Genomic DNA, 72,089 nt, shown 5'->3' with positions numbered 1-72,089 from the left:
AACGATTACAATTTCGGAAAAATTGGATGATTTATTCAAGAGAAAGATCTTCATAAAATGGCTCTGAGCACTATGGGACTTAACATCTGAGGTCATCAGTCCTCTACAACTTAGAACTACTTAAACCTAACTAATCTAGGGACATCACACACATATATGCCCGAGGCAGGATTCGAACCTGCGACCGTAGCGGTCGCGTGGTTCCAGACTGAAGCGCCTAGAACCTCTCGGCCACCCTGGCCGGCCAAAGAGCTTCACAAATTGAGCCAGTCAAGAATGCGTTGGTCCACCCCTGGCTCTTATGCAAGCAGTTATTCGGCTTGGCATTGATTGGTGGACCTTTTGGATGTCCTGCTGAGCGGTGTCGGCCTGCAATCTCATTGACTGGAGTAGAATTGTCTTCAATAATGAGTCGCAGTTTGAACTGAGACCCGCTGACGTGTGGAGACGCCCCAGACAGCAGTTTGATGCCAACCTGACTATTGCCTGCCATATGGCCCAAAAAACGGGAGCCATGGCCTGGGGAGCCATTTCATTTCATAGCAGGACCTCTTTGGTTATCATCCTCGGCACCGTTACAGCACAGTGCTACGTCGATGATACTCTACGTCACGTTTTGTTGCCCTTCACGGCAAGCCATCCTTGGTTTCAATAACATATGCCCGCCTACACACAGCGAGAGCTTCTACTGCTTCTTGGCCAGCAAGGTCACCGGATCTCTCCCAAAATGAGAATATTTGAAGCATTATGGGCAGGGCCCTCCAACCAGCTGGGGATTTTTACCATCCAACAGGCCAATTGAACAGAATTTGGCACTATATCCGCGAGGAGGACTTCCAACAACTCCATCAAGCAATGACAAGCCGAATAACTGCTTGCATAAGGGCCAGATTCTTCTTCAGTACTGCATCCCATCTCTTTTTGCATTTCTCTTATCAAGCGAGGTGGTGCAGTGATCGCACTCTCATCTTGTGTTCGGAGGACGACTTCTTGAATCCACACCCGCCATCGAGATTTAGGTTTCGCGCGGTTTCCCTAAATCGCTTAAAGTAAATACCGGAATCGTCCTTTCGAAATGCACGACCAATCACCGTTTTACATCCTTAACAAACCAAAGCTGTTGCTCCGTCTCTAATGACCGCATTCTGGAATCGACGCTAAACACTAATCTTCCTTCTTTTACGCATTTCACTTTGGCCGTCCGCGGTGGTCTAGCGGTTCTAGGCGCTCAGTCCGGAACCGCGCGACTCCTATGGTCGCAGGTTCGAATCCTGCCTCGGGCATGGATGTGTGTGATGTCCTTAGGTTAGTTAGGTTTAAGTAGTTCTAAGTTCTAGGGGACTGATGACCATAGATGTTAAGTCCCATAGTGCTCAGAGCCTTGAGCATTTCACTTGTTTAGTCTCTTATCATATTGATTACAGAAAATTCTTTCCATTGTGCAGGAGTACCTCCTCTAGATTTCTTTTTTCTTTGCAGCATGTCTACCTTCTGTCCGTTAATTGTTATTCCCACCTCAGGTTCGCGAACTTGGACGACAGCTTCCTGAAGGCACGTGTGGAATGTAAGAGAAGAGAGAGCACAGACTTGCCTCGCGCCTTTTTGCTTCCCTTCCTTATGAAAATTCCTAACTGCAGCTATTTCCTTCTTATATGGCTTTAGTAACCGGCGTTAATACTATCTGCTGAAATTCACAATTTAGCGGGTGATCAAAAAGTCAGTATAAATTTGAAAACTGAATAAATCACGGAATAATGTAGATAGAGAGGTACAAATTGACAGACGTGCTTGGAATGACATGGGGTTTTATTAGAACCAAAAAAATATAAAAGTTCAAAAAATGTAAGACAGATGGCGCTTCATCTGATCAGAATAGCAATAATTAGCATAACAAAGTAAGACAAAGCAAAGATGATGTTCTTCACAGGAAATGCTCAATATGTCCACCATCATTCCTCAACAATAGCTGTAGTCGAGGAATAATGTTGTGGACAGCACTGTAAAGCATGTCCGGAGTTATGGTGAGGCATTGGCGTCGGATGTTGTCTTTCTGCACCCCTAGAGATGTCGGTCGATCACGATACACTTGCGACTTCAGGTAACCCCAAAGCCAATAATCGTACGGACTGAGGTCTGGGGACCTGGGAGGCCAAGCGTGACGAAAGTGGCGGCTGAGCACACGATCATCACCAAACGACGCTCGCAAGAGGTCTTTCACGCGTCTAGCAATATTTGTTTTTTTTTTCTAATAAAACCCCGTGTCATTCCAAGTATGTGTGTCAATTTTTACATCTCTATCTACATCTCTATCTGCATTATTCCGTCGTTTATTAAGTTTTCAAATTTATACTGACTTTTTGATCACCGGTATATTTCATCAACGGCTCCCATTAAAGACTGCGTTGCATCTAAGAACGCATTCCGGTGCAAACACATTGCCGTGCACATTTCTTTTGGTGAAGCTTTTAAGCCACGTGTTTACAGTTGCACCAACAGCCGATTCATAACCACAAAGCTACAAGGCGGGGCAGTTATTTAAGGTCGTCTTCTGTGCTCTCGCACTAGGGAAGATCATATAAGATGAAGATGGCCGCGCTAAATGGAAGGGGATTTGTGTGGATGCAAATGGGATTTTAATGGCCGACGCATCGGAAAGAAAGGCAACTTGTTCGAAAAGAGGGAGATCAGACAACCGTTTTAAGTGCCTGAGTTCATCATCCACTCGTCACGGGGTGTGCTTTGAAAGGGAATGTTGGTATTGAGTAACAGTCGGTAATTCGTGGCGCCGGGGCGATAATTTGTATCCGTCACGGCGCGTGAGATACGCACTGCCGGCAGCCCCCGCCCAGCTTTCCTCTGTAATTGGGCATCGGACACAGCGGGAGGGCCGACATCGGATGGCCGGCCGGTCGCGCATGCGTTTATCGTTGGCAGCTCTCGCCTCCATCTCGCTGGACGTGGTAACTGGCCGTCAGGCGTCAGCTGAAGTACGCAGTGTCCGTCTGCTGCTCTCGGTTTCTGGAAAGCAAACACAAATCCACAACATCGTAGGCAAGCGACTTTGCAAACCTCTAATAAAAAATAAGGCTCATACCCTTTTTGTGGGGGGCGCACCAATACGGTAAATACGTTTGCATGAACATTCGTGCCTACCGTTGTAACACGAAGACAAAGTTTGTGTGTCATCTTTAAAGGGGATCGCACTGCAAGGCGTGCTCGGAAGGCGTACTCTCCGCGTAAGACACGTGTCGGGGCTCGAATCCCGTTCCAGCACATCGTTTTAACTTCTCACAAGCAATCATGACACCAAATACACTGAAGAGCCAAGGAAATTGGTACACCTGCCTAATATCGTGTAGAGCCCCCGCGAGCATGCAGAAGTGCCGCAACACGACGTGACTTGGACTCGACTAATCTCTGAAGTAATGCTGGAGGCAACTGACACCATGAATCCTGCAGAACTGTCCATAAATCCGTAAGAGTACAGGGGGGTGGAGATCTCTTCTGAACAGCACATTCCAATGCATACTAGATATGCTCACAAGGGAACCTCCCCATCGCACCCCCCTCAGATTTAGTTATAAATTGGCACAGTGGATAGGCCTTGAGAAACTGAATACAGATCAATCGACAAAACAAGAAGAAGTTGTGTGGAACTATGAAAAAATAGGCAAAATATAAAAACTGAGTAGTTCATGCGCAAGACAGGGAACATCAAGGATACCGTGAGCTCAGGAGCGCCGTGGTCCCGTGGTTAGCGTGAGCAGCTGCGGAACGGGAGGTCCTTGGTTCAAGTCTAGCCGGCACGGTAGCTCAGCGTGTTCGGTCAGATAGCCGGTTGGCCTCTGTAATAAAAAACTGAGTGGAACGATCAACCACCGAACTTGATCAGGATGTCTTGCGACGTCCGCAACGACCAAACACAACGATCAATAACGAACAAAATGCAAAAAAAAAGTCTTCCCTCGAATGAAAATTTTAACTTTTTATTTTCAAACAATTATTCTCTCTCCGTCCGTCCGTCCGTCCGTCCAATGTGAGGTAACTGCGCCGTAGTATGGGGACGCTACACCTAAACCTACATCGAAACACACGACGTCAGTCGACTACAGGTCACGGAAGAGAGAGTATTCCTGCTAACGAGGCTCCCTGGCTGGCAGTTGACTGTTCGCTACTTTGGACGAGAGTGCATTAAATACGTGAGATGTATTCCGTGAGCAATATGAATCCAGCAAATATAGCTCGCGACTTCAATAACAATGTCAATGAACATATTCCTGTCATGTGACGCACATGCCGTCACCAGTGTCGTATAGATTGATGTTGCCTATCTTGCACATGGACTACTCATTTTGTATATTTTGCTTATTTTTTTCATAGTTCCAAACAACTTCTTCCTGTTTTTTCGATTGATCTGTGTTCAGTTTTTCAAGGCCTATCCACTGTGCCAACTTATAACTAAATCTGAGGGGGGGTGCGATGGGGAGGTTCCCTTGTCAGTAATGTTCATGTTGGGGAGTTTGGTGGCTAGCGGAAGTGTTTAAGCTCAGAAGAGCGTTCCTAGGGCCACTCTGTAGCAATTCTGGACGTGTGGTGTGTCGCTTTGTCGTGCGGAAGGGTTTCACTTGTGTCACGTTGAACGATTCTCTTTAGTCGTTGTTGGTCCCTTTCTTGCAAGATCTTTTTCCGTCCGCAGCGACGACGAAAATTTGTTTTACCGATTTCCTAATATCCACGGTACACTCGCGAAATGATCCTATGGGAGAATCCCCATTTCATCGGTACGTCGGAGATGCTGTGTCCCACCGCTCGTGCGCCGACTATAACACCACGTTCAAACCCACTTAAATTTTGGTAATCTGCCATTGTAGCAGCAGTAACTGATCTAACACCTGCGCCAGTCATTTGTTATCTTATATAGGCGTTGCCGACCGCAGCGCCGTATTTTGCCTGTTTACATATATCTGTATTTTGAGTTACCAGTTTCTTTGGCGCATGAGCCTAAGTAAGCTGTTTAGAGTAATGGCATTAATTATCATCTTTGAAAGCTTTTGGTGACACTTTGAGTAGCCGTCAGTATTTGCAGACTGTGTTGTCTTTTACCGTCTATAAAAATACTCGTTCGGATATGAGGAGGCGAAGGTGAGACAGATCGAATCCACTTTGCGGACTGACGACGAAGGCTGGTGAGACGGCCAGCCTGGATTGGTTTGTAGGCTGTTTCCCACATCCAGCTAGGTGAATACCGAGCTGTTACCCACGTCCCGTCTCAGTTACACGTTACACAAACATTGAGAGAGAGAGAGAGAGAGAGAGAGAGAGAGAGAGAGAGAGTCATGGATGTGATGCGCGATTTGGGGTGACGTCTTTAAAATAAAGAAATTTGTCATTGCGGCAGGATCTTTCCACGTATTTAGAATCGGCAGCTTTCTCTTCCGCATGCCAAAACATTTTATTGACTCCCACCTACACAGCGAGAAATGACCATTGTAGTAAGAGAAATCAGAGCTGACACCAACTGATTTATGCGTTTATTTTTCCCATGTGCTATTCGATAGTGGAGCATTAGACAAACAGTCTGAAAGTGGTTCTAGGAACTCTTTGCCAAACACTTAATGGTGGATTGCCGAGTAATCATGTAGATGTAAATGTAGAAACTTACAAATAAACTTTGACAATGTGGGAGTTGATGCTGTTAGTATATGCGATAGTTTATAGGAAAGACTACAGTACGGCTTATAACTACTATGCATAACTATACGCTTCTCAGCCAGATGGCGTGCCAACCCTCCCGGTGATTGATCGGACCACCCAAATCCTCGTTCAAGAAACTATTCATCTTTTTTGCGTCTTCTTTATATGGGAAACAACACGAAATGTGTTGGAGTGAGCTCTAACTGGTAGGAAGGATGCTCCACCGCTTTTGACCAGATAAATTGTGTATAAGAGAGTTACCTTGATGCAGAAACGTGTGCACACATTAGAAAGGACATCTGTTTTCATGTGCTTGGAGAATTCTGGACTCACACTTCGGCAGATTTCCACATGGTTTTTACATCTCACAGTAAATTCATGTTTGAAGGACACGCCTAACTTAACATCTGTTGATTTTGCTGGTATTTTGTGATGCACCAATTGTTCACATGGTAGTGACCGGTTCCCAGGTTCATTTTTGTATCGTGGATCTCTTTGCAACATTCAAATAATACTTCAGAAGGACATGACAAGATTTCGAAAATATAAAGGACACAAAATTCAGCCACCACTCCGAAAAAGATAAGACTCCTATATTCCCGTGAGCATTCCATAATTCAGCTTCATCACGGAGATCAAAGCATATGGCATCGAGAGGGACACTTTTTTCTAACTAGAAATTTTTCCAAACTGATCGTGCAGGATACTGTTAATCACTCAGATGCTAACATAACCATACACGCCTTTCGGTATTCGGCTCAGTCCTGACAGCAGCTAAAACGGCGGTTTTCAGATTGGGACGTCTAAAAACCTGGAGCTGTCTCGCTGAAAATCCCAAATATCAGCTGCAATATGATAAGGAATATCATCTCCCTCTATTCATTTGAGAGTGACCCTTCGAATCGAAGTCTTGTTTTGGCTTCATAGCGTGACGAACAACTGTGTGCTACACCTCACCGGCACCAAGAAAGTACCTTCTTTCATTTAAACTTTGTTTGGAAAGGGGTCTAAACATGCCGGCATACTTACGAGAAATCGTGCTATCTTCAGACTAATTTCATTTTTGTTTTTGAAAATGTCGACTTTTTGCAGCTACTAGACGACAGTGATTGAAAGGGAATTCTTTCTTACAATCATTTCTGCACACGTCGGCACCTTTTCAAACTGCGCAGTGGTTAAGACACTGAACTCGCATTCGGGAGGACGTCGGTTCAAATCCCTGTCTGGTCACTCTGACTGAGATTTTCGTGGTTTCCGTAAACCTTGAAAAGGACACAGCCAATTTTTTCCCATCCTTGCCCAGTCCGAGCCTGCACTCCATCTCTAGCGACCTCATCGTCACGGCATATTCCTTCCTTCCTTCCTTCCATTCCTTTTCAACCAAAATAAAATGGTCACATTTTAAGTGAAGGAAGAACGGTCATCGATCATTTAAGTGTTACACATCAGAATTAATTAAGCGACAGAGTACCAAAAACGTCAATCATTATGAAGAAGACAGTAGTAAAGTTACCACTTCCAACACTCCTAAGCGGATAGCGAAGTTATACTCAGTACAGTATTTTACTTTTGACTATCGAAATGGCTCAAATGGCTCTGAGCACTATGCGACTTAACTTCTGAGGTCATCAGTCACCTAGAACTTAGAACTAATTAAACCTAACTAAGCTAAGGACATCACACACATCCATGCCCGAGGCAGGATTCGAACCTGCGACCGTAGCGGTCGCTCGGTTCCAGACTGTAGCGCCTAGAACCGCACGGCCACTACGGCCGGTTACTACCGAAATGCTGCAAGCACTTCCCACAGCAACAGTGTAGAAAGAATCCTTAGAATAGATCTTGCCGTATGCAAAGTACGTTACGTATTTCCCACCCCCTATATAATTTTTCAGTTACTGATATTGTCAGACAGAGGACGATACATTAAAAACGACGTTTGAGCTTTAGAAATTACGACTACAGAGATGCAACAGGCTGCCAGGTATGGACGTTTCGAATTGTATGTTAGCTTGTCAGGTTCCCACGAAAGAACTTTCTGTTGACGCCGTCTAGTTGCAGACATGCGTGCGCGTGTTATTCTTTGGCGCCAGATATCTTGGGAGCGCCCACTCCCTTGCTCGTAATGAGCGGTAAGCGGTGAAATGGAATGCGACCCTAAATTACTTTCTATACCCTTGTCAAGGTTGTTGGTAGCAGTCCGTGGCACATTTACGTACCTGCAGTGTGCATCGTATTATCACACACTGTCTTTCTCGTGTTTTATACGAACCACTGCTATTGTGTAATATCTTCTACTGTGAGAGTTTTGTCGTAACGTATCTTCATCTACAGCGTACAGAAATTTATGAGTTCACCACATTATTTTCAATAATATCAGAACTTTCAGTGACAAATTGAAACATATGAAATGCCGGCCGGTGTGGCCGTGCTGTTCTAGGCGCTTCAGTCTGGAACCGCGTGACCGCTACGGTCGCAGGTTCGAATACTGCCTCGGGCATGGATGTGTGTGATGTCCTTAGGTTAGTTAGGTTTAAGTAGTTCTAAGTTCTATGGGACTGATGACCTCCGAAGAGAAGTCCCATAGTGCTCAGAGCTATTTTTGAAACATACGAAATGGAATCGTGAAGGCATTTGATGATGACTGCGTGTCGCCAAAACTCATAGTGCGCTGTACTTGTTTTTGGTTCATGAAAAGATACACAAAAGTATGTTTTGTTGTAATGACATTCGTTTAGGATCATGGCAGATCCCAAATAGCAACATTTGTTGCAAGAAAAAAATGATAAAATTATAATTCTACGACCATCGAAAGTATGCAGGGTGGTTCATTGATCGTGACCGGGCCAAATATCTCACGAAATAAGCGTCAAACGAAAAAACTACAAAGAACGAAACTTCTCTAGCTTGAAGGGGGAAACCAGATGGCGCTATGGTTGGCTCGCTAGATGGCGCTGCCCTAGGTCAAACGAATATCAACTGCGTTTTTTTAAAATAGGACCCTCCATTTTTTATTACATATTCGTGTAGTACGTACAGAAATATGAATGTTTCAGTTGGACCACTTTTTTCGCTTTGTGATAGATGGCGCTCTGTAATGATAAGCTGTCGAAAACGAAATTTTGTGGATAGAAGCACTGGAGTCTCAAAACTTCACCTAATTCTTATTCTTGTTTCTCATTGTTTCAGGTAAGCCACCATGGATTTTTCAGCTTCTTCACACGTTGCAACGCCGATACTGAGTGATCAGATTCTTCTGAAAAACCAGGAACAACTCTGCAGCTTCTATTCGCAATGTATTTTGGTTAATCAGTGACGACAAACAGTGAATCAAGGTAATGTACCTCGATGATCGTTCACAGTTTAATAGAGTCCTACGTTTAATGAAACTCGGCTTTTTACTATGAGAGCAAAAGACAACCGACAGAACGGCGGCACCAATATAACGAAGCCTCTTCACAAAGGACGCTCTACTTGGCAAGTCACGTGACACTGTTTTCAGCTAACGAGAGGTGAGTTTCTCGGATTACAAATGACACTGTTTCGTCTTTGCAAAGCTACAGCCTATCTAACGAACTATGAGGGCAGAATTCAATTTACATCACAGCTCAGAGGTTGGGTCTGCCACATTCACTTTCCGGATATTTATATGTTTGAAGGGTTGAAGCCGATGATTTTGTTTGTTGGGGGGAAGGGGGCAGGCTGCTTAAGGTTAGGATTAAAAAAGAGAAAAACGTTATTTAGTTGAATATCATCACTTTCATGTAAATTAAACGACCTACGCAGTGCACGATACTTTCCGGGTAAACGCTCGAACGGACTGCCCGAACGCAAAGTATAACAATGCAAGTCGTACATCAAAGGTGCTGCGGCTCCACGGTCGCTCTAGTCCGCCGCTAGAGTAATTCCTGAGAGTTGCCTTCATATACCAGGTGATCAAAAAGTCAGTATAAATTTGAAAACTTAATAAACCACGGAATATGTAGATAGAGAGGTAAAAATTGACACACATTCTTGGAATGAGATGGTGTTTTATTAGAACAAAAAAAAACATAGTGTTGCTAGACGCGTGAAAGATCTCTTGCGCACGTCGTTTGGTGATGAACGTCTGCTCAGCCGCCACTTTCGTCATGCTTAGCCTCCCAGGTCCACAGACCTCAGTCCGTGCGATTATTGGCTTTGGGGTTACCTGAAGTCGCAAGTGTATCGTGATCGACCGACATCTCTAGGGGTGCTGAAAGACGACATACGACTCCAATGCCTCACCATAACTCCGGACATGCTTTACAGTGCTGTTCACAACATTATTCCTCGACTACAGCTGTTGTTGAGGAATCATGGTGGACATATTGAGCATTTACTGTAAAGAACATCGTCTTTGCTTTGTCTTAATTTGTTATGCTAATTGTTGCTATCATGATCAGATGAAGCGCCATCTGTCGGACATTTTTTGAACGTTTGTATTTTTTTGGTTCTCATAAAACCCCATGTCATTCCAAGCATGTGTGGCAATTTGTACCTCTCTATCTACATTATTCCGTGATTTATTCAGTTTTCAAATTTGTGCTCACATTTTGATCACCCGGTATATATGAAGAAAAAGGAGATGGGGGCCGGGGGTAGGGGGACTTTAATTTGTAACATATGTAGAAGGACAATACTACGTATGGATTCCGGTAATAATAATAATTTTGTGTTGGTAAATGTCCAGGTGCAAATGTTTCAGTTGGGCGTCACTTCGTCGACTTGCATCTACCTAGCCGGTTATTCAACAGGGAAAAGGCGACGTACAGTTTAACGTGGAATCCGCCACAAGTTTCGGTTTTGACATATCTCCACATCAGTGAGAGGTGATTGTTAGGTAAAAAAAATAAAGAAAAAGGTAAAAATCCGCGTGGTATTTCTTAAGAATCCTTTAGTGAGTGTAGCCAAAGGGCATCGTCGAATGCATCAGGTCAACATCGCCATCGTTAAACTACACTGACTAAAGGATTCTTAAGAAATACCGAATTAAGGCATTTGCTCTTTCAATAGGTGATCTGTTTATACATGCTTACAGGTTATCCAAGTCTGCACAACGCTATCGCGATTCTTAAATAGATGTATTTGTTCTCTATTTTCTATTTAGATAACCTGAAGATGCCTAAATAAGGCGAAACGCGTCGTCAAAAATAAAAAAAAACTAAAATTGCAACCAAGGCTGTTTTTAACCAATACTAATAATATTCACATTACTTAACATATGAAAATATCTGTCTAAAAATACAAACTTTGATTTTCCTACTAATCTGTGTAGTCAATGTCACTAACGCATGTCTGGGCGCTGGCGCTCGACTCGGAGAGTGGTTGTTCGTTTCCTGGTGACGCAAGACATTTCGTCACTGGTATCAGGCCGGCAAGAGGAAGAGAATTCCGGACCGCCAAGACCCTGGATTACTTACTTAAAGGTTTTCAGTGCCATTACCCGCATTTGGACATTGAAATGAATCAATGGTACTTGTGGAAAATTTGTGTCGGACCGGGACTCGAACCCGGATCTTCGGCTTAACGCGAGCGGTCCCCCTAACCTCCTTGGCTATCCCCTGCTCTCGTCCCATATGACCCTAATTCCCAGCCTTTTACACACTACTAGCGTAGCGTCGACTACTCATGAACCTCTTACTCGCCAGTTCGGATTCTCCCAAGAGATCGGGCTTGGTTTGCATCCGCAATGAAAGAATGGATCTTCGGCCGTCGTCTCCTTATAATATGTATCCTTTGAGGGTGGTCTGCCCGTCGGATGGAGACGTCAAGCCCGACGTCCCCCTGGTACTATTGGGCAGCAGTAGGCTAAGCACCGGCATCGTGTTTCACCCTCTCCCTTCTCATCATACAACGCAAAATTGTCACCACACCACAAACCTATCCATTAGCCGCCTACACTCAACAGATACGCTTAATATACAACTTTCCCACGTCGCGAGGAAAGGGACTACTGTATGCGGAAGGTGAAAAATCCTTTCGATCAGGTGACTGAAGCTACCACTCGGGGCCTCCCTGTCAACAATGTAATACGACAGTTTCATTCTCTGAATTACTAATGGTTAACCATTACTGAGTCGCGATATATTGTGCGTTACTTTTCGATCAGCTCTTGAATTACGTAACGGCTGTGCAGCTCAAGGACGCTGAAGCACTATTTTTTTTTCCTGGTTCTGTCACATTACTAAATGTTTGGAGCGTGTAGCGTTCTGAAATCATCAGCTAACACTTATGGTTGCCTAATGACTGCAACAACTGAAGTCTCGGCCAACTATTGGAAAAATCTTTAAAGCAGTGTGTACTGTTTTTTATATACATGTAATGTGACTGCTTGCTGCCGAAGGTTAGTGCTCGGCAGCGTAATGTCGTTTACTCAGCACGCGGAAGTACACTACGATCTTGTTGCACATAGTAATACAAATTCCATGGCGGTGTTATGCAACACTGTTTATTTCTCACTCAGCTTGGGCTGATGAAATCAAAGGAGATGCCGTTGAAAGGACATGGTCTTTAGATGTGTCTATTTTTCATTTGTAATACATTCTGGGTCCATAGTCACCGAACTAAAATAATCTGGCTCATATATACGCTTTTAAACCAGTGTTGGATTGTGACTATGGCAGTCGTGATTATTAACGATAAGTGAAGTGTATAGGGTCATATGGTGCAGCACTGCCGCGATTATCGGGTACCGTTTGCCTTGATGTCAAATATCGTTACGTATCGGCTGCTCTCAAGGACCGAGGTAATCCTCTAACGGTCCGAGACTTCTCCGTGGAAAGGATTAGGAATATCGGAAGAACCGGTACCCGCTAGCACGTACGACATTCTCCAGCGGTTTCCCAAGACTCTAGCGGTCCCTGCTGCTGTATACAAATGTTCGGTAATATCGCGTATATCTTTGTTAACAGTTATTGACCTCTCTGAGTCAGATTTAGCATCAGTGACGCAGCAGACGGTGAAAAAATGGCCGCATCCCACTCGGGAATGTAGGGGAAGTTACGTGAGTTAAGACGGCTGGAATGTTTTTTCATGCTCGTTACGATTCTGGCCTTACGTCTTAATGAAGGAACTGGACTCACGGATCAGCAGTTGCAAGTTACTGCAGCTGCGTCGACTCCAGAAACAAGACTGTTTAAGTCACACCGTCGAAGACATACTGGAAGAGCACGGCATGTCTGGAAACGAGAATTAGGTTGCATATTTGACTGTGCGTTTAGGATTTAACGTTCTGATTTTTGCGACAGATATATCTGATTTTGCTGTGAAATGAGGAAACAAGCCTTCTTGGTTGCAGATTTAAAATGTTGCTCACTGACGCGCTTCGCCTTTATTTAGGCATCTTTCGGACTGTCCGCCCTGGTAGCTGAGTGGTCAGCGTGACAGACTGTCAATCCTAAGGGCCTGGGTTCGATTCCCGGCTGGGTAGGAAATTTGCTCCGCTCTGGGACTGGGTTGTTGTGTTGTCCTTATCATCATCATTTCATCCCCATCGACGCGCAGGTCGCCAAAGTGGCGTCAAATCGAAAGACCTGCACCAGGCGGACGGTCTACCCGACGGGAGGCCCTAGCCACACGACATTTCCATCTTTCGGACTGGCTGACATTTGGTAGCGATGCGTACACGGGATACCGCGCATAAAATATATAAGCAGGTAAATACCCCTTGTCAGAGCCTTAAAACACTGCGTGGTGTGCTGAATCCGGTATGATGGGTCAACCAGAACATGCACTACACCTCCGGCATGTTTATGATGTAAAGCTTTACTGTAGGCCCGATCCCGTTTGATATGCTTCGGACTGCGCCACAGACCGTAATGAGGACACCGCGTAGTGTTTTAAAGCTTTGACTAGGGCCATTTACCCGCTGGGATATTTGGTGCCCGGTATCCCACGTACCCATCGCTTCCAAATATCAACCAATCCGAAGACGCCTAAATAAAGGTGAAACGCGTCATTGGTAAACAATAAAAAATTTTAACACTGCAACCAAGACTGTCTCTTTCTTCATATCATATACATTGGTTGCTGTACCAACTCCGATATGAAACGGAAAAAAGTTTTTTTTCTGATTTTGCTCCTCTTACCGGCACTTCATTAACAGGTACAGTATACGTTGGTCGCAACGCAGTGAATATTTCTAAGTTGTACACTAAATTGTAAATCGTCCGTAAGTGACTTTTCAACCACACGACCGCCTATCAAATACTTTTACTGAAAAATTCTTTTCAAGTGTCACATAAAAACACACACACTGACGTGTGTATCTATGTATGACCACAATCCGTGACCTAACGCTACATTACGTTTTGGTAGTGCAGTACACAACGACCGTTCCCATTGAATTAGGTATTTCCTCCAGATACATCTGCACCACGGAGATCACGCCTGTAGCATCTTTCAGTGGTAGAGAGGCGAGCTCTGGCGTTGGATTGCAACCGGTAGGAGTTGGGAGTGAGCTCTTAAAAATGTCGAGGAAGAGACGTTCCGCCGGCCGGTGTGGCCGAGCGGTTCTAGGCGCTACAGTCTGGAACCGCGGGACCGCTACGGTCACAGGTTCGAATCCTGCCTCGGGCATGGATGTGTGTGATGTGCTTACGTTAGTTAGGTTTAAGTAGTTATAAGTTCTAGGGGACCGATGACCTCAGAAGTTAAGTCCCATAGTGCTCACAGCCATTTGATTTGAAGAGACGTTCCAGTCGTTTTTAAGGACCGACTTGGTTTTTTCAATAAAAGCTGATTCACTAGAACCGAATTTTGGCTGCTACCTCTTTGATCTTTTGATAGCGTTCGGCGTAATATAAAGCTGCCAAGAGCCACGAGCACCCACGTGTAAATACGGGTTCAGGTAGGAGGGGAATGGTTCAAATGGCTCTGAGCACTATGGGACTTAACATCTAAGGTCATCAGTCCCCTAGAACTTAGAACTACTTAAACCTAACTAACCTAACGACATCACACACATCCATGCCCGAGGCAGGATTCGAACCTGCGACCGTAGCAGTAGCGCGGTTCCGGACTGAAGCGCCTAGAACCGCTTGGCCACAACGGCCGGCTAGGAGGGGAATGTTTGGAGGTATTTCCATAAGGACTGAATCTGGGTAGGAGCTTTGAGAAATACTTTCTTAAGAGAGAAAATGATGATGTTAATCTCAGAAAATTAGTTCTGATTTCTTCTGCTAGAGTGCTAGACGGTGTAGGCCATGTGTAAGGCAGGTGCAATGAATCATAACGGGATAGAAATTTTTCAGTGTTACTCCTGATTTTAAGATACGGACAGCACAATCTGTCACCAACAGCAAAAATGTATCATGCATATCTTCTTCTCCTGGCCATAGAATGCATAGGGCATTTTTTACACGAAGTAGGTGGGTGTTGTCCTGGTGCCGTGGAATTTAATTTCCTCACGACGACACTAGTCGTAAACATGCTACAGCTGTCAGTGCTCTCGTCGATTGAAAGCGAATGCAGTGTACACGAATGTCTGTTTTTCAATACCAGCAACAGCCTTTACATAAACCTGTTTCAAGTAAGTTTTGCGCGATGTTGACTCATCTGGTATACTGCACTCGCTAATACTCTCCAGGAAGCCTCTAAAAGTAGTACGCTTTAGCACTTTCCATGTCACATTAGCCGACGCTAAATCATTACGTAAGTCTAGATTAAAGTTTCCCACTGCCCTATTTGTCATAGAGGAAATTGACTCTATTCTTTATTATTGTCCCTAGTGACGCTCGTAATGTGAGCTCCGGTATCTTGGTATTGAAGGAAAGGAGACATTTTATCATGCTTTGTCTGAAATATTACTCCTATAATATGCCAGTCTATTGCCGAACCGCATTTAAGTAAAGGATGGCTGTGTTTTTCCCAACGCAGCGACGTGTGAACAGATTCTCAAAGCGAAAATGCGGCGACAGTGCGTCATAACATACATCTACATCTACATTTATACTCCGCAAGCCACCCAACGGTGTGTGGCGGAGGGCACTTTACGTGCCACTGTCATTACCTCCCTTTCCTGTTCCAGTCGCGTATGGTTCGCGGGAAGAACGACTGTCTGAAAGCCTCCGTGCGCGCTCTAATGTCTCTAATTTTACATTCGTGATCTCCTCGGGAGGTATAAGTAGGGGGAAGCAATATATTCGATACCTCATCCAGAAACGCACCCTCTCGAAACCTGGCGAGCAAGCTACACAGCGATGCAGAGCGCCTCTCTTGCAGAGTCTGCCACTTGAGTTTATTAAACATCTCCGTAACGCTATCACGGTTACCAAATAACCCTGTGACGAAACGCGCCGCTCTTCTTTGGATCTTCTCTATCTCCTCCGTCAGACCAATCTGGTACGGATCCCACACTGATGAGCAATACTCAAGTATAGGTCGAACGAGTGTTTTGTAAGCCACCTCCTTTGTTGATGGACTACATTTTCTAAGCACTCTCCCAATGAATCTCAACCTGGTACCCTCCTTACCAACAATTAATTTTATATGATCATTCCACTTCAAATCGTTCCGCACGCATACTCCCAGATATTTTACATAAGTAACTGCTACCAGTGTTTGTTCCGCTATCATATAATCATACAATAAAGGATCCTTCTTTCTATGTATTCACAATACATTACATTTGTCTATGTTAAGGGTCAGTTGCCACTCCCTGCACCAAGTGCCTATCCGCTGCAGATCTTCCTGCATTTCGCTACAATTTTCTAATGCTGCAACTTCTCTGTATACTACAGCATCATCCGCGAAAAGCCGCATGGAACTTCCGACACTATCTACTAGGTTTATTTCTACTAGGTTTATTTCTGCTGCGCAGGCTATTTTCGTATACCTTCCGAATTACAAAAATAAGTAGACACAAGTGTCTGCCATATTATCGAGCTATAGACACATGCGAGTCTGCGCTTAACACATTTTTGATTTCAGTGCAGTGTATAAATTTCTTACGTCTTTTCTTAAAATGTGCACATTATTGATTTTCCTCCGTATTATTTCAGCAAATCTTTTTAAAAACCGTGTTTTTTGTAGAAAAGTCCTCTGTAGTCTACTTCTTCAATGAAGTTTTATTAAGCCCCTCGTAGGTCTTCATGTACCTTTAAGCCTGTTTTAGGTCGTAAGTTTCAGATATACCTGAAACTGAAAGAAAACAGATAATTTCGTAATATCCAAAACTTTTTCTTATACACTCTAAACTGGAAATGCCAAAGGGTGCAATTAAGAATGAAGGGAACAGGATAAAACCTTGTAAATACACAATGCAAATCATTTTATTCGAAGTAATGCAAATTATGATACTTAAACGTCATTTGTAACGTCTGACATAAAAGTGTTGCAAAGGTGTAATAGGTTTAGAATTTAAAAATACAAAGATGAAAGTTTAGACAAAGATGTAAGGACCGTGCTGCATTTCCAAGGAATCACTGAATGTGCACAGCAAAACGTCATTTAATACTAAGAGGGAAAACACTTCCTAATGTTCTACAAAAGTATATTTATTTGCTTACGAACCAGCTTTCGACTTCTTAGGCCTTCTTCAGTTGACAACTCATTAATTTTTTAGCGGTAGAAAAGAATACAGTATTGATAACAGCGACACGAGAAATAAAATTCTTTGTATTCCACTGCAAGAAGATCGGGGTCCTCCTTTTGGTTCTCCTTTTTCTCAGCAGTTAATGTGATGGTCAATTGAACGCGAGATATATTTCGTAGAATGAGAATATCATGGAGTCTGAGCCTCAAAATTACACGCTATTTTGGTTTACGCCACTATGCTGTACAGTAAGCAGTTAAATTCTAATTATTTCAGCTTTCATCACGTTGCGGCTGTTCTGCCTCAGCAGTAGCGGTAGAAAAGAATACAGTATTGATAACAGCGACACGAGAAATAAAATTCTTTGTATTCCACTGCAAGAAGATCGGGGTCCTCCTTTTGGTTCTCCTTTTTCTCAGCAGTTAATGTGATGGTCAATTGAAAGCGAGATATATTTCGTAGAATGAGAATATCATGGAGTCTGAGCCTCAAAATTACACGCTATTTTGGTTTACGCCACTATGCTGTACAGTAAGCAGTTAAATTCTAATTATTTCAGCTTTCATCACGTTGCGGCTGTTCTGCCTCAGCAATAACTGTCCCTTTGTTTACTACATACAGCTTTCCTTGAATTCGGAGCTCAGTTTCTGCTTTATGTTTCTAATCCTGGCTTTCCTTTCCGTCATAAAGTACTGGACACAAAAGGTTTATGCTGAAAACAACTGAAGTGAAGCAGAATGTACCGTTGTTCGTTGGAACGCGGGAGAGAAAGAGCTGATAGAATGTTTGCTACCGCGATCAGACATGCTCGACACATTCAGCTTTCGTCACGTCACGAACAAAGGAACTTACACACTGCTAAACATAGTCGTGGTACTTTGAAGCACAGGGAGGTTTCCCTGGTACTTCAAAGCTGTCCCAGTTTATTAGTAATGGCATATTTAGCGGTTTACAGAAGCAAAACGACGAAACTCTCCCGTTTTGGCATTTTCAGTGTCACCCATTGTCAGTATGCAACTATAAAGGCGGTTACAACAAAAAGGCAGTTTTCAAATATCTCAATATATCTTGTTTATGTTTTCCAAAATCAAAATTTTAATCCTTCTTTTGCCTGCCATTTAACCCTTTCAGACCCTCTGGCTACAATTGTGGACATTAACTTTTCATGAGTCTTAGCTGCATGAGAAATATTTTTTCCCAGTGGAAACCTGAGTCACATTCGCGAATGTTCATTCTTTTCATCACGTGCAATTGCTGCCAACTGTTCGGCATCACTATGAAAATATCAGCAAGTCAATTTAGCAGTGCAAAGCAGCTCGTGACCACCAGAATACACGAATATGGGTTGTTCACTGAATTCCGCTCTGCAATTGAATAGTTATTGTTATTATGCACGGTTATCACTGAATGGTCATTATAATAAAGAATATTTCATAATTAGTTATTTTAGTTCATAAAATGAAGCCAAGTGTAGAAAGTATGTTTTGAAAACGGGTACATATTTTTGTATAAATCTTACATGTAAAATCATTCAAAAAAACCCTAAGAGCATTACCACATAAAGAAAAATTTTCTAGGCTCCAGAAAAAATTCTACTCTGAAGGGTTAATTTTGTACCTGATTCAAAATTATGCTGTCCCTGCGGAAATAAACTCTTACCGAATCAGAAACAGGTGAAATTAGTCCGACATTCATGAGGGACATATCATTCTCTGTCCTTTGCGTTGCGATTTTTTTATTTTTATTTTTATCTATCGGCTTGACGTATGGGGTTTGGTCACTAGTTGGGTTCGCTTGAAGTGAGGATTAGGTTTCGATCTAAGAACTGTACGCCGCAGGTCGTGCCCTCTCAGAAGACGAAGAAGATTTAAGACAACAAAAAAAAAAAAAAAAAGCGAGAAACAAAATAGATTTGCTAAGTCGACGGATCGAATACAAAAATATCGAGGTATCTAAAATATCGGAGCATTAACAAAGGATCGTTTCGTTGCAATCCGTCGATGCTTTGTCCCGTCAGTCCGGAAAGCTTCTAAACTGAATCAATAAGAAGTTAGAGAAACATTAAGACAGCGGTTTTAATGTTAAACATCTTCTGTTTAGTCTCCCCCGACCGGAATACAAAGCGCACAACGTTCATACGAGTGAAACTGTCAGAAAAGTCCTCATTTGGAATGTTGTTCTACTAGCGCGTCATACTTGCACCCTCGTCTGTCTTGGTGACTCAACTCCGCACTGTGTAGTTTTGAGGTAGGAACGAATTTATAAAAACAATCCTCGTCGCCAGTGACGATTTTTTTCCCAGAAAAGTATCTTCTTCTTCTACTAATACAGGGTTAGAATCGTGGCCCGTTCCGAGCCCTTCATCTCTTCCCCTGCGGTTCTAGGCGCTTCAGTCGGGAACCGCGCTGCTGCTACAGTCGCAGGTTCGAAACCTGCGTCGGACCTGGATGTGTGTGATGTCCTTAGGTCCTAAGTTCTAGGAGACTGATGACCTTAGATGCTAAGTCCCATAGTGTTTAGAGCCATTTTTGAACAAAAATGAAAACAATGGCCCTTTCGGGAAAGTACCCTATAAGGACTATGATACTCACCAATGTGATAATAATAGAACAGCATCTAAGATGTGACACAACTGTTGGACAAGAGAGAGACTTAAATGACGTTTATGGCGCGATAAGAAGAACATTGAAAGGAAAAAGTAGAAGATAAATCCAAACGAAATTTTATAAAGTCGTGATATTACTGACAGTACAGTATCCAGCAGAAATTTGGACGCTAAAGTCAGAGACCTAAGACAACTTGAAACAGCAGATTTCTTACATCAGTGAAAGGCTCCGCAAGAGATGATACACTAAGAAATGAAAAAATAAGAAAAGAAGTGGGGGTACAGCCATTAACTGAAAAAGTAACCCAACGAAAGCAGAACTAGAAAGAGTATGTATTTTCACATCTACATACATTCTCCGCAAGCCTCCGTGCGGTGGCCGGCCGCGGTGGTCTTGCGGTTCAAGGCGCTGCAGTCCGGAACCGCGGGACTGCTACGGTCGCAGGTTCGAATCCTGCCTCGGTCATGGATGTGTGTGATGTCCTTAGGTAAGTTAGGTTTAAGTAGTTCTAAGTTCTAGGGGACTGATGACCTAAGATGTTAAGTCCCATAGTGCTCGGAGCCATTTGAACCATTTTGAATCTCCGTGCGGTGCGTGGCGGAGGATATCTTGTACCACTACAAGTTATTTCGTTTCCTGTTCTACTCGCAAATAGAAGAGGGAAAAACGATTGGCAATATGCCTCCTTATGAGCCCTAATTTATCGTCGTGGTCCTTATGCGAAATGTATGATGACGGCGGTAGGATCGTCCTGCAGTGAGCTTCAAATGTCGGTTCTCTAAATTTTCTCACTAGTGTTCATCGAAATGAGCGTTGCCTTCCCTCCAGAGATTCCCATCTGACTTCCCGAAGTTTCTCCGCAATACTTGCGTGTTGTTCATACCCACTGGCACCAAGTCTAAGTCTAAGTCCAAGAACTGCTTCGATGTCTTCGTTTTAATACTACTTGGTACGAATCCCAAATATTCAAACTGTACTCAAGAACAGGTCGCACTAGCTGTATCCTTTACAGATGAAGAACCCATTCCCAAACTTCTCCCACTACACCGAAGTCGACCATTCGCTCTCCGTTTCATAATCCTCATATGCTCGTTCCATTTCATATCGCTCTCAGCGTTATGCACAGATATTTAAGCGACCGACTGTGTCAAGCAGAACACTACTAATACTGTATCTGAACATTATGGGTTGTGTTACCTCATCGTCCGCATGAAGTTGCCTTTTTTACACATTTAGAGCTTGCTGCAATACATGACACGAACTAGAAATTTTGTCTAAGTCATCTTGTATTCTCCTACACTCACTGTACTGAGACACCTTCCCGTACACCACAGTATCATCAGCAAACAACCGCAGAATGCATATGTTACCTCAGAGAATCCTCGACAAGCAATAGAATACAGACCTGCTGGTTCAAAGGGCTCTAAGCACTATGGGACTTCCAACATATGAGGTCATCAGTCCCCTAGACTTAGAACTACTTAAACCTAACTAACCTAAGGACATCACACACATCCATGCCCGACGCAGGATTCTAACCTGCGACCGTAGCAGCAGCGCGGTTCCGGACTGAAGCGCCTAGAACCGCTCGGGCACAGCGGCCGGCTCATTTTTCTTGTTGATATTTTCAGATTATAATGTAGGCTTATATTGTCTACTCTATGTACCGCTATTTGTAATTTGTGTTAACTGTCCTCTACGATTATCTGGTCGTAGGCCAAAAGCGTTATCTTTAGAAAATCACGTGGCCCAATTCTTATGCCTTGAGGTATACTGTTCATCATCCATTCCGTGACCAGGCCGTCGATATAGATTTTGAATAGTGTTGGTGACTTACTACAGCCATAAAAGAATTAACTCTCTCTCTCTCTCTCTCTCTCTCTCTCTCTCTCTCTCTCTCTCTCCAAGTCACGTCAGGAGTCCACACGTCGTTGGTTTTGTTCGGGGGTCAAGATGTGCGGGCCAAACTTTGCACATACTTCCCTTTACTACAAAACATTCTGTAGAATGCCTTCTGCACTTTATTTTGAGATGTTGATCCATTGCGCCGGCCGCTGTGACACACATGGATATGTGTGATGTCCTTAGGTTAGTTAGATTTAAGTAGTTATAAGTCTAGGGGACTGACGACCTCAGATGTTAAGTCTCATAGTGCTTGGAGCCATTTGAACCATTTTTGTTGCTCCATTGCGAATTTTGACCAAAATCAGTGACATACTGCAGCTGCACTTCGCTATTTAACGCTGCCTGCTCACAAGTGACTCGTTGGGTGCATATCCGTTGTTTACCGTTGTTAGTTCAAAGCTGCCACCGTAGTTACTGTTCCGACGTCACTTCTACGCCAGGAATTAATGAGCCTCGGGCCATCTTGAAGGGACAGTTTATAGCGAGTGTTTTCAGTACTCTGATGTACATCTGCTCTGCTCTCGCTTGCTTTGGCCATCTCTGTTGTGAAGGTGATTTACAGGCTATTATCACTAATAATGTCAAGTTACTCGTATATTGCATAACGCCAAGAAGGGCAGGGTAGTTCATGCCACCACAAAAATTTAAAAAAATGGTTAGTTGTTAAATGTTATTAACAACATACCTTTAAAATAGGTACTGATGTGAAAGTAGGTCCAGAACCTACTTCCAACCTCCAAAAAAATGGCAACCTCCAAAAAAATTTTAAAAATAAAAATTTCGTTAATTACCGTTGAGTTTATTCACAACATAATTTTTAAAGACATATTGATGTGGTGGAAGGATCCTGAGCCCAAAAATAAGAGCTATGAAAGGTCAGCCGCGCGGGATTAGCCGAGCGGTCCAAGGCGCTGCAGTCATGGACTGTGCGGCTGGTCCCGGCGGAGGTTCGAGTCCTCCCTCGGGCATGGGTGTGTGTGTGTGTGTGTGTGTGTGTGTGTGTGTGTGTTTGTCCTTAGGATACTTTAGGTTAAGTAGTGTGGAAGTTTAGGAACTGATGACCTTAGCAGTTAAGTCCCATAAGAGTTCATACACATTTGAACATTTTTGAAAAGTCATATCCAATACAAGATTTAAATTTTTGGGTTAAATCTTACTGAGAAATTTAAAACAATTAAAAGAAGTAATTAAAAACAGTATCTACTTTGCAGAAATTTTCAAAAGGAGGGCATAAATTAAATCGCCCCCCCCCCCTTCCCTATAGTACTGCAAGGGTTAATGCCAAGTCGACTAAAGGCAACGCCGTAAGATCAAAATACAGACTCTTCTAGCTTAGTCGAGCAACTTGGGGCTTAGTCATCGCTAGAGACAGACATAAAAAAGCAGTCGTGATAAATATAGCAGCATTTTTCTGAAGCTGGGACAATAATGCTGCTACGCCGGTTCCACGTTCTGGAATTTCTCGAGAAACCCGGCACCTCGATAGGCTGTCGGGACAGCGTAATCCGGCGGAGCGCTCCGGAATGCGACCGCGACGGGGGTACTACTTTCTACCCCCGGCGGCTGCGGCTGCGGCGGAGGCGCCGCGCGACAGGTGCACGGGAGGCCGAGGGCCGGCGGTCCAGCAGGAAGACGCCGGCCGTGGCGCCGCCGCGTCCAGGGAAAGTTCCCGCGGGCGTCGCGCCGCGTGGAGCCCCCCTCCCGCGCGCCGCGGCCCCCACCTACCGCCCCCCACCTGAGCCGCGGTAGCGACCGGTGCGGCCGCCGCGCTTCGCTTCCAGTGCACCGCGCGAGCTGGCGCGGCGAGCAGGTTGTCGCCGAGGGCTGGAGAGCGCTCCGCGCCGCGTGTGTTTGTGTTGTGAGTGCCTCAGCGTGCGAGCGCGCAGACGCCGAGTAGCTCCGCGACTACTTCGCCGTCGCCGACGCCCGCGGCGCCAGGGCAGATGGTCTGCGACCAAGGTGAGCCACCTGCGATCCACAGCCAGTCTTTTGTCACACGAGGCGGGTCTGAGGCAAGATATGGATTACTGTCTGCTAGCGGTGTTCCTACATCATAGCCCCGAAGGTGATCCAAACGAGCGTGGCCGACATGTTCGTGATATTGTATTCCGCACAGCCAGTTACAAAAGCAATATAGAGTATCAACCCCTTCAAGGTGATTCAAACTGGTGTGTCCGAAACGTTCCTGCTATTTTATTCCATACGAGTACTCAGATAAGTGATATCGTATCATTATCCTGAAGATAATCTAAACTAGTGTGATCGAAACATTCGTGTTATTTTAATCCATACTGGGACTCGGAATACCGATACAGAGCATACTCACCCTGAAGACCATGCGAAATAGTGCGCTCTAAAGTTTCGTTTTATTTTGGTCTCTGTAGATGCTCGGAAAAGCGCCACAGATCTTCATCGCCCTGAAGATGGTCCAAAATAGAGTGATAGAAATGTTTGTTTTGTTGTATTCCTTATACGTACTTGTCTATTACAATCAAACACAGGTGTTAATATGAGGTAGAAATTTCTGAAAATGTACGTTTGGAGCACAGCTTTGTTTGAAAGCGTATCGCGGTCTGCGGGAAAACCGCAAAACAGGAGGACGGGAGTGTTCGAAATGTGGTGTTTTAGATTGAAGTTGAAAATTTGGTAAACGATTCTCCACAGAACCGACGAGCAAGGCGTATCTTGAAAAAAACGCTGTCTGTAAGATGCGGTAGGACGGTGGGACCTGTGTTTAGATGTCAGTGAATAACTTCCATGGTGTTACAGGGCAAAATCTGTGTGGGGAGATGGATATTGGAGTATAAGCAACAAGTAACTGAAGACGTTGGGCGTATGTGCCATTCTGAGATGAAGAGCTTTGAGAAAGGAGAGGAAGTCGTGACAGACCGCATCAATTTCATTAGAAGACTGGCGACACAAACAAAAACATTACTCGTAAAAGTAAATATTTCGCTCTTGTGATATTTTTTGCCTGCAATAGCCAGAAATGGACTAAAGCATACTATGAGGAATGGCAGCCTAACAATGTAAAGTTTTATTACTCTGAAGTAAAGCCTCCTTGTTGAGACCTGAACGGTGCGTTCATACCAAAGTCCACTGGAAAAGTAAATACTTCAGCCTAGCGAATTCAAATGGTTCAAATGGCTCTGAGCACTATGGGACTTAACTTCTGAGGTCATCAGTCGCCTAGAACTTACAACTACTTAAACCTAACTAACCTAAGGACATCACACACATCCATGCCCAAGGCAGGATTCGAACCTACGACCGTAGCGGTCGCTTGGTTCGAGACTGTAGCGCCTAAAACCGAACGGCCACTCCGGCCGGCCCCTAGCGAGTGTTTCAGAATATGCCAGATATGAGGCTCGGGGTCACTGGCAGTACAGACCCATTTCCATAAAGATTAATCATAACAGTTTTATTATCTGCGAGAATTGGTTTGGAAAGAGAATTCTAACGGTTAATTTGAGCAGTATTACTGTTGGTGTGTCATTTGGCATGTATACTATGTATGGGTTGTTGTTTATGCTAGGGGGCTACGTCATTTACATTTTGCTCTAGGGAGTTTAGATTGGTGACGGTTTATACAGGTGGGATGACTCTTGAATGACTTTCGGTTATGAGATTCAATAAGTGATTCTTTTTTAACGCACGATACATGCCATATGCTGGGGACAGTGCCGCACGTGAATCAACGGATGAATAAGAGTCGAAACGAAACGGAACATTCATGAAGTGGTTGAAGAAATGATGGAAAGCATTGATATTACCATTAGTTAGTCTTCGAAAACAGTGACTAAGTGTAAGGAGTTGTTACCAGGTGTTTACCGTCATAATCGTGGCAAATTATTACGACGAAATCGTGGATCAACTGTACCAATGCAACGGCAAGTGCTTCAACAATTCCAGCAATTTAGCACGTAGGAAAGTGCTAGTGTGCATACTTGAGTGAATTGAAACACCTGTGCTGTTACTAGATTTTTTATATTTTTTTGGGTAAATGTTACTTTCTCATTATCACGGTATGTAGCATCCAATTTCGTTCAAGATTATAGTAGTTGGGAAACCCTATGACGGTATTTCCCTCAGTCGGTTTCATTGCTGTTAGATGCGGTTTTTGAGCCCTTTCTTTACGAAACGACGTTTTTGTAAACGGCTGCATTGTCGAGGCATTGACAGCCACCAGCCCTCCGGTGTATTATAGTAATGCAGAAGATTCGTGATTGTCTTACTGAACCAAGATTTTGTTGTTCAGTTACGTGTTCGTTCCAGTGCTTAACTGTTGTGGTCTCTGCCATTTTCATTGGTTCATTATGACATAGAAAGTGATACATATATTGTTGACGAACTGAAGGTTAACTCTTCTTAAAAAATGTTCTTTGTATCTGTTGTTTCTGATCGTAATGCTGGTGTTGATAAATTACTAGCTGTATATAATTAAAATGTATTATACACATGTTTTGTTATTTTATACGCAACGACGCGTTTCAGAACCTCGGTTTAGAGATGGCGCTGATCTCCGTTTACTTGGTGCAAGATTTACTACGATATTTGGAGGCCTTAAGCTGTTTACCCTTAAGCGTCACAACTATTACGCTGACACTATATCGTGGCAATTTTAGGTGGGGAGTGTTTTGATCTATGGTTGCGTAAGATACCGGTAGAGTCGGGCCTACCACTGCGAACCACAGCTAACATTTGCACTGCAGCCGCTACCAAATGGTTTGTGTACTTCAATTTGCTTTGTGTTGTGGATTGCTTGATTTCTTTTTCTGTTTTTGAGATGAGTGAGGAGACTAAGTTTGGTGCGTAAAGGGATTCGAATGCGACTGTCAAGAACGTGGACGTAGGACGGCAGCCTTTCGAGATAGAGGGTAGTCTTATTCCCTCGCACGGCTCCACCCCTAGGACAGCCTGAGGGAAATTCTCGTTTGTTTACGATCGCAGTAGACTGCCGCGATATACTGTCCGCATAGTACTACAGTCAAAATGAACTGTAAGCAGCTGCCTGTTATTGCATTCTGAAGTAAATGAGTGGTAGTTTGGTAAATTTTAATCCACTGAGTTCGTTTTGAAAGAATTAATAGTAAGGGCGTTTGTGTGCAGACACATAGCTGTAGGTCGTCTGAGATAAAGTTAAAAGGTGTCATGACGAATGAAATAAGCTGACAGCAGTGTTGCGATACATAAGTTGTTGGGTTAGGGTTACAGCTCGTTCGTTATTTGAGTAGGCGTTTGCCCCTTCTGTTAACTGGACTGTGAGCAAGCGAGTGGACGCCTCGGCTTATCGATATGCGACGCCGAGCAGCGAGTTACAAAACCTGGGCGGCTGGCCAGTGGTCAGTGACCAAGATCCCGTTGCCTGCAGATGGCTGAGAGCGCGACGGCGGGAGGGAAGGGAACTCGGAACCAGAGAGTGCTGCGCGTTCTCCTGCAGGTTCGGCCGTCCTTTCCCTCGCAAAGTGTTACCGCCGATGCACAGTGTCGACTACGCTGCGATCAGCACAATAAAACATGGCGGGACGATTACGTTCTGTACAGTACTGAGTACTGCTGGTTCAAGACTCACATGCTTGTTGTGACAGGTGCATGACTCAGCGGACAATTTATCTACCATAACGTCCTTATCTGAATACCTGCAGGCGTTAGTCATCAGCGACGAAAGGTTTTTATTGCGGTCTGACGCAGTTGCGCGTCAGCGCAGGGAAGTGAGATACACAGATTTTAGTTCTTCTCGGCGTGCGTCATGTTAGTGATGTACCGTGTTAAATTGGCTGTTCACAGCGCGATACTAGTTATATAGGGTGTATTAGAAGTGCACGGTTGAATATTGTGAGCGATTTCCACACATCAGCAAAGTACGCGAATATATGCCCGGAAAAGTCCCTTTTCTTGTTATTATTGAAGGAATATAATTATAATTATCAGTTCATAGTGGTTTTCCACAGAGCTATGAAGTGGAAACTCACCAAAGATGTTCATATTGTGACGTTCAAACTTGTACACACGCGTTAACTTGCCAGATGACGAACCTCCAATGGATGTCAAAAGTTTCAACGATTTCTTTGACATACCAATCAAGAGTATCGGCATTTCCATTGCATATAGTCATTCATTCAAATACCACAAAGTTGTTGTTGTTGTTGCGGCTGGTCCCGGCCGTGGTTCGAGTCCTCCCTCGGGCATGGGTGTGTGTGTTTGTCCTTAGGATAATTTAGGTTAAGTAGTGTGTAAGCTTAGGGACTGATGACCTTAGCAGTTAAGTCCCATAAGATTTCACACACATTTGAACATTTTTGTTGTTGTTGTTGTTGTGGTCTTAAGTACAGTGACTATTTTATGCTGTTCTCCATGCTACTCTATCCTGTGCAAGGCTCATCATGTTCGAATAACTACTGCACCCTACAGCCTTCTTTATCTGCTTAGTGTATTCATCTCTTGGTCTCCCTCTCCGATTTTTACACTCCACACTTCCCTCCAATACTAAATTGTTGATCCCTTGATGCCTCAGAACGTGTCCTACCAACCGATTCCTTCTTCTGCTCAAGTTGTGCCACAAATTCCTCTTCTCCCCAATTCTATTCAGTACCTCCTCATTAGTTACATTATCTACCCATCTAATCTTCAGCACTGTTCTATAGCACCACATCTCGAAACCATCTATTCTGTTCTTGTCTAAACTAGTTATCGCCCATGTTTCATTTCTATACATGGCTACACTCCATACAAATACTTTTAGAAGAGACTTCCTGACACTTAAATCTACACTCCATGTTAAATTTCTCTTCTTCAGGAACGCTTTCCTTTCCATTGCTAGTCTACATTTTATATCCTCTCTACTTCGACAGTCATCAATTATTTTGCTTTCCAAATAACACACCTCATTTACTACTTTACGTATCTCATTTCCTAATCTAATTCCCTCAGCATCAGCTGATTTAATTCGACTACATTCCATTATTCTTGTTTTGCTTATGTTGATGTTTGCCTTATATCCCCTTTTCAAGATACTGTCCATTCAGTTTAGCTACTCTTCCAGATCCTTTGCTGCCTTGATAGAATTACAATGTCGTCGGCAAACCTCAAAGTTTTTATTTCTTCTTCATGGATTTTAATTCCTACTTCAAGTATTTCTTTTGTTTCCTTTACTGCTTGCTCAATATACAGATTGAATAACATCGGGTATAGGCTCCAACATTGTCTCACTCTCTTCTCAACTACTGCTTCCCTTTCATGCCCTTCGATTCTTATAACTGCCCTCTTGTTTCTGTACAAATTGTAGTATTTCGCTACCTGTATTTTACCCCTGCCACACTCAGAATGTGAAAGAGAGTATTCCAGTCAACATTATCAAAAGCTTTCTCTAAATCTACAAATGCTAGAAACGTAGGTTTGCCTTTCCTCTATTTTCTAAGTTAAGCCATAGGGTGAGTACCGCCTCGCTCGTTCCAGCATTTCTCCGGGATTCAAACTGATCCTCCCCGAGGTATCGGCCTCCACCAGTTCTTCTATTCGTCCGTAAAGAACTCTAGTATTTTGCAACCGTGACTTATTAAACTGATAGTTCGGTAATTTCACACCTGTCAACACCTGCTTTCTTTGGGACTGGAATTATTATGTTCTTCTTGAAGGCTGAGAATATTTCGCTTGTCTCATACATTTTGCTTATCAGATGGAAGATCTGTCATGGGTTGCTCTCCCTAGGCTATCAGTAGTTCTAATGGAATACCATTTGCCCCTAGGACCTTGTTTCACCTTAGGTCTTTCAGTGTTCTGTCAAATTCTTCACGCAGTATCATATCTCCCATTTCATCTTCATCTACGTCCTCCTCCATTTTCATAAAATTGCCCCTAGTACATCCCGCTTGTATAGACCACAAATTTAAAAACCACATCATTGGCTTCGAACAACGCATACTCGCTTAAAATGGTCTTTACATATCTATTCCCTTATCTATATTGATGGACGTCATCTAGCCATCTAAAAACAATGGTGCGTAGTCCACACAACACAAGATTCTCTTTGTTAGTAGAGGGCACATACTGCTATTCTGTAAGGGTTCAGCAGCACATCAACTTTTATCGGTAACATCACATAAAATGTTCTTCCTTCAGTAACTAAAGACGAAGCATTTTGTGTGTGTGTGTGTGTGTGTGTGTGTGTGTGTGTGTGTGTGTGTGTGTGTGTGTGTGTGTATGTGTATGTGTATGTGTGTGTCGTCTATTTTTGACAAAGGTCTTGTTGCCCGAAAGCTTATTTTGTTGTGCCTATCTGCGACTCAGCATCTCCACTATATAGTGAGTAGCAACTACCCTTTTCATAACACCTTTTGCTATCAGCTAAAATGATATGGGAACGTGTTACGAAGTGCCTTTAGCTGTTTGTTAATCAGACATGAGTCAGAAATAATTTGGTAAAACGGAGGAAACGACTTCAGTGTCGAGGTTTCATGTGGCGGTGGAAGCGAAACAGAACCAAGTCACTGCGCTTCATTTCGTCGTGGCATACTGCTGTCTTTCGCCCATCTTCAACTGGTTGCATGCGGTTATGTTGCCAATTTTCTCTTTTTGGATTAATTTATAAATCTCTGACTACCTTTGATAATTAAAATAAAATGTTGCTTCACCCTACACTTTTCTAAAGATAGCTGCGCCATTCAGGGGACAGTCCATATTAGTGCCGTAACTATTTGCATCAAGCCAGCTGAAGTTGCTGGAACCTTGAAGTGCTACATCCAAAAAAATGGCTGATTGTTCTATTTCTTCAGTTAACTGGATCCACAGCTACAGGTTCAACAGCTGTAACCGTGACTGAAATAAAGTACTGTGTATATTTCTGTTCTGTTGACATTGGTGTACTGTCACAGTTCATAATTCGTTTTCCGCGGGACGTTTTTGGTTGTGTTGCCCATGTTGCTTGCTGTAACGGCATTTTCTGACTCATACAAAAGCAATTTCGTTATAGATGTTCCTGACACCTGAAATACGTCTTCAGATTCAAGGAATCTAGATGTAAAAAAAAAAGTAAATAATGTCCCTCCTGTTTTGCAACTGTATAATACACGGAAGTTCAGAGGTACTAAGGAGTTCAAATGGCTCTGAGCACTATGGGACTCAACTGCTGAGGTCATTAGTCCCCTAGAACTTAGAACTAGTTAAACCTAACTAACCTAAGGACATCACACACATCCATGCCCGAGGCAGGATTCGAACCTGCGACCGTAGCGGTCTCGCGGTTCCTGACTGCAGCGCCAGAACCGCGCGGCCACTTCGGCCGGCTATTACGGAGTTACTGTTCCATAAAACATTTACGACGTCGCAAGTCTCTTACAGTCTACTGTAAACAAAAGCAGGCCATTTCGTAGAAACCGTTTACCCTGTTAACAGGGATTCATGAATGTATTTAATTTTATGGAGCATCTCTAATGTGTAATGTGTCTTGAGTGTCAACTCACTGGGACGTTAAACGTGCGAGGTTCTGCAGTGGTGAAGTTCCACGAGGAGCGACGTTCGGGTCTCCCGCCGGCCAGCCGGATTTAGTGCTTCCGCAGTTTTCCCAAACTGTATAAGGTTTTTTTTTTAAAAAAAAAAAAAAAGTCATCTCCGCGAGGTTCTCTCTTGCCTCTAATGATGTAGTTGTCAACGGAACTTAAAATCTCGGTCATCCTTCATTTCTTTCACGGCCATGTAGTAGTATCCCAACTAAGCGTCCTTGGTTCCCAAATGGCTGGTAGAGCCAGCTGGTTGGTCTTTGAGTTTACCTGAAGCCATCCTGCAGTCGTTTTCCGCAGCTGTTGGCGGGCGCGTAACGGACGAGTCACACGGCGTACATGATTTGAATGCCGAGCAGTGCAGAATTTTGCACTTCACAAAACAATGCCATGTGACGACAAAGTCAGTGAGTCACAGTTGGAATCGGTCGGCTCGTACAAATACCTAGAGGTAATAACGTGTAGGTGCTGTGAGCCCTGTAGCTCGAGAGGTACACAGAAATAACACGAGACGCCACCACCACACAGGTGCATCACTCGCCAGGAGTCTTCATTTCTGAGCGGCCGCCTCCAGATGGCGCTCACTAATCGGAACTACTTACTGCTTCCGTAACACACCAAGCGGCGCGTCATATCCATCCGCCGCGAGGCCCACGAGAAAGACAGGCCACGGCGCGTACATTACAGGGGACGAGTAACTACACTCATGCTCAAAAATTAAGGATAATCGCAGAACGTGGTGCCACACAACGTGGCACTACACAAAACTGGCGCTAATAGCATAGGCACATAGGGAACACACACGACACAGGTCTGTAAGTCCACGGTATTGGTGATAGGTTGAGAAAACCGTCCCGAAACACATGTGCTACAAAACTCCACTGTTTCCTGCGCATGTACCCCGAGATCAATATGGGATATGATCACCATGCACACGTACACAGGCCGCACAACGGGTTGGCATACTCTGGATCAAGTGGTCGAGCAGCTGCTGGGGTATAGCCTACCATTCTTGCACCAGTGCCTGTCGGAGCTCCTGAAATGTCGCAGGGGTTTGAAGACGTGCAGCGATAGGTCGACCGGGAGCATCCCAGGCGTGCTCGATGGGGTTTAGGTCTGGAGAACAGCCAGGCCACTCCATTCACCCGACATCTTCTGTTTCAAGGATATCCTCCACGATGGCGGCTCGGTGGGGCCGTGCGTTATCATCCATCAGGAAGAAGGTGGGACCCACTGCACCCCTGAAAAAGCGGACTTGCTGATGCAAAATGACGTCCCGATACACCTGACCTGTTATAGTTCCTCTGTCAAAGACATGCAGGGGTGCACGTGCACCAATCATAATCCCACCCCACACCATCGCACCACGACATCCATACAGGTCCCTTTCAAGGACATTCAGGGGTTGGTATCTGAATCCTGGTTCACGCCAGATGAAAACCCGGCGAGAATCACTGTTCAGACTATACCTGGACTCGTCTGTGAACATAACCTGGGACCACTGTTCCAATGACTATGTACTATGTACATGACACCAGGCTTTACGGGCTGTACTGTGACCAGGGGTCAGTGGAATGCAGCATGCAGGTCTCCAGCGAATAAACCATGCCTGTTCTGTCATCTGTAGACTGTGTCTTTGGAGACAACTGTTCCAGTGGCTGCGGTAAGGTCCCGAGCAAGGCTACCTGCAGTACTCCGTGACCGGCTGTGGGCACTGATGGTGTTGTACACTGTGGACGTCCCGTACTATAGCGCCTGGACACGTTTCCTGTCTGCTGGAACCGTTGCTATAATCGTGAGATCACACTTTGTGGCACACGGAGGGCCCGTGCTACGACCTGCTGTGTTTGACCACCCTCCAGTCGCCCTAATATTCTACCCCTCATAACGTCATCATTACGTGAGCCATTTTCAACACACAGTCACCATTAGCACGTCTGAAAATGTCTGCACACTTACTCGCTGCACCGTACTCTGACAGGCACCAACACACCTCAGCGTATGTGGACTGCTGCCTGCGCCACCGTGCGACGACCGCAGGTCAGATGCACCGCATGGTCATACCCCGAGGTGATTTAAACCCGCAAACCGCCCACCAGAACGTTGTTTCACCATGTATCAGCATTATCCTTAATTTATGAGCATGAGTGTATTTCAGAGGAGTTTAATAATCCTTGACTGCGTGTTTAAATGTATGCAAGTTCTCGATAGTACAGGACAAAATTAAAATCTTTAGTGGATGCCTTTTCAATTAAATATTGATTTCCCGTGGGCCCTGCACGGAGCCGAGCCGTCGCGAAGTGTGGCGGACAAGCCAATTAGTGTGACGTCAGAAGTTCGTTGCAGTGCCTGTATATCTTGTTGGCCGCGCATTCGCCCGTAGTGTTGCGAGCCACCACAGAGCGCGTTGTCAACCACGGACTCCTTGACTTCCGCCAAGTTAAGGTGCGAATGGAGATCCGTCCGCCAACAGGAAGAAAACCAGACGCGCTGCCGACACTCGCCCCATTTCCTGATGCTCATTACGGAGCCTATTTCATGCGTTTCAGTTACGGACTACAATTTCAGTATAGCAGTCGCTATTACTAAGTAACAGGAACATTTACCTACGGGTGTCGTTAACCCTAGATTACTAAACTCTCGTAAAATTTGCGATTGCAGTCGATACCAATTCGCAATTCGCGCCTATTTGGTATTGTCAATATAGGGTGTAAAACAGAACATTTTATATTTATTTCATGTGGTATACCATTGGAGTCTGCGTGTTTATATGTATACAAGTTCTCGATTGACGGTAGTAATTAACTAGCACATAAATTATAAGGTAGGCTTCCTTTCAGTAAAATATGGAATAGTAAAATTTACGAAGGTTAAGTAACAATGTAAACGTTTTCCCCCCTTTAGTATTCTAGGGAGAAAAAATGTTTAAGTCAAAGTGGTTATATGGTAGAGTTCCCAGAGAGAGTAAAGTAACAGAACTGAAGAGTTTATTCTTTGTGCTGTGTGGGACACCAAGCACCACGCATCAAACTGATGCCAAAGTTAAGTTCATTTGTTGTATTATCACTATTAGTAAATTTATGGATTATTATTTGTTGTGTTACCACGTTTCTGTTATAGTGTCGCCCCTGTTACTTGTGTATGTTTAGAGAAAAAATGGTTCAAATGGCTCTGAGCACTATAGGACTTAACATCTGAGGTCATCCGTCTCCTAGAACTTAGAACTACTTAAACCTAACTAACTTTAGAACACCACACACATCCATGCCCGAGGCAGGATTCGAACCTGCGACCGTAGCTGTCGCGCAGTTCCAGACTGAGGCGCCTAGAACCGCTCGGTCACTGCGGACGGCTATGTTGAGAGATTTGTTAGCGTTCAAAACTGCCACGTTATAGAGGACTATATTAGGAATTTCATTTTTTCCTACTGTGGATGTTTGGGCTGAAATGATAGTAACATTCGGTTACAACATACCAACGCTACATGAAGCAGGTAGTAGAGTAGGTAATTCAAATCAATCTTCACAGTTTAACTAAATTCCCTTCACACAGTTGGACCACAGGTTCCTTACACCAAGAAAGAAAACGTCTAATAAACGTGAGCTCTAAAATGAACACCTTAAGAGCTATGAATAGTTGTTCATCTTAGGTATTATGAAATACATCTTTTCTACTGCAAGCTCTTCGCTTTCCATATTTTGGGAGAAAGTAGTATGGACGAGAACAGGAAAAAAACCTTCTGTAAACATGGGCCTTAAATGCATACTTTAAGAGCTATGAGCACTTGTTCAGTAGAAGACAGCATCCAAAGAACTTGCAGTCGAAGATATGTGTTTCACAGTGTCGAAGATGAACAAGTAATCATAGTTCTTAAGGTGTGTATTTTAGAACCAATGTTTGCTGGACGGCTTTCCTTGTCTTGGTGCAAGGGACCTATCCTGAGAGTGCGTAAAGGAAATTTGCACCCTGTATAAAAGAGACTGCCGTACAAAATACTTTGCATCCCGTCCTAGAGTGTAACTCAAGTTTGTGCGACCCGTACCAAAAAGGACCAACAAAGGCACTGAAGAGAAGCACGAATGGTCCCGCTCCACACGTGAAAGGAAAAGCAAAAAGAGATAGTAACTGGTACAATGAGACGTACTCTCTGCCATGGACTGGTTTGCTAAGTGTGGATGTACATTTAGAAGACCTAGAGGTACTTACTTAGGTGTTTAGATCTTTGGGTGCCAGGGGAGTACTTCAACGCTATTATGTAAACTGAATGAGAGGGGGGGGGGGGGGGGGGAGGAAAGGAAAGGGATTATTGATATTAGCTGCATCAGGACTTTGTGTGATATCAGCGGCGACGAGTGAAAATGTGTGCCGTACCGGGATTCGAATCAGGGATCTCCTGCTTACTATGCAGCAGCATCAACCACCACGCCACCCGCACCCAGTGTTCATCGTAACTGCGCGGACCACCTCGACACGCATCTCTGTCGACCCATGTTCCCACCTTGCGCCACTCATCCGCAGTCCATCTCCACCATGCACGCTACTTTGAGATTCCCGCAGGAGGTCGGACGTAATTATGCATCTGCAATGAATGTGGTGGATCTATTGCCCATGGAGGCGAATCATTATATGAGTGCGTGGTTTCTGTTCTTTAGGACATGGCCGTCTCCTGTTCCCATGGCACCGCACATAATCTTCCTGAAAGAACTCATAGTCCTTAGGTAATAGGATAATCATGTGCGGTGCGGCTGAAACTGATTTACGACCTTTGACCCGTTATCCAAATAATTTCTTCTGCCTGTGTTCGTACACTTATAAAATGCCGCGAGAACATTTTCAAGAGCATAACAAAACCACAGCGTTCTAGCTACGAAGAATCGTACCAGTCGTTGGTAAGAATCTACCTTCTAGCATCATAGAGTTTTCTCCGCCGAGCCATGTATAAATGCTATCCGGTAACAGAAAACCGCCATCTTGTTTCTTGCACTCCTGATTTATTTTGTGTTACCTTGTTATAAAGTCGCCCTAGTGAAGTTTGTGAAGGATGGTGAAGAAATTCAAGAGAGCCATGGAAATAGCGATACCTCGGGACATCACAAGAAGTGTGCCACGCCACAAGAACAAACTGAGTGTTATAAAAATTTCACGTGAACTGCAGACCAATGTACAAAGTGACATCGTCTCATACTGCACTGAAGAAACTGTTATAGGCATGCCTATTCTAGTACAGAGATACTGAGACAGGTAGAATACGGTGCTGCGGTCGGCAACGCCTATATAAGACAACAAGTGTCCGGCGCAGTTATTAGATCGGTTATTGCTGCTGCAATGACAGGTTATCAAGATTTAAATGAGTTTGAATGTGTTTTTATAATCGGCGCACGAGCGATGGGACACAGCATCTCCGAGGTAGCGATGAAGTGGGGATTTTCCGTACGACCATTTCACTAGTGTACCGTGAGCATTAGGAATCCGGTAAAACATCATGTCTCCGACATCGCTCCGGCCGGAAAAACATCCTGCAAGAACGGTCCTAGCGACGACTGAAGAGAATCTTTCACCGTGACACAAATGCAACTCTTTCACTAATCGCTGCAGACTTTAATGCTGGGCCGTCAACAAGTGTCAGCTTGCGAGCCATTGAACGAAACATCACGGATATGGACTTCCGGAGTTGTGGCCGAGCGGTTCTAGGCGCTGTAGTCCGAAACCGCGTTGCTGCCACGGTCGCAGGTTCGAATCCTGCACTGCAATTTTGGTACGACTGACAGCAGATCGCAGTTTAGCGTCTCGTCGATCACATTACAGCCGACCGTGGTGGCAGAGCTGTTCTAGGCGTTTCGGTCCGGAAACGCGCGACTGCTACGGCTGCAGGTTCGAATCATGCCTCGGGCATGGATGTGTGTGATGTCCTTAGGTTAGTTAGTTTTAAGTAGTTCTAAGTCTAGGGGACTGATGACGTCAGATGTCAAGTCCCATAGTACTTAGAGCCATTTGAACCATTTTGAGCTTTCGGAGCCTAAGGCCCACTCGTGTACCCTTGATTAATGCACGACACAAAGCTTTACGCCTCGCCTGCACCCGCCAACACCGAGATTGGACTGTTGATGACTGGAAACGTTTTCTTTGGTCGGACGAGTCTCGTTTCAAATTGTATCGAGCGGATTTAAGTGTCCAAATATCGAGACAACCTCATGAACCCATAGACCCTGCATGTTAGCAAGGAACTGTTCAAGCTGGCGGAGGCTCTGTAATGGTGTGGGGCGTGTGCAGTTGGACTGATATGGGACGCCTGATACGCCTGGATACGACTCTGACGGGTGACAGGTACGTGAGCATCCTGTCTGATCACCTGCATCAATTTATGTGCATTGTGCAACCCGACGGACTTGGGCAGTTCCAGCAAGACAATGTGACCCTGCCGCGCGGGTAGCCCCGCGGTCTAAGGCGCATTGCCACGGCCCGTGCGGCTCCCCCGTTGGAGATTCGAATCCTTCCTCGGGCATGGGTGTGTGTGTGTTGTCCCTAGTGTAAGTTAGATTAAGTAGTATGCTGGCTTAGGGACCGATGACCTAAGTAGTTTGGTCCCATAAGACCTTACGACAAATTTCCAAAGTGACACTCCACTCGTCCAGAATTGCTACAGAGTAGCTCCAGGAACACTCTTCTGAGTTTAAACACTTCGCTGGCAACCAGACTCCCCAGACGTAAACTTTATTCAGAATATCTGAGATGCCTTGCAACGTGCTGTTCAGAAGAGATCTCCATCCTCTCGTACTTTACGAATTTATGCACAGCCCTGCAGGATTCATGGTTTCAATTCCCTCCAGCACTACTTCAGATGTTAATCGAGTCCGCGCTACGTCGTGTTGCGGTACTTCTGCGTGTTCACGGGGACCCTACACGGCATTGGGTTGGGGTTGTTTTGGGGAAGGAGACCAGACAGCGAGGTCATCGGAAAAGGGAAGGACGGGGAAGGAAGTCGGCCGTGCCCTTTCAAAGGAACCATCCTGGCATTTGCCTGGAACGATTTAGGGAAATCACGAAAAACCTAAATCAGGATGGCCGGACGCGGGATTGAACCGTTGTCCTCCTGAATGCGAGTCCAGTGTCTTAACTACTGCGCCGCCTCGCTCGGTACACGGTATTAGGGAGGCGTACCAGTTTCTTTCGCTCTTCAGTGTAGCTTATCCTTCGCTCTCTACAGGATGATCAGAACGGTAATGTAAAGAAAAAAATGGCTCCAATGGCTCTAAGCACTATGGGACTTAACATTTGAGGTCATCAGTCCCCTAAGACTTAGAACTACTTAAACCTAACTAACCTAAAGACATCACACACATCCGTGTCAGAGGCAGGATTCGAACCTACAACCGTAGCATCACCGCGGTCCCGGACTGAAGCGCCTAGAACTGCTCGGTCACAGCGGCCGGCTTCATGTAAAGAAACTTTAATGTCTGTATACACTTAACGTTAAATGTTTTTGCAAGCCAATATAGCCTGATGATGAGGTATCACCTCGAAACATGTCGCTCAGTAAATAATCTAGTTTCCAACGAATTTTGTGACTCTAGCGGTATCCGAAAACCTTTTCATATTGTTGCACACCAGTGGTCGCTTTGGAAGCGAATCCACCAGGAGGGAATTGAGTCGCTATACAAGGCGACCTCTCTGTTGTACATAACGACCTGCGCCTGAGCAGCCGCTCTGGATACAAGCCACGAGAAAGGCAGCCGCCAGCGGGAGCAAATTAAGGGGCCTTTGAGAGCGGCGGCAGCGTTACGTCGGCGGCTAACGGCACGTTGCGCCACGGCCGCGGCCGGGGCCGGTGTGTATGAGCGCGCGAACCGGTAACGGGTCGCTGCAGGCGGCTGGCTGGCTGGCTAGGTGCTGCGCTGCTCGGTGCGGTGTGAAAGCAACGCCCGGCCGCCGTATGGGCGCTGCTTTTCATCAGCTGCACTCACAGGCAGCCTTGAATGCGCGCGCGCGGGGGCGGGCGGGCGGCTAGTTGCAAGAATGCCTGGCTCCGGCAGGTTATTTCGCTGGCCGCGGGTCGCATTCCAGCCGCTGGATCTGGGGATCAGTGAAACAGCTTTCGCTCGTATCCCGTAGCAACCAGTCGTTCCCCGAGGGACCGTTGCATCCAGGACAAACACACACACACACACACACACACACACACACACCAACTGTAACATGTCACTTTCAGTAAAAGGTCAAACCACCATTGTCAAATATAACTACAGATCCCAGAATGAGATTTTCACTCTGCAGCGGAGTGTGCGCTGATACGAAACTTCCTGGCAGATTAAAACTGTGTGCCGGACCGAGACTCGAACTCGGCACCTTTGCCTTTCGCTGGCAAGTGCTCTACCAACTCTTTCAGCAGGAGTGCTAGTTCTGCAAGGTTCGCAGGAGAGCTTCTGTAAAGTTTGGAGGGTAGGAGACTAGATACTGGCACAAGTAAAGCTGTGAGGAGGAGGCGTGAGTCGTGCTTGGGTAGCTCAGTTAGTAGAGCACTTGCCCGCGAAAGGCAAAGGTTCAAATGGTTGAAATGGCTCTGAGCACCATCTATGGTCGTCAGTCCCCTAGAACTTAGAACTACTTAAACCTAACTAACATAAGGACATCACACAACACCCAGCATCACAAAGGTAAAGGTCCCGAGTTCGAGTCGCGGTTCGGCACACAGTTTTAATCTGCCAGGAAGTTTCATAACAACAGATGTATGTCAGTTACTGGAATTTTTTAAGCGAATTTGCTTACAAGACAAGCTTTTCTGAAGAAGACAATTAATATAAATTCCAGTGTCAGAAAATCTTTTTCTGGGCGAATTTGTCTCCGGTGTAGCATTGTACGGAGGTAAAACGTGGGCGATAGGCAGTTCGGACAAGAAGAGAATAGAAGTTTACCTAATGTGGTGCTTCAAATGGTTCAGATGGCTCTGAGCATTATGGGACTTAACATCTGAGGTCAGTCCCCTAGAACTTAGAACAACTTAAACCTAACTAACCTAGGGACATCACACACACACCATGCCCGAGGCAGGATTCGAACCTGCGACCGTAGAGGTCGCGCGGCTCCAGACTGGAGCGCCTAGAACCGTGATGCTTCAGGAGAACGTTGAAGAGTAGATGGGTAAATCGCGTAACTGATTAAGTAAAAAGGGAGGAGGGAGAGAAATTTATGGCCTAACTGAAAGAAGGTCCGCCCCCGGTAGCTGAGTGGTCAGCGCGACAGACTGTCAATTCTAAGGGCCCGGGTTCGATTCCCGGCTGGGTCGGAGATTTTCTCCGCTCAGGGATTGGGTGTTGTGTTGTCCTAATCATCATCATTTCATCCCCATCGACTCGCAAGTCGCCGAAGTGCCGTCAAATCGAAAGACTTGCACCAGGCGAGCGGTCTACCCGGCGGGAGGCCCTCGTCACACGCCATTATTATTATTACTAAAAGAAGGGATCGGATGATAGGAAACAGTCTGAGACAACAAGGAATCGTCAATTTAGTATTGGAGGGAAGTGTTGGGGGTAAAAATTTTAGAGGGAGACCATGAGCTAAGTACAGAACACTGAGCTTGCAAAAGTCATGGGATAGCGATATGCACATTTGCCGAAGGTCGTAGTATCGCGCACACAAGGTGTGAAACGGCATTGCATTGGCGGGGCTGTCATTTGTACTCAGGTGATTCATGTGAAAAAGTTTCCCACGTGATTATGGCCTCATGGCGGGGGATTAACAAACTATGAATGTGGAATGCAATTGGAGCTAGACGTACGGGACATTCCATTTCGGAAATCGCCAGGGAATTCAATATTCAGAGATCCACGGTGTCAAGAGTGTGCGGAGAACATAAGATTTCAGGCATTGCGTTTCACCATGGACAACGCTGTGGCCGACGGCCTTCACTTAACGGTCGAGAGCAAGAAGCGTTTACGTAGCGTTGCCAGTGTTAACAGACAAGTAATACTGCGTGAAAAAGCCGCAGAAATCAATGTGGGGCGTACGACAGGATAATGCGGCGAAATTTCGCGTTAACGGACTACACTCCTGGAAATGGAAAAAAAGAACACATTGACACCGGTGTGTCAGACCCACCATACTTGCTCCGGACACTGCGAGAGGGCTGTACAAGCAATGATCACACGCACGGCACAGCGGACACACCAGGAACCGCGGTGTTGGCCGTCGAATGGCGCTAGCTGCGCAGCATTTGTGCACCGCCGCCGTCAGTGTCAGCCAGTTTGCCGTGGCATACGGAGCTCCATCGCAGTCTTTAACACTGGTAGCATGCCGCGACAGCGTGGACGTGAACCGTATGTGCAGTTGACGGACTTTGAGTGAGGGCGTATAGTGGGCATGCGGGAGGCCGGGTGGACGTACCGCCGAATTGCTCAACACGTGGGGCGTGAGGTCTCCACAGTACATCGATGTTGTCGCCAGTGGTCGGCGGAAGGTGCACGTGCCCGTCGACCTGGGACCGGACCGCAGCGACGCACGGATGCACGCCAAGACCGTAGGATCCTACGCAGTGCCGTAGGGGACCGCACCGCCACTTCCCAGCAAATTAGGGACACTGTTGCTCCTGGGGTATCGGCGAGGACCATTCGCAACCGTCTCCATGAAGCTGGGCTACGGTCCCGCACACCGTTAGGCCGTCTTCCGCTCACGCCCCAACATCGTGCAGCCCGCCTCCAGTGGTGTCGCGACAGGCGTGAATGGAGGGACGAATGGAGACGTGTCGTCTTCAGCGATGAGAGTCGCTTCTGCCTTGGTGCCAATGATGGTCGTATGCGTGTTTGGCGCCGTGCAGGTGAGCGCCACAATCAGGACTGCATACGACCGAGGCACACAGGGCCAACACCCGGCATCATGGTGTGGGGAGCGATCTCCTACACTGGCCGTACACCACTGGTGATCGTAGAGGGGACACTGAACAGTGCACGGTACATCCAAACCGTCATCGAACCCATCGTTCTACCATTCCTAGACCGGCAAGGGAACTTGCTGTTCCAACAGGACAATGCACGTCCGCATGTATCCCGTGCCACCCAACGTGCTCTAGAAGGTGTAAGTCAACTACCCTGGCCAGCAAGATCTCCGGATCTGTCCCCCATTGAGCATGTTTGGGACTGGATGAAGCGTCGTCTCACGCGGTCTGCACGTCCAGCACGAACGCTGGTCCAACTGAGGCGCCAGGTGGAAATGGCATGGCAAGCCGTTCCACAGGACTACATCCAGCATCTCTACGATCGTCTCCATGGGAGAATAGCAGCCTGCATTGCTGCGAAAGGTGGATATACACTGTACTAGTGCCGACATTGTGCATGCTCTGTTGCCTGTGTCTATGTGCCTGTGGTTCTGTCAGTGTGATCATGTGATGTATCTGACCCCAGGAATGTGTCAATAAAGTTTCCCCTTCCTGGGACAATGAATTCACGGTGTTCTTATTTCAATTTCCAGGAGTGTATATCAGCACACTACCGACGCAAGTGCCTCTGCTGACAGCACGACGTTGCAGGCAGCGCCTTTCATGGGCTCGTCGGCCGGCCGAGGTGGCCGAGCGGTTCTAGGCGCTACAATCTGGAGCCGCGCGACCGCTACGGTCGCAGGTTCGAATCCTGCCTCGGGCATGGATGTGTGTGATGTCCTTAGGTTAGTTAGGTTTAAGTAGTTCTAAGTTCTAGGGGACTGATGACCTCAGAAGTTAAGTCCTATAGTGCTCAGAGCCATTTGAACCATGGGCTCGACACCATCTCGGTTGACCTTAAACGACTGGAAGACCGCGGTCTGTTCAGATGAGTACCGATTTCATTTCGTAAGAGCTGATGGTAGGGTTCGAGTGCGGTGACGACCCCACACACCTCAGATCCAAGTTGTCCACAAGGCACTGTGCAAGATGGTGCTGGCTCTGCAATGGTGTGAGCCGTGTTAGCACGGAATGAACTGGTTCCTATGTTCCAAGTGAACCAATCATTTGCTGGAAATGGTTATGTTCGGCTACTTGGAGACCAATAGCAACCATTCATGGACGTCATGTTCGCAAACAACGATGAAATTTCATGGATGACTATGCGCCATGTCACTGGGTTACAATTGTTCGTGTTCGGTTTGACGAAGTTCGAAGTCCGAGACGATATTAGGAGGCTCTCATACCTTTTTTCAAATCAGTGTAAGCCGGCTCAAATGGATGAGGGGTGCAGTAATTATATGGAGATGAAGAGGTTTGCACTGGATAGAATTGCTTGTAGAGCTGCATCTAACGAACACAAGACCACAACAACATGATACAACAAAAACCTGCTCAGATTAAATTGTTTTTATATCCGTTACTTAGCTGACTTTATATGATGGCTTCGTTGTCATAGGAATATGATAGTTATCCTCTGATTTTCCCGTACGAAGAAATCTGAAATTCTATAGGATTGTAAAAGTTCGATAGATTGCTAACTACGAAATAATAAATGTTCACACTTCTAATTTCTACATTTCAAACAACTAGTTGACAAAAATAATTTCTGTCTTGTTCCATGAGCTACAAACTTCAACAAAGTACAAAACATGCGTACCCTTTACAAACGACTTCACACAACTCCCTGTCTCATAAATACTTTTCCCGACAAGCATCAAAGAACAGAGAATACATTTATAGGCAAAGAATCTAAATACTTACATCGCTGCGAAGGTAGTATTTAATAGGACGAGGAATTCCGCCTTTGCAAGACACCTTTTTAGTTTTGCTATTTTCTTAGTAAGCACGCACATAAGAGAAAGAACTGCAACACCACAAGATGATAGTATTTAAATTAACTTATGTGTGTTCTTTGAGTAAAGATTAACGAAATTTTTTGAAACATTGTAAATAAATTTATAAAATTTGTAGTTACGTGTCTGTTCACATATAATGTAAGCTGTGATGAAAAAAAATTACGTTTAGTACGAGTAGTTTTGTATGAGGTTATTGTCTTACAAAAATGAAATGATGGATACCCAGCGGCGTCAGAGCGTTCATAGTAAGGATTAGGTTTTCTTGCATCACAAAAACAACAACAACAACACACACACACACACACACACACACACACACACAAACGCGCGCGTAAGAGATTCTCTCTCTCTTTTCTGTTCTCAGCCGACTTGACCGGACCATAATAAAAACACAACTTTTTTTTTACTGCAGTTATCATGATAACTTGGTGTCGACATTAGCCATCTTCTGATCAGTGACACCAAATTTAAATAAAAATTTACAAAAAGTGGTTCAAATGGCTCTAAGCATTACGGGACTTCGAACTACTTAAACCTAACTAACCTAATGAAATCACACACATCCATGCCGGAGGCAGGATTCGAACCTGCGAACGTATCAGCCGCTTGGTTCCGAACTGAAGCTCCTAGAACCGCTCGGCCACAGCGACCGGCTAAAAATTTACAATTAATGACTACATCGTAACAGACATAGTACACGACAATTCATGTTTGTATAGCTTCTGCGGATAACGTAGGTTCGATGTGCAAACATACCAGTTCTTCCCACTGCTCAGTACGAAACGTATCCTGCATGTACGCGGCACAATTTAAAAATGCTGCAGATGGGATCTTTATATAATAATACATAAAGATGAGAGGTGGCCATAATCTCTGGTGTACTGAAAAATGTACTTTTAAACATAAGCAGTTGTTTTGAAAACACAGAGCTTAAATTAAAAACTGACATGAATATTCATTTAGGTCTTACAACTATATACATAACTAAAATAAAAAAAAATAAAATTGTGACGAGTATTCACCCTAACTTCTTCTTATTAAAATATGAGGAACAATAATCGAAACAATATCAGCGTTCCAAAACTAATTTTGGCACATACAATTTCACTTATTTTCCTTTTTTATATGTTATCAGCAGTTCAGTTTTATTGTTTTCTTCGTCTCGAACAGAGCGCCGTCTTTTACGGTTTTTGGGAGGCTTGTTTCCTTCAAAAGCCGGCCACGCCACCCTTCTCGTGCAGTCTGCAGCCGACGCTGCTGTACAAATCTGAATCGTAGGTTATTATGTTTGCTGTGTCGTCGACGCTACTGGTAGCTTTCTCTTTTATATTTGCTGTAGCAGTTCTGGAGATCTCTTATGCTGATACCAGTTATCACAATAAAGGCTAATTACGACGAATGGCTGTAAATTATTGTAAAATCACCGCCATGATCACGAGTTATCAGTTGAGGATGAGGGACACTGTCTTTGCTTTTAAAGACACGGTGAGACTTCTGGGGCTCATTTTTGACTCGAAGCTTACGTGGTTACCTCATCTTAAAGACCTGAAACGACGGTCATTTAAGGCTTTAAGTATTTTCAAGTGTCTTAGCCACAGTACATGGTGACCCGACAGGACTAGTCTGCTCCAGTTTTACAGGGCGTTTGTGCGATCTCGGCTCGATTATCGGTGCACTGTGTATGGGTCTGCGAGGCCTTACTTAAAGATGTTGGACGTTGTGCAACATGAAGGGCTTCGCTTGGCCACTGGGGTACTCAGAATCAGCCCCATATCAAGCCTCTGTGCAGAGGCTGGTGAACCGCCACTTCATATGCGGCGGCGGCTACTTACGGTGCGCCAGGCGCACAAAACATTGTCCACACGATACACATCTGCATACCATACCGTTGCTCAGCTTCCTGTGGCACGGTTATCTCATAACCGGCAACGAGCGAGGCGGCCCTATGGGATTCGCGCACAGGATTGACTCCCTGCGATGGATGTGGCTGGTCTTCATGTTTTCCGTCGCGGTTGGAGCAGATTTCCACCTTGGGTCCTCCGGAGACCCAGACTTATTATAGATTTGACTAATTTTAAGAAAGATAGTACATCAGATTTTAACATTTTAGATGTGCATTTTTACCGTCGTTTACACTGACGACTCCAAACAAGAGAATTTCCTTGGCTGTTCTGTAGTGTTCCCTGACCCGGATTCGCCTCCCTGATGAATATACCGTTTTCGCAGCGGAGCTCCACGCGATCCTGAAGACATTGGAGCTGATGAATCGTGTTCGGGGCAATCGATTTTTCCTCTGCTCCGATTCTCTTAGTGCCTTACAATCATTGCAGAATCTGTATGCAACTGAGGAGATATATGACCAACTGTACTTGCTCCAACGGCGGGGTAAGGAGGTGCCCTTCTGCTGGGTGCCTGGTCATGTAGGAATGTGGGGCAATGAAGAGGCCGATCGGGCTGCCAAGGAAGCCTGCAGAGAGCAGGATGTGGTCCAGTGTCCTATTCCCTTTCAGTCTGTCATTTCTGCACTCCACAAGATGTGCATAGAGTTGTGGGAGGAAGAATGGCTGGCGGTGACGGCCAATAAACTGCGTTTGGTGAAGTCAACAACTCGGCCGTGGCGTTCCTCCCGCCGGTTGCTCAGGCGGGAAGAAGTGACCCTCACGTGTCTTCGGATTGGGCACTGTCCTCTCACACATAGCTTTCCATTACGGCGGGAGGATCCCCCAATTGTGGTGTGCACATCTCTGTCCGGCACATTTTAACAGACTGCATTTTATACCGTGATGCAATGGCAGAAGCACAAGTTGATGGGGATCTGCCCTGTGTTTTAGCTAATGATGAGACGTGTGTGTCTAGGGTTTTGAAGTTTTGTGATGTGTGTGGACTCTGGCCTCAACTTTCAGGCTGGAGGTTTTTGTGTATTGCAAAGTGGCTGGCTCCTCCCTTTTTTCCTTGTGGTCAGCGAGCCATTTCTATTGTTTTAGCTCCCTCTACCACTTTCTTCCTGTGTTGTCCATGTTTTACTATTGGCGGCATGCTACGTCCCACGCGTCGGTGTTGGTAGGCACATATTCTTCCAGGTCAGTTACCTGTGTTTTACGTTCTGTTTTATCTTACTGTTCTGAGTATTTTCTTGACACCCGTCTCAATCTGTTACTGAGCGGGCGCTGAAGACCTTGCCTTTGTGCGCCCATACAACCCTCTCCATCCATCCATCCATCCATCCATCACGAGTTATCAGTGTGATCTTATGTCCGTCTTACATTGAAACTAATATACGGTTGCTGAATAACATGTTCGAAACAGTCAGTCTCAATATTTTTCTCACACGTCTCGTATTACTTAAGAAGTCTTCGGGCGACTCACATATCTGCGAACCTATTCCGGTATGCTGGTACTCTAATTAACGATCCGCAGTGGGGCAGCCCACGTTCAAAGCCCCTGAGCTCTCGTAGCAACAAAATACTCTCCGCCTCGTTGTATACTGGCGCGGCCGCCTCTCGTGACATTTAGTCGTCAATTCCGCATTATATTGCGGTGTCGGGGTCATTTTGATCAGATAGTGTACGTGATGTGGGCAGACAGAAGTCTGGCGCGGCTGTGCAGGTGGAAGGGAGCGCGGCTCGGGCCGGAGTGTTCGCCGGCTTTGTCTGCGGCGGCGCGGCCCGGCCGGTTTCGCTGACGCTAACTGTGCGCCGCGGAGAGCTCGCTGCTCCTTTTGCCGATGCCGGCCGCGGCTCAGCTCGCGGTTTTTCTTCTTTTCTGCGCGGCCGCCTTTTGCTGCCCAGCCGCAGAGTCGGCGCGGCGGTCGGCCGGAGAAATGCAACTAATAAAACCCCGGCAGCGCGGCCCGGGAAACAGGTCCGCGGAACGGCGCCGAACCGCGCTCAGCTCCGTGCCGTCCCGCAAGGCTGCTATTCTCGGCGGAAACCGACACCGCGAGGCGCTCCGTCTTCCCGCCGCGACACAACACTGCCCCCTCCCCCCCAAACACACACACACACACACACACACACACACACACACAGCTGCCGGAGGAAGGAGGCGGCGGAAGAGCACCGCCTTTTGTTTGTGCACGTTGCCCACAACGGCGGGACCGCCGCCGAACACTTGTCTCTGTCTCTATACAGCCTGCAGTTTCGTCTCTTCCTCACAAGGAAAACTCACCATCGCACTCCCCTTAAGTTCAGTGATCAGAGTGCCCAGGGGACAGCCCCTCAAAAATTGATCTCAGATCAAGCATGAAAACAGGAAGAGGATGAACTGTGAACAAAAAAAGCGAAATAGAAACGGTGAACGGTCCAAGTCCATGAAGTCCAATATCGAGCAACCACAACTCTCAACGGCGACTTGGTGGTCACCTTGTTGGACTATCAAGCGGGAGAGCCATGTTCGAACCTCACTAGAACAAAAAAAAAATTATTATTTTCGGTGTTCACTGTGTTCAAACTTGTGTCTGTATCATGGTGTAACGTACGTTTGCAACATCGGGGCGTAAGATAGGGACCCATAACGACAGCTGATTCTGCACAGCTACTCTGTTAAGCCGTCGGCACACGGAACGTGCATCCGAACGTTGAACGTGCCGAGTTTCTGACGTCATAGCGTGGACCAGCACGTTCGGGAGTCTTTCCGAACGTGCAGAGCAGTATCTGGTATGTCAGATATTCTGAGCGTGCGTCTGAGCGCTGACCAATGAGATAGCACGACGCCATCTACGTCACACGCACGCCGTCTCCCTTCAGTACAGAGTTGTGAGACGCCATACTGGCATTCATTTCAAGCCTATATCTATATATGCCGTTTCTGAGCGCCAGCAAATTGAGAATCACTGGAGAACCCGTAGTTAACTGTGTGACTCGTTCCAATAATATAATCAGAAACATCATATTCGTGGCAAAAAATTATTGTAACTTTCATATTATGAGAGTAGGCTATTTGAAGGCAGCGACACACTGAAGATCTACCCAAAACGCGTTGTTCTTGGTATAATTTGTTATAATTAAATTTCAATTAGTAACATAGCTACGATTAAGTTTTCAGCACGGCGTAAAATAATATGATTAAATATAAGAGGTGTGTTGTTGGTTTAGCGTGATGAGTAGCGTCCACTGTCGAGTGATGAAGTGTTTATTGGGGCAGTAGTTCGCGTCTTGACACTTCCAAATTCTTTTTCCCTAACATTCGCGTTTATATTAGTTTCTGATACTTTATTATTAGTTGAATGTAAGTATATACTATAATATTTGATGTTATGTAAATATAAGTTCACCGAGCGAGGTGGCGTAGTGGTTAGACACTGGACTCGCATTCGGGAGGACGACTGTTCAATCCCGCGTCCGGCCATCCTGATTTAGGTTTTCCGTAATTTCCCTAAATAGCTCCAGGCAAATGCCGGAATAGTTCCTTTCAAAGGGCACGGCCGAGTTCCTTCCCCGTCCTTCCCTAAACCAATGAGACCGATGACCTCGCTGTCTGGTCTCCTCCCCCAAACAACCCAACCCAAAAATAGGTGTCCCTCATCCTCAACTGATAACTCGTGATCATGGCGGTGATTTTACAATAATTTGAGGGGTGACTTTGTTCGACTGGCTTAATCTACAGGACAGCTTGCGCTACTTGTATGAAGATATTTTGTTCCTTTTTCTTTTACGCTTCGTAATTCACATGTTCCAAAGATTCTGCTACTGGATAGGAACAGTGATCAAATAAGACTGAGCTTGGGGTTTTACTAAAATGTGGGTGTGATGAAATAATGTTTATCTTATGCGGAGAAGTATTCCAAATTTGTAATGGATCTTTTATAAGCATGTGTCCTTAATGATTCGACATGGTACTTTCCTTTTCGTAGACGATGGAGGAAACATGCGTTTTAATAGAGCTAACGTGGGAATTTTACGCGAGCACGTTGAGTAAACAGCGTGATTTACGAACTAGAAACATCCCTCAACTGCCGATGGAGTGCGTTGCGGTCGCGTATACCACGTGGGGGTCGAAAAAATTGTGTATGTGGTTTTTTTTACAAACTTCACTATACACAGTACAGTGACAGCTCTGCTTTCGACAGGGTAAAGTATGCTTCTTGATATACCATATCAGTGGTGTCAACACCTTTATTACCAGGTCTCTTAAAAAATATCCGAAAGGTCAAGGCCTGCAGGCAACATTCCAGACACTGAGAGTTACTGTGATACTATCACGATAAAGAACACGTGTTATTTTCATGGAGCAACGTGAGGAGAGAGGGGGTTATTCCACAGACTTTATTTTGAAGATTGGTTGGAGATACTTTTGACTGTACATTTTATCCTGAAATACTCCATCACTTTTGTCTATTTTTCTGAGAGTTATATGGCAATGGAGGTTATTATTTTTATAATTTTTGGGGTTGAAAAGCGCATATGAAACACAAGAATTGTAGTTATGAGAGGAAAAGTAAAGACAAAATGAGAGACGGGAAGGATTTTCATGAAACGCGTAGATACTGAAGACTCAAAACAAAACTAGTGAACGAATATTAGTAGAAGTGGTGGTAAAGTACATGAAGAAACCATTCTACGGGAGACAATTGGGCGGCTTCTGGATTAGTACTGCCCTCTGCTTTTTAAACCCATGATCAGGCTCCGACAGTGGTGGCCGAGCGGTTCTAGACGCTTCAGTCCAGAACCGCGCTGCTGCTACGGTCGCAGGTTCGAATCCTGCCTCGGGCATGGGTGTGTGTGATCTCCTTAGGTTGGTTCGGTTTAAGTAGTTCTAAGTCTAGCGGACTGATGACCTCAGATGTTAAGTCACATAGTGCTTAGAGCCATTTAGAGCCATGATCAGGCATGAATATGCTGTAAATACTTTTAAGACTTTGTCAATTCGATCAGACACGGCGATCTGTTGCCACTCCTTCGCTACTTGTTGCCTGCTGGAGCATGAGTGGAACATACAGTTCGATGGGAAGTGAAAGCTTTTCAGTGCGCCCTGCCCACAATGTGTTTCTGTGCCCTGACTATTAAGTTGTTCACTGACAGCTGTTCGATTATCGCTTGTGATTACCGCTGTTGTGTCTCTGAAAATTGTGGGTTGCTGTCGCATCGCTCTAACGCCACCTGCAATCAAGTGGCGTAACATCATAAAGGGACGGGAATCTCTCGCTCTCAGCTTGGTCCCACTTGTAACAGCCCATAATGGCAGTTCTTAGCGGGTTATCGCCTGCAGTACTGCCACAATATCTAGGACTTCTCATCTCTGTCTGATTGTTAGCCGCCTGTATCGTGAATGTTCCTACGATGAGGTACGCCACTCTATGGCGCTCGATTCAGATTTTTCATTAACCACGATCCACGGTGAACCTCAAACCTTTCAGTGCAGCAGAACGACTTTGTTCCAAAAGTTGACACTAAATGCCGGCAAAGCAGCATTATACTTTCAGGTAATTGAAAGTACTTTTTAACTTGACAGTGGACACAGAATTTTTTTTTGCACGTGCCTGAGGCGGAGGAAGAGCACAAATGTTCGTTTCTTATTGCTTACTTTGGAATAGGAAACATTTTAGGAGAATTTAAAATCCCCTCGTCCAGTGCTATTCCGTACTAGCTGGTGTCTACCCTCTAGCAGCCGCCTGCAGTGCTAGTACGGTGGTCTTTCAGCCCCGGAGTAGCCAGTTCGAATTTTCGTCACCAGAGTTTGTCCGCAAGGAGCGGGTGCAGGTGATGTACATACTTTGAACACCAGGTTACACTTCCGTACCGTCTGTTAAGTCGTAAATGCTTTAGGAATGAGGTAACGTTAATATATTGATAGTGGCGAGTCTACCAGATATGCTCGTGGAATTTAGTGGCTTTCATGGAGCTACTCGGATTTCATCCTGTCGTTTATCTCTCTCCCCTCACAGTCATCAGCAACATAAACACGTCGTTTCTCTCTATAAGCACTTACGACAATCATTGCCATTAATTGATACGCTTAAGACGCAACAGTCGTCCTTTCTGATGCAAAGGTACCACATTGCGAGAAAAACAAAATCTTTCTCATTCGCTGACCGAAATTGACGCTCAAGACGTCCAAACAAATAAAACCAAAGGTTTTTAACTCATTTCTGTCCCATGTTCCATTCCACATAGAGAAAATATGCATTCACGCCCATAGTTCATTTACGAATGGTGTAATTCTTAACACACTGAATACACAGTGGAAGTAACCATAAATTGAATTACCATTCACCTAATATAATTTCGTATTCTGGGTTTTTCGTAAATCAGTTCTGTCGAATGCTGGAATGGTTTCCGTAAGAAGACTACGTCGATCATTTTGTGTTAAACCGTATAAGAAAGGTACCGGGGTGCAAATATAGTAGTTCTAGACTCTGCAATAGGATGAAGAGCGGAAAACATTTTCCTCGAAATGTTCAAAAGTCGCCAACAATGTACTCTGAGGGTAGAAAACTAAATACACACCATAAATCTCCGTGTAACAAGACGCAGTAGCCTAATATCTACGAATACATCAGACATGTTAGTAAAACTACAAAACGGAGCGGCATCGAAACTTGCTAATATGAAAATTTAAAATTACACTTTTTAAAAAACGATATCCGGCAAATAAGGCCTCATGTTGTCAATACACTGATTCACAGGAATTCTGAAGTTCTTGTAGAGCGTACTGCGCACGACGATGGGTATGCTGGGAATTGCTTGGCGAATGTTCTGTTTCAAGTGTGCAAGTGTTCGTGGACGATCGATGTAAACAATTGATTTTAGACATCCCCCATAAAACAAGCAACGGGCTTAATGGGGCGAGCACGCCGACCATGGAAAATCGTCCCTCGAGGTGATCAGGCAACCGGGATGTTTTCCTGCAAAACGCGAATCGCAGTTCACACTTCTTCAGGACTATCTCAATACTGTTGACAACTCACTAAGAATTGAGAGTTGCTGCTCGCCCGTTGCGTTTAAGAAAGTGATGACCAGTGATACTGTGGGCGGTTTACACGAAACTATTACACATTCTGGGTGAAGGGGCTCTCGTGAAGTACTCTGCTATTGTGAGCCCACCAATAGCGCACGTCTTGTTTATTCACGTACCCAGACAGATGAAAGTGTGCCTCGTCATTAAAGAACAGCAGCGCGTTGCGAGGCAACTTCCCAAGTAACTCTTCATATCTGTTTTGCCGAGCAGTAAAATCGCGTTCAGCGAGCTCTTGCAACACAGCCAACTTGTATGGCTGGAAATGGAGGTCATCATGAAGAATCCGCTACACAAAACGATCAGATACTCGAAGGGCAGCTGCATGCCTACGTGCCGAGAACTGAGGAATTTGTAAAGATGAGTGTCTCACTGCCTCCATGTTTTGTGACGATCTTACGAACTGTGGCAACCCCACTGTTCTTCTTTTCTCAGTTCCAGGGACTCTGAAAGTGTGCACCCAGTAAGCAACAAATTGGCGGCCAGGAACACGATTCCGGAGAACAGTGTCGAAGTGAGCACGAAGTGCACACAGCGTAGAGACGACTGACCAGCAGCTGGGGAAATGTACCTCAGCGACAAACGCTCATGGCTCTTTCGGCAATGCAGAGTCCCCACTGAGGCAGATGGTAAATGAATTTCCCGACCCACCGCGGCGAATGAGACCTTCTTTCGTTACGTGGTTTGTGTGACTTCGTAGTCAGACACCACGTCTCCATCAATACTCTGCAAACCACACAGGCACTCACTGTACCATTTATTATGACTTTTTCCTTTTCGATTCAGCTCTAGACCGCGGGAAGAGTGATTGCTCAAACGCCTCTGTGCGTGCTGTAGTTATTCAAATCTTGTACTTGAAGTCCTTACGAGAGCGATACGCATGGGATTCCAATGTATTCCTAGATTAGTCACTTAAATTTGGTTCTTGATACTGTATAAGTAGGGTGTCACGGGATAGCTGAAGCGTCTGCCGTTTCAGTTCTTTCAGCGTCTCTGTGACGTTCTCCCATGGGTCAAACGAACCCGTCTCCATTCGTGCTGCTCCTTTTTGTATGTATCCAACATCCCCTGTTTGTATCATTTCACACTGGTCCCCATACATAAGATGGATTGCAGTAGTGTCTTGTAGACTGACTGTATTTCTGCCACCTGCTTCATCCAAGACTGAGACAAGATAATCGTTCCATTCCTTATCCCAAAAAATTGTAATACCCATGTAATTGTATAAATTGACGATTCCAACTATGACTCATTGATTTTGTAGTCATAACACATTTTTTGTTTCCGTTTTGTGAAGCGCAGAATTCTACACTTCTGAGCATTGAAAGCAAGCTGCCAATCTCCGCAGCATTTTGGAATCTTACCAAGATCTGATTGAATATTTGCACTGATTTTTTTCAGTCAGTACTTCATTATAGGTAACTGCATCGCCTGCGAAAATTCTGAGGTTACTATTAATATTTCCTGCAAGATAATTAATGTAAATCATGAACAGCAAGGGTCCCAACACACCTCCCTTGGTACGCTCTCCATAAGTTGAGTCGGTTTTCGAGCAAGTCTATCAACACCGTGGCAGTGAGCGAACGGTTTACCACCGACATGTTCTTACGCTCCTCCGCAAAATGTTCTACATGTCATATGAAAATGGAACGAGAGTGGTGTCGCAAGTTCGTTATACTTAGCAAATACATTCAGGTAGTGCACGTCGCCTTCAAAATAGCACAAACTTGAGACTATACGCGCTTGCATTTGTCCCTGCAACTACCCAGAATATTCCTGCACTTTGTTTCCCTTGAGGTCGTCCAGCAGTTCAGTCTTTTCTGTTCTGCGGCGCACTGCAAGAAAACACCCTTAGTAAACTGCCGGGCCTCACCACCAAATTCGGTCGCAGGTTCAAATCCTGCCTCGGGCATTCATGTGTGTGCTGTCCGTTGGTTAGTTAGGTTTAAGTAGATCTTAGTCTAGGGGACTGATGACCTCAGAAGTTAAGTCCCATAGTGCTCAGAGTCATTTGAACCACCAAATTGATACAATCCACAGTAAGTGGAACATTCCTCAAACCACGTAACCGCATCTTACTAAAGCATTATCCTAAAAGAGTGCCTTAACGGACATACTCCTATATGCAGAGTTAATTCTACTTTCTCCACTTTTTTTCAGTGTCTGCCAACAAACAGTTTTCTTGTTGGCCTTAGAGTAAAAAGATTTTTTTTTTTTAACGGGTCGTATGTAACACTCCTCCCATCATCGTTCACGAAGATAGTCACGAGAAGAAACCTAAACATACCTTGTACTTAGCTTTTTGGATCTACATCTACATCTACATCTATACTCCGCGAGCCACCTTACGGTGTGTGGCGGAGGGTACTTATTGTACCACTATCTGATCCCCCCTTCCCTGTTCCATTCACGAATTGTGCGTGGAAAGAACGACTGCTTGTAAGTCTCCGTATTTGCTCTAATTTCTCGGATCTTTTCGTTGTGATCATTACGCGAGATATATGTGGGCGGTAGTAATATGTTGCCCATCTCTTCCCGGAATGTGCTCTCTCGTAATTTCGATGATAAACCTCTCCGTATTGCGTAACGCCTTTCTTGAAGTGTCCGCCACTGGAGCTTGTTCAGCATCTCCGTAACGCTCTCGCGCTGACTAAATGTCCCCATGACGAATCGCGCTGCTTTTCGCTGGATCATGTCTATCTCTTCTATTAATCCAACCTGGTAAGGGTCCCATACTGCTGAGCAATACTCAAGAATCGGACGAACAAGCGTTTTGTAAGCTACTTCTTTCGTCGATGAGTCACATTTTCTTAGAATTCTTCCTATGAATCTCAACCTGGCGCCTGCTTTTCCCACTATTTGTTTTATGTGATCATTCCACTTCAGATCGCTCCGGATAGTAACTCCTAAGTATTTTACGGTCGTTACCGCTTCCAATGATTTACCACCTATGGCATAATCGTACTGGAATGGATTTCTGCCCCTATGTATGCGCATTATATTACATTTATCTACGTTTAGGGAAAGCTGCCAGCTGTCGCACCATGCATTAATCCTCTGCAGGTCCTCCTGGAGTACGTACGAGTCTTCTGATGTTGCTACTTTCTTGTAGACAACCGTGTCATCTGCAAATAGCCTCACGGAGCTACCGATGTTGTCAACTAAGTCATTTATGTATATTGTAAACAATAAAGGTCCTATCACGCTTCCCTGCGGTACTCCCGAAATTACCTCTACATCTGCAGATTTAGAACCGTTAAGAATGACATGTTGTGTTCTTTCTTCTAGGAAATCCTGAATCCAATCACAAACCTGGTCCGATATTCCGTAAGCTCGTATTTTTTTCACTAAACGTAAGTGCGGAACCGTATCAAATGCCTTCCTGAAGTCCAGGAATACGGCATCAATCTGCTCGCCAGTGTCTACGGCACTGTGAATTTCTTGGGCAAATAGGGCGAGCTGAGTTTCACATGATCTCTGTTTGCGGAATCCATGTTGGTTATGATGAAGGAGATTTGTATTATCTAAGAACGTCATAATACGAGAACACAAAACATGTTCCATTATTCTACAACAGATTGACGTAAGCGAAATAGGCCTATAATTATTCGCATCTGATTTATGACCCTTCTTGAAAATGGGAACGACCTGCGCTTTCTTCCAGTCGCTAGGTACTTTACGTTCTTCCAGCGATCTACGATAAATTGCTGATAGAAAGGGGGCAAGTTCTTTAGCATAATCACTGTAGAATCTTAAGGGTATCTCGTCTGGTCCGGATGCTTTTCCGCTACTAAGTGATAGCAGTTGTTTTTCAATTCCGATATCGTTTATTTCAATATTTTCCATTTTGGCGTCCGTGCGACGGCTGAAGTCAGGGACCGTGTTACGATTTTCCGCAGTGAAACAGTTTCGGAACACTGAATTCAGTATTCCTGCCTTTCTTCGGTCGTCCTCTGTTTCGGTTCCATCGTGGTCAACGAGTGACTGAATAGGGGATTTAGATCCGCTTACCGATTTTACATATGACCAAAACTTTTTAGGGTTCTTGTTTAGATTGTTTGCCAATGTTTTATGTTCGAATTCGTTGAATGCTTCTCTCATTGCTCTCTTTACGCTCTTTTTCGCTTCGTTCAGCTTTTCCTTATCAGCTATGATTCGACTACTCTTAAACCTATGATGAAGCTTTCTTTGTTTCCGTAGTACCTTTCGTACATGATTGTTATACCACGGTGGATCTTTCCCCTCGCTTTGGACCTTAGTCGGTACGAACTTATCTAAGGCGTACTGGACGATGTTTCTGAATTTTTTCCATTTTTGTTCCACATCCTCTTCCTCAGAAATGAACGTTTGATGGTGGTCACTCAGATATTCTGCGATTTGTGCCCTATCACTCTTGTTAAGCAAATATATTTTCCTTCCTTTCTTGGCATTTCTTATTACACTTGTAGTCATTGATGCAACCACTGACTTATGATCACTGATACCCTCTTCTACATTCACGGAGTCGAAAAGTTCCGGTCTATTTGTTGCTATGAGGTCTAAAACGTTAGCTTCACGAGTTGGTTCTCTAACTATCTGCTCGAAGTAATTCTCGGACAAGGCAGTCAGGATAATGTCACAAGAGTCTCTGTCCCTGGCTCCAGTTCTGATTGTGTGACTATCCCATTCTATACCTGGTAGATTGAAGTCTCCCCCTATTACAATAGTATGATCACGAAACTTCTTCACGACGTTCTGCAGGTTCTCTCTGAGGCGCTCAACTACTACGGTTGCTGATGCAGGTGGTTTATAGAAGCATCCGACTATCATATCTGACCCACCTTTGATACTTAACTTAACCCAGATTATTTCACATTCGCATTCGCTAATAACTTCACTGGATATTATTGAATTCTTTACTGCTATAAATACTCCTCCACCATTGGCGTTTATCCTATCCTTGCGGTATATATTCCATTCTGTGTCTAGGATTTCGTTACTGTTCACTTCCGGTTTTAACCAACTTTCCGTTCCTAATACTATTTGTATGAAAATGATAAATTAAACTCATCAACACCGCAGCACATAAAATGAAGGACCGATACCCTTTGACGAGAACTACCTCACCTTAAACGTAGTGCAGATGCAAAGTTTGCAAGCTGTCGACTAGTCGAGGGCAAGTTCAAGGTCGTCCAAGTGGGAAGTATTCTTGGCGTGCCCAAAATAGCTGGTCCGTAAGTAACGAAGCTTCTCGTGACGCAGACGTAGAAATCGTGTTTACCTCCACTGTGACAGGTGCGCCACCTTAAAGTAGAGAACGAATGCCCGCCGCGGGAAGCCGTCTCCGCTTGTTGGCGCGTCCCGAGCGTAGCCAGGCAGCTCTCCGCGTGTCAGAACTGCTGCGCGTCGTTTACCGAAAGCTGTGGAAAAACCAGGCGCTGTTTTGAAAGTACACCCAGTTGTTGGTCTAACCGTGGATGGCAGAGACATAAATGCGAGCATTTAACGAAAGCAAGGCACGCAAGCTACAAATATTTACTTCCCGCCCTGAAAGCTGCAGCTGATTCAGTACTTCCCGCGGCATGGCCCGTGTTGCGACCGCATCCGTTAGTTAGGAGGGGGCGTGGCGTGTGGTCACTTTTGTTTCAGGGAGTCAAGGAAAACACGTGGCGGATGCGGCACAATTTAACTCTCTGTGAGGAGAGACTGGTACCTGGAAATCATTGTGTAACAACAGCTTTTTTGTTTTTACTACCTATTCACGAGCTTACACAGCGGTGGTTGTTTATACGCGGTAGTGGCCCCTCCGAAGATAACCAGTTCGAATCCTAGAAGCGGAAGACATTTTTACTATCAGAATTTGACCGTCAAGTGGAAGAGAGATACCAGTATACAGTTCTTAATCACTAAATAGCGCTCAGTTACAAACCACCTCGCGGTGTCTGTTTCAAGCCTTTGGATACCACGGCAGGAAAATTAGAGATCCAGAATTGAGCAAGAGACCTGCGGGTCAGTAGCCAGCGACGAGAACCACGGAAGTGATCCATGTTACAAAGTAAGCACGTCTGGCTCGTAACTGATGAGTGGGGTGTGAATTCGTGTCTTGACAGCCTGATTTATCTGTATGACGGCTGCCGGCCGGAGTGGCCGTGCGGTTCTAGGCGCTACAGTCTGGAGCCGAGTGACCGCTACGGTCGCAGGTTCGAATCCTGCCTCGGGCATGGATGTGTGTGATGTCCTTAGGTTAGTTAGGTTTAATTAGTCCTAAGTTCTAGGCGACTGATGACCTCAGAAGTTAAGTCCCATAGTGCTCACAGCCATTTGAACCATTTGTATCACGGCTACCCATAACAAAGGCGCGGAATGCCGCCATATTTGTTTAAAGGAGGCCGACTGTACTGTAGAGTCCGCGAGAAAAGATACCTGTCAGTTACAGAGTGGGTTTTGCTGGACTCCTTCGCGCGTCTACTTAAGTCACGTAACTCGATTTGGTATACGTCTGTGTAGCAACGATTCTGTGTTGTCGCAGCTCCGTGGAATACAGCTGTTTTCGCCTGCAGCCGTTTGCGTTACATGCTTGACAGCTGGCAAAAGCGTTGCCAACTGCACTAAACATAGTTGTCTAATATACCTCAATGTCCCATCTCTAAACTAAAGGAAGAATATTAACACTTAACTTCCGGTCACCGATGAGGTCATTAGAGACGAACCACAAGCTCAGACGAAATTATGGCCTGTGTTTTCTTTATTCTTAAGGCGAGCTGCCACTCAGTGAAATACTGCACCATGAAGAAATATTGCGTAAATCTTCTGTGCTTAAGATCACGTCCTACAGGCGGACTGTCTTCAACAGTGTTACATCCGGAAAGAATTTGCACTCTGTAGCGGAATGTACGTTAATTTCAAACTTTCTGACAGACTAAAACTGAGTGCCGGACTGGGACTCGAACCTGGGACTTTTTGCGTTTCGTGGGCAAGCGCTCTACCGACTGAAAAGCAAAGGTCCCCAGTTCGAGTTCCAGCCCGGCATCGAGTTTGAATCTGATAGGAAATTTGAAATCAGCTCACACCGTTGCGGAGTGAAAAATTGTTCTGGAAACAATTCCCTAGGATGTGGCTAAACCTTGGCTCAGACATCCTTTCTTGCAGGAGGGCTGGTTCTTCAAGGTACGCAGGAGAACTTCTGTGGAATTTGGAAGACAGGAGATGAGGTACTGGCGGAGATTGTAAATCGTGCTTGGGTAGGTCAGTCGGTAAAGCATTTGCCCGCGAAAGAAAAACGTCACAGGTTCGACATCCGGTCCTGCACACTGTTTTAATCTGCCAGGGAATTTCGACAGTGATTCATTTCCGGAGCTCATCAAACACTTTCGATGGGCTCGCAATTTAGTCCAAGACTGGCGTGTTAAATGGTGTTCCGCTCCTTTTTTTAGTACGCAAAGAACGAGGCGTTCCTTACGCAAGAACTGCGGACGCCATTGGGGTAATGACCCCCGAAAAACCCGAAACGATTGGTGTTGGAGTTACTGGTTGCACACGAGCCGGCGAGACCCGGCACAGTATTATCCTAATGGCTTTCCGTGCGTTGCAGTGATATCTGGAGGCTACGGAGACGAGGGGAGGCGGCAAAGCGGTCATCAGCGGTCGGCCATTGTCCCCAGCTGTGCTGTGTTCTGCCCGGGGAAGGGACCGGCGATTACTGGGAAAGCGGCGACAGATTAGGCCGGCCGCCTGCAGCAGGGACGCGACCGACCGGCGGCGACGCGCCCTATCTCGCGCACCAGCTCTCCCTTTCACTATGCGACAGTTCGGGGAAGACGGCGCTGTCGCGAAAGAGCGCACGGCCTAAAGCCTGGTTCACCCGACGACACTAGGTTGCAGGCAACTGCGCTACCGGCCACTGCGCATGCGCACCGCGCGTTTGCGCAACTCGTTGGTGAAACAAAACACTTTCGGTGTGTTCCAACTGTGGCGACTGCATGAGTTTTGAGGTTATGAGTGTTCGAAGAGTGTAGCCAAACTGAAATATGAAGCGGGGAACGGAGAATAATATTCGCTTTTTGAATATCGTGGGACTTCAGTGATGCCGATCACAAAAATAAGCAACATATTGCTGCCGCTGAGACCGTCGTGCGCGATCATAACATAGAAGCTTTGATAATATCTGAGGGGCAGGGCAAAATTTATTGAGTTAGCAGTACATATACAACTGTATTAATACAAATACAGCCAAGTGTAATTCTAGCTGTGGCAATGCTCTCGTCTACAAGACGCTCAAGTTGACCAACTCTTCGTTATGGAATATTGTTGACAGGAGGGAAGGCTATACAATTCAAGGAGCTGCATTCTTTATTCAGTATTCATCTATTTAAAACGTCGCTGCAGTGCTCCCCATTCACATATGTTAGAATTTTGAAATATTGCCACTGTACAGATCTGCCTTCAAGAGCCGGCCGGAATGGCCGAGCGGTTCTAGGCGTTACAGTCTGGAACCGCGCGACCGCTACGGTCGCCGGTTCGAATCCTGCCTCGGGCATGGATGTGTGTGATGGCTTTAGGTTAGTTAGGTTTAAGTAGTTCTAAATTCTAGGCGACTGATGACCTCAGCAGTTAAGTCCCATAGTGCTCAGAGCCATTTGAACCATAGCTTCAAGAGAGTAGTTTGCAAACCATTTTCTTCTTAATGCAGCCTGCTTCGAATAATTATTGTTGCTAATGTTAAGAATTATTACTGTAAATGTTAATAACTATTGGCGTTAATGAAATAGCGTCATTACCAACTAAAACCGTATCTTATAGCATGCCTAGTGTTCTCGATTGTAATGCACGTAATATGATATGTAATGTCAGTTCTGGCGATAGTGCTTCATGCATTACAGTACCTTTATTCCTCATTGCATAATTAACTCTATTTAGAAGAAACCTGAACAGTTCTGGTTACATTCTAAGATAATTAAAAGAACTTTTTGGATCTTCCGTTATAAATTATTTCAGGAAGGACGCTGAGCAACCGAGCTGACGTCCTTTCTTCATCCAGTCACGAATCGAAACACGTTTCTTACTTTTTTCGTTTGCAGCGATTCCACGCAACAAGCCTTAACTCCATCACAACTCGTGCTACGTGCAGCTGCCAAAACTTTCATTTGAGACACGACTCAGGGACCCACAAAACGACGAAACTGCAGTGTATACAGGTGTCGCCGTGTGTACAGTCGTATATGGAACCACTTGCGAGCAACTCATTCCACGCAACGAGTGGCGCAACCCAATGTCGTCTTGTAAACTAGGCTTAAGGTACGTTCTCAACTTTTCTCGCCGAGAGAGGTGGCGCGGGGCATCAAACACTTGGCCCGTAGTCTGGAGAAGATGCGAATGCGCTCAGCTTAACAATCTGTCATGAAATTAGGTTAGGCTCGCGGAAGATACACTGACAGAAAAAAATTGTACCACTAAGAATGTAAAAGAAATTTGGTAGCCGCGTTTCTACATGTGAAGGGTAATGAGGATGAAAAGCAGGGTTGCTTTAAATAAACGCTGTTAACGATCGTGAGTGTGTTACCTTTGAGATTGGACGTGGTCAGTTGATATTCATCAAGAATGCATTTAAGGGGCGAAGACACCAATACCAGCACTTCACTGAGTTTGAACGAGATCGTATAATAGGGCTACGAGAAGTTGGGTGTTTCTTCTGCGATATTGCAGAAAGACTTGGCAGGAACGTAGCCCCTGTACATGATTGTTGGCAGCGGTGGTCACGAGAATATATACGGTCGCAAGTAGACCAGGCTCCGGAAGGCCACGTGGCACTACCGAGAGGGAAGACCATCATGTTTGATGCATGGCTCCGGCGCATTGTATTGCATCTGCAGCAGCAATCTGAGCAGCAGTTGGCGACACAGTGACACAACGATCTGTTACAAATCGGAAACTATTTAATATTTTGGGCAACCCCAGCTGTTGAAAGGCATGATGGTGAGGAAATCATACGTTTATTTTAATACTGATTATGAGGTTTTTGTAACATCTGAGCTGTCCTCAGCTGCTTATTTAATTGTATTGTATTGTATTGTATGTTAACCGGGGACCTAGAAACGACGGAGAGGCTCCGTCCCCGCCGCAGCCGCAGTGGTCCACAACCCCACGACGACTACCGCAGTCCACTGCACCCCTACGCCGCCCCACACCGAACCCAGGGTTATTGTGCGGTTCGGCCCCCGGTGGACCCCCCAAGGGAACGTCTCGCACCAGACGAGTGTAACCCCTATGTTTGTGTGGTAGAGAAATGGCGGTGTACGCGTACGTGGAGAACTTGTTAGCGGAGGAATCGCCGACATAGTGTAACGGAGGCGGAATAAGGGGAACCAGCCCGCTTTCGCCGAGGCAGATGGAAAACCGCCTAAAAATCATCCACAGACTGGCCGGCTCACCGGACCTCGACACAAATCCGCCGGGCGGAATCGTGCCGGGGACCAGGCGCTCCTTCCCGCCCGGAAAGCCATGCGTTAGAGCGCACGGCCAACCGGGCGGGCTGCTTGTTTAATACTAAACTTTTTCAGGATTCCGTGACAACTGCAATTTTGGAGGCACGTTAGTGAGGTCAAATTGTGTAAACCCCGCTGTGTTTTGGCAAAAGAAGATGATTTTAACATAGAAACAAGACAAACAAAAAAGTTTTACAACTCAGGCGAAAGTAAATCGCTCCTTCTCTTGCAGTGTGAACTTAATCCTATAACCCATTCTGTTTCTAATAACAAACGATTTACTTTCCGAATTATTGCTCGTGCTGGCATAACTTCTTAATACGAGCGTTTGCAGACTCGCTAGACGTAGCTAGAAATTTTGCGAGGTACAGGTTTGTGGGGAGACCTTATGTGTGGAACTACACCTTCCTACCGCTCTGTCTCGTCTGCAAGAGAACCCCACACTCACCACTTCTGCCGACCGGGGTGGCCGAGCGGTTCTAGGCGCTACAGTCTGGAACCGCGCGACCGCCACGATCGCAGGTTCGAATCCTGCCTGGGGCATGGATGTGTGTGATGTCCTTAGGTCTGTTAGGTTTAAGTAGTTCTAAGTTCTAGGGGACTGATGACCTCAGAAATTAAGTCCCATAGTGCTCAGAGCCATTTGAACCATCACCACTTCGACCGCGCCTCCTTTGTAACTTGGAGCGGCGGCAATTTCTGTAGGCACTCCTGCCTACATTTTCATCGTCTTACCACTCCGTGTCAATTTTAGATCTTACATTAGGTATGATAATAAATAAATCCGTGGAATGTTGCATAATTGTACTGGTCAGAAACGAGAATTTCAAGGAATCCAGTGTCCTGATCTAGAGAACCAAAAGTAGTGCGATTCCGATCATTTTCGACGAGTAAAGTGGCATACTGGTAAAACAACGGATTCGGGAGGACTGCGGCTCAGATCTGCAAGCGACCATTCCCATTTGGGTTTTCCTCGATTTTTCCAGTCGCTCAAGGCAAACACCGAGATGGTTCCTTTGAAGAGGACGGCCCATAATCTTCCCCTTGGCTCCACAGTCCGAGCTTGTGCTACTTCTCCAATGACCGCCTCGATAGGAAAGAAATGCCCGAGCTCTAGGACTAAATAGATCTCTTGTACAAAAGAATGTATCAGCCACACGAGACTATGGTATGCGTCTGACAGCATAAAGAATGTTACATGTACTAAGAGTTGCTTCCTAAGAAGCCTCTAAATGATCACAACTCAAGGAAATCGGACATGTAGACTACATCAACTGATTTTGCACAAGATTAAGTACTCAAACACACCACAAACGTAACGAAATTACAAATGTTATCTCGTTTGTCCGGAAATATGTTCTCGAAACAGCCTCGCAGAAGTGCCGCTCTTTTCTTTTTTGGTGATAGTTATTATGATGATCCGAAATCATGCATCATCTACTATTATCTTTTTAAACACAACTTTCTGGTTTGTGTGATGAGTAAACAAGTGAAAACTGTAGTCCGAACACCTGCAGTAACAGACAGCTGGAAACAAAAAGTTGTAGTGGTCTCGGGTGAGCTATTCGACTACTAGATATCATTTAGGGAGAGAATCCCAACGACACATTGGAATCGAAAACAATTCAGTTCTCAATTTTCAGACTACCCAAGGCTGCCATATAACACTACATCGTAATCTGATCCTGTTCAAAATGGTTCAAATGGCTCTGAGCACTATGGGACTTAACTTCGGAGGTCATCAGTCCCCTAGACCTTAGAACTACTTAAACCTGACTAACCTAAGGACATCACACACATCCATGCTCGAGGCAGGATTCGAACCTGCGACCGTAGCGGTCGCGCGGTTGGCCGATCCTGTTTTCGTTGATGTGCACTTGTGTCGCGTGAGAATGATCTCAGGTCACAGTTAGTCGCGGAAATTAGCTACAGTTTCAGTAGCACTATGCTGCACGCAATTAGACCGCTCGTGCAGAATCGCTCGAACACATTTTTGCCGTGGTATTATCCACATAGATGGGATAAAGAAGTATTACGAACCGTTACTGTTGTCTTTGCTTGGTACTCCTCCTTCGACTCACCAGAACCCTTAAAGCATTCATTTACTTCGAACGTGTGTGAAATGACGGCTTACCACAGTTAACAGTGCTCTACCAAGGCATTGCTGTGTCAACGGATGAAAAATCTACGAACTTAAACTTTTGCATGGCGCGTCGACCAGAGAGGCGATAATGGTAAGATTAGAGAGAAGAAGCGACATACTGCATACCACCGATGAATATAGTGGGAAGTAAAAGTACCCTCTGCCGTAGTCCTTGCTGTAGAATGCAGAATATGGAAGTGACGAACTGGTCTGACCGAATGGATTTTCTTAGTGGAGGTAATAAGAATAAGACAGTAAAAATAAGACAATGGAACGGTACTTGCAACTGCCATCACGTATCTGTCTCCCGGCAAAAGAAATATAATGAGCCATGTAATAATCTGGACGCGGTGATACTTCCGTTACAGAACGTTAATTCGTGAAACGGCAATAGATTAAGTTGTGTTATACGACTGTAAGAGTAAGCTGACGTCGTGAAAGTCTTTGCTAGGTGAAATAAATCGACAGATTGTAATAAACAACTAATTATCACCGAGCGAGGTGGCGCAGTGGTAGCACACTGGACTCGCATTCGGGAGGACGACGGTTCAATCCCGTGTCCGGCCATCCTGATTTAGATTTTCCGTGATTTCCCTAAATCGCTTCAGGCAAATGCTGGGATGGTTCCTTTGCAAGGGCACGGCCGACTTCCTTCCCCATCCTTCCCTAATCCGATGAGACCGATGACCTCGCTGTTTGGTCTCTTCCCCCAAACAATCCAATCCAATCCAAACTAATTATCGTGTTCTCCAATTATACGTGACTCCCAGACACTGCGATGACAAGCAAGCGGACGAAATTGCTCATTTTCCAAATCCAATATAACGAATAACGGGGTCCCAAGAACATTTATTACTGGAGTCAACGCACGTGACTGCATAGAGTAGTACTAATCCAGATAGAATAGTTTCGTAAGATGCAGAGTACTGATAAAAGAACTTGTTTTAAACTACTTATTAAATACAATAATATGGATAATAGGTAGTCAGAACATGAAGAAAACCGAAGAAAAATAACTGTTGGAGTACATTTTTTCGCAATTGGTAAAATCTAATAGTTTCGTTACGCCAAAGAAGTCTGTCGAAACATCGGACTACATTCAGTATGGAACGGCCTATTACGCAACGATTTTGTTTTTCACTAACCGTAAAGGCATATTCGTTTATATGAAAGTAAATGTTAAAAATCGTACATTTAACTGCTACTAAAATTAAAAGCGATATGAAGGGTCAGTAGGCTTCAACGTTCCATTGACTCAGAGCCATTACAGGGAACTGAAATGAAGATGTGTAAGTAATTTGTTGCTGTTCAGACTGTTGTAAAGGGCATTTGCTCCGCAATTTATTGCCGTTTTCCTTGTCACAACGAATGATTACATGTTGAAGAACGCAACAGATAGGAATTACACACTTGTTGCAGACGGCTGAGTAAAAAGAAAGACTAGCATGAAGTTTGCAGGTTTCGGTCCGGCCGATGGTTTTAGTCGAAAAAGCGCGACCTTCCGACGAATTCCCACCTCATCGTCTTTCGATGAAGGGCTGTGAGCGCGCGAACTTCAGATTAGCCAATTTGCCAAGAAAGTTTACCAAGTCAAATCTAGTTTTTACTCCGTACCGTTAAGGTAACAGGTTTCTGTGCATTGATATTGGAATATTGCGTGCTGTCTGCTCCTTTGCATCTTACGCCCTGCCCTTTTTTTCCTTTTTGCAGACAGGTTATTGGACTGTGTGCAGCGGATCCACGATGTTGTAGGCCGTTTGTATGACTCATCCGCGCCAGAGGCGAAATAACCCGCTCCGCAGTTTCTTGCATTAGTCTGCGGCCAGCGGGAAGAGCAAACAAATTACCAACCTCATCTAGTCCCTCTCTCTCTCTCTCTCTCTCTCTCTCTCTCTCTCTCTCTCTCTCTCTCCCCCTCCCCCCCCCCTTTCTCTCTCCTACAGCGTCGAGAACTATGCCGGATGGACCAACTTCTGTCTCTGTATTTATAACGTTGCCCTGAGAAAAGGTGACGTATTATCTTAAGGCTGTATTCCTGTGTATGTTCTCCTGGCTTCCACTGTAATCTCATTTCCTAGGCACGTAGTATGATTACAATGGTTGGACACATGTCAGAATTGGTAACTGAACATCCGTCCTTGCTAACATGGGTGTGTCTCCTTCTGTAGCGTCCTGTATGTAGATGGCGTGGCCTCCACATCGCAGAAAGACTGCTGACCAGGTAAGTAAATGATTTTTGGAGAACAGCAACTTAATTCGTGAAATTGTTTCATTATTGCTATCGGTCAATTCTAATCTTTTTAAGTTCTCCAGTTTCCTACTGTTTCTGCGCTCGCCATTGTTTTTTTTATATATACGTGACTTACACGACCATACACAAAATAAGGCATTAAACTCTGCGTGACACAAACTAACTTCTCAAATCGGGCCAGCAAGGCAACGCTATGCCGACCGGTAACCATGTGAGCCACTGGTCAATGACTACATCGGATGCGACAGCGAGAGGCATGTGGTCAGGACGCTGCTCTCCCGATCATGTCTACATCTACATCGTTACTCTGCAATTCACACTTAAGTGGCTGGCAGAGGGTTCATGGAACCATTTTCATACTACTTCTCTACCATTCCACTCTTGAATGGCGCGTGGGAAAAAGGAACACTTAAATCTTTTCGTTCGATTTCTGATTTCTCTTATTTTATCATGATGATCATTTCTCCCTACGTAGGTGGGCACCAATAAAAAAGAAGTCATAGCAACAGAAAGGACTTCATCAATTATCCTGATAACTTGGAACCCACAAAATCAAATTTTAAGCCTCAAGAATGTACCCCTAGACGCGGGAACTGCAGCCAACAACAAAAGAAAATGAAGATAAGTAAAAATTTTTTCTTTTGTATATCTTACGCTTCTCGAAACTTTCGAAACTTTTGAAGAGACAGGAAAATTTAATGTTGATGTGTGGGAGGGTAAGATTACAACTATGACCCATAACTATACTAAATGCACCACTTGCATATGCCCATAATGTGATTACAAGTCTGTTCATGGGCCAGGGAGGGTCAAACAGGTAAGTGGAAAATTCCAACGTCTCGTTGATTTGACCTAATAACCACCGTACTGTTTCTTTTGAAAGACGGAATCTCTCCTCAAATTTCCTGTCCCCGTAATCTTCGAAGGGCTTTCCCTTCCGCACAGGTACACTGTTATTACGGTTGCAGTCACGATTTACGTGGTCAAGATATAATCTTTTTTCATCTTTTATGCCCTCTAAAACATCAAAACGCGACGCCATTAAACACTGTACGTGGTTACTTCATTTCAACTGCGATCAGTTGAAAATAGTCCGCCCCCAGTAGCTGAGTGGTGCCGGCACGGTAGCTCAGCGTGTTCGGTCAGAGAGCCGGTTGGCCTCTGTAATAAAAAAAAAAAACTGAGTGGAAGAATCAACAAAACGAACTTCAACGGACGTCGTGTGACGTCCGCAACGATCAAACACAACGATCAACAACGAACAAAATGAAGAGAGAGAGAGAAAAAAAGTGGTCAGCGTGACGGAATGTCAATCCTAAGGGCCCGGGTTCGATTCCCGGCTGGGTCGGAGATTTTCTCCGCTCAGGGACTGGGTGTTGTGTTGTCCTTATCATCATCATCATTACGTCCCCATCGACGCGCAAGTCGCCGAAGTGGCGTCAAATCGAAAGACTTGCACCAGGCGAACGGTCTACCCGACGGGAGGCCCTCGTCACACGACATTACAGGGTGATTCAAAAAGAATACCACAACTTTAAAAATGTGTATTTAATGAAAGAAACATAATATAACCTTCTGTTATACATCATTACAAAGAGTATTTAAAAAGGTTTTTTTTCACTCACAAACAAGTTCAGAGATGTTCAATATGGCCCCCTCCAGACACACGAGCAATATCAACCCGATACTCCAACTCGTTCCACACTCTCTGTAGCATATCAGGCGTAACAGTTTGGATAGCTGTTGTTATTTCTCGTTTCAAATCATCAATGGTGGCTGGGAGAGGTGGCCGAAACACCATATGCTTAACATACCCCCCATAAGAAAAAATCGCAGGGGGTAAGATCAGGCTTCTTGGAGGCCAGTGATGAAGTGCTCTGTCACGGGCTGCCTGGCGGCCGATCCATCGCCTCGGGTAGTTGACGTTCAGGTAGTTACGGACAGATAAGTGCCAATGTGGTGGCGCTCCATCCTGCTGAAATATGAATTGTTGTGCTTCTTGTTGGAGCTGAGGGAACAGCCAATTCTCTAACATCTCCAGATACTGTAGTCCAGTTACAGTAGCACCTTCGAAGAAAAAGGGACCAAAAACTTTATTGGCTGAAATGGCACAGAAAACGTTCACCTTAGGCGAGTCACGTTCATACTGAGTTGTTTCCCGCGGATTCTCAGTGCCCCATATACAGACATTGTGACGGTTGACTTTCCCGTTAGTGTGGAAAGTTGCTTCATCACTAAACACAATCTTTGAAACGAAAGATCCATCTTTTTCCATTTGAGCAAGGATAAAATCACAGAAATCGATTCTTTTAATCTTATCAGCTGCAGACAGTGCTTGAACCAATTTCAGACGATAAGGTTTCATAACTAACCTTTTTCGTAGGACTCTCCATACAGTTGATTGTGGAATTTGCAGCTCTCTGCTAGCTCTGCGAGTCGATTTTCCTGGGCTGCGAACAAATGCTTGCTGGATGCGTGCTACATTTTCATCACTTGTTCTCGCCCGTCCAGAACTTTTCCCTTTGCACAAACACCCATTCTCTGTAAACTGTTTACACCAACGTTTAATACACCACCTATCAGGAGGTTTAACACCATACTTCGTTCGAAATGCACGCTGAACAACTGTCGTCGATTCACTTCTGCCGTACTCAATAACACAAAAAGCTTTCTGTTGAGCTGTCGCCATCTTAGCATCAACTGACGCTGACGCCTAGTCAACAGCGCCTCAAGCGAACAAATGTACAACTAAATGAAACTTTATAGCTCTCTTAATTCGCCGACAGATAGTGCTTAGCTCTGCCTTTTGTCGTTGCAGAGTTTTAAATTCCTGAAGTTGTGGTATTCTTTTTGAATCACCCTGTATTATTATTAGTTGAAGATAAACGAGCCTCCGACCTCGGTCAGCTTTAGTCGTGATTAACTTCATCGCTTCAGCCTTTTTTTTTTTTTTTTTTTAAGTTTTCTGTGTGTGCTCATACAGCAGTCTCAGTAGTGGAAAGGCGATACGGTATTTGAAGCGACTTTCTTTTTCAGTTATGATGAGACGAATACAAGGACAACGCAACAGCCAATTCCCGAGCGAAGAAAATCTCCTACCCGGCCTGCACTCGAACCCGGACCCCTTCGGATAGAAATCTGTCGCACTGTTCCCGCAGCTGCCGGTGCGGACACTCGCTTTAACCTAGGTTGGAAGAATCGAATTTTGCGTTAACCAGGGTTAAATTCCGACTTAAACTCGGTTAACGTTTCCTCGACGGTGGTGCTGTGGGTGGTCGGTGTGGCTGTGTGAGAGGGTAAGGCAGTGTTAACCGGTCGCCTTCATATTGCGTGACAGTGTCCCTGAGAGAACCTGGCGACCACACGCGAGACCAGTAGCAGCGCTCCACTTTGCCGCGTCTGCATCGCTTGTTTGCGGCGGAGGGCGTATGTGTGTCAGTGTGCTGGCGGTGCCTCGGCCGGGTCGCGATCCGGCGCTTGTAAACAGAGCCGTCTGGCTGCCGTACTCCGCGGGCGCCACCTCCAGGGCGCGAGCCCCGGCCACACCACCTGCTGTTGCGACCCACTTCCGTGGCGTCGATGCCGGGTTTCCGTGCTGGGCGGCGCCCGTTCCCAAAACTCGGCCTCTTCTCTCGGCACTTTAGTTCACCTGTCAGAACTCTCAGAATGAACCGCTCGCTTATCATATTTGGGTGAGTCAGCTCTAGGTGGCTACTGCTGGGCCGCTTCTACTCCGCGGGCGCCACCTCCAGGGCGCGAGCCCCGGCCACACCACCTGCTGTTGCGACCCACTTCCGTGGCGTCGATGCCGGGTTTCCGTGCTGGGCGGCGCCCGTTCCCAAAACTCGGCCTCTTCTCTCGGCACTTTAGTTCACCTGTCAGAACTCTCAGAATGAACCGCTCGCTTATCATATTTGGGTGAGTCAGCTCTAGGTGGCTACTGCTGGGCCGCTTCTTATAGTATCAACCTTTTGCCAGTTTGAGTATGTCGTGACTAATCAAAATTGTTGCTAGGGAGGGGTTAAAATCTGGATTTCCAAATTTTTGCAAATAGTCTGGTTAATCATTGGGCTGTTTGAGTGTGTCTCCAGTCCTAATCCAAACTTTCATTGGCACTGCTTTTCCCTCCCATTACTCCTGCACAAACATGGATGGTTCTTCATTTGTATCACAGGCCAGCAAAAATTTTCGGTAATCACAATACACAGCAAGCTCCTATTATCCGGTTTGCGGATTATCTGTGCCAGATTTGGCAGTTTTTGATTAAC

The sequence above is a fragment of the Schistocerca serialis genome, chromosome 2 (genome assembly GCF_023864345.2).
Source record: "Schistocerca serialis cubense isolate TAMUIC-IGC-003099 chromosome 2, iqSchSeri2.2, whole genome shotgun sequence".
NCBI classification, from domain to species: domain Eukaryota; kingdom Metazoa; phylum Arthropoda; class Insecta; order Orthoptera; family Acrididae; genus Schistocerca; species Schistocerca serialis.
The sequence above is the reverse complement of the archived record's forward strand: the minus strand, read 5'-3'. Positions refer to the sequence as shown.